The 61,602-nt window shown below is 45.5% G+C and overlaps 1 protein-coding gene across 1 annotated transcript; it reads right to left on the bottom strand.

The window, feature by feature from the left end:
• Positions 1–29,881: 29,881 nt before the first annotated feature.
• Positions 29,882–38,527, bottom strand: LOC307205015 (vacuolar protein sorting-associated protein 29-like). Its single transcript, XM_079957285.1, has 4 exons — positions 38,451–38,527; positions 33,934–34,125; positions 31,813–32,048; positions 29,882–30,171 (listed from the first exon to the last, which is right to left on the bottom strand). The coding sequence occupies exons 1-4, from the start codon at positions 38,451–38,453 to the stop codon at positions 30,054–30,056; spliced, it is 549 nt and encodes a 182-aa protein (XP_079813411.1). The 5' UTR covers positions 38,454–38,527; the 3' UTR covers positions 29,882–30,053.
• Positions 38,528–61,602: the final 23,075 nt, after the last annotated feature.

The following is a 61,602-nucleotide window of genomic DNA, read 5'->3' as shown; positions in this document are numbered from 1 at the left end:
AGAGCTCGTTAGCCTGAGTCTTACTTAAAGTCGGCAGCTGCAACACATCAGAAATACTTCCAGCCTGTTTGTATTCAGTTAAAAGATCCACAGGTGAAGCAGGCACCTCCTCCTGACTCCGCGAAATGGCTAGCACAGAGATCTTTTGTTCAACACACTCTTTCAAAGAATTAACATGATACTCGCGAGCAGTGGGGTGCAATTCCTTGCATTTTACAAGGTAACGCACAGGACTCAGCCTCGCTTCCACAACACCAGGACCTTGCCATTTCACATCTAACTTGTGGGGGCGAGACGGTCTTAGAATCCATACCTGATCCCCCACCTCAAACTGTTTGCACACAGCTTTGGCATCATGTACTCTTTTTTGATCTAATCGGGCGTTCTCTAAATTCTCTTTGGCCAGTTGCCAAATGTCTGCCAGAGTTCCTTTTAATTGGGCAAAATACTCACTAACAGAAGGCAGTTTTATCTCTTCCTCAGAACCTTCCCACTCCTTTCGAAGCATTGAAAGAGGGGTATTCAGAAGCCTTCCAAAAATTAACTGATTGGGTGCAAACCCAAGGCTTCTTTGATGGGCATCATTATAAGCAGCCACCACCAAAGGCAAATCTTGGTCCCAACTAGTACCATGGGCCAGGGCATACTTGCGCAGCATCTGAACCAAGGTCTTTTGCACTCTTTCCACCAACCCATTTCCCTGATGCTGGTAAGCAATGGATGTATGGTGGCGAACCTCAGACAAACGCAAGACCTCCTGGGTTACTTTAGCCATAAAATTAGTTCCCAAATCGCTCACCAAAACTTTAGGAATTCCTAGGGAACAGAAGGCAGAAATTAAAGCCTTAACCAGACTATTAGCAGAGGTATTAGTCAAACTTGTAGCATAAACATAACGAGACGCATAATCAATGATCACGCACAGATATTGCTTCCCTGAGCGAGTTTTTGGCAAGGGACCCACTAAATCAATTCCCCACTTTTCCAAAACATTTGCTTCTAAGGGGACACTCTGTAACTCATTGGGCAGGTTATCACGGTCATTCCCCACCTTCTGGCAAATTACACAAGAACGCACATATGCTTTAGTGGTTTGGTACACATCAGGCCAGTAGAAGTAACGAGTCAGTCTCTCTAAGGTCTTTTGTAGTCCCATATGACCCGCCAAGCCGTCTTCATGGGCTAAGCTAAGAACAGTAGATCGCTTCTTTTCTGGAACCACTAGTTGTAAAACAAAATCTTTATCTTTCACCTTTTTTGGGACAAATTGTCGATATAAAAGTCCCTTTTTATACACAAATTGGGCCCTCTTCGTTCCTCGGAGAGGAGTTCCAACCGCCTCCCGACAATCCTGCAAGGAGGGGTCAGCCCTTTGCTCAGCAGCAAACTCTCCCAGATCTCCCAGTTCCACAGAACCATTAAGGTCCTTCTTGGTGTCCTCATCCAAGACAGGTAACTCTCCCTCCCCTCCAGGTTTTTCATCCAACCCAGTCTCAATCTCCACCGAATCTCTCCCTGCCGGGGATGGGGTGGGGGGAGTTGCTACAGTTACCGAATCCACATTCAGCTGTTGCTGCAGATAGACTTGAAACCCAAGATCATTCCCAACCAAAACGGGACTTTTGCAGACTTCTGGATCATGAACAATTACCAAATGGTCTCCACTATAACCTTTGTATTTAAGGGGAACTATTGCTGTTGGCTGGAAAATTTCCTCCACTCCATAAGGGCTAATCTTTAAAGGTTTAGCCTGCATCTGGCTGGGTAAAACCAGATCTTTCGACACACTAGTAATATCAGAACCAGTGTCCCGGTACGAGTCCACAACAGTTTTATTGATCTCGATAGGGGCGGAAAACTCCAAATTTGCCCAATTCACATGAGGTGTTTTTACAGAGTTCTTGGTGCATACAGGACCCACGGTCACGGGTATTTCAGGTTTATTCAGAACAGGTGTTGTCGATTTCTCCTCCCAATTTTCCTCCTGCCGCTGTATCATACGGACAGCAGGGGTGGAGGTACGAACGGGGGGGTTTTTCCCACTCAACTGGGGACAAACTGCCTTTACGTGCCCCGGTTTTTTGCAAAAGAAACACAGTCCAGAACTCGGGGGCACTTTAGCACGCTCTCCCCCAGCTGCAACAGAGTCTTTAGCAGGTGTAGGCAATCCTTTGCTGGATTCTTTGATGGGGGGGGCGGACCTTCCCGACGACGCTGTAGATTTATACATGTTACTCTGTCCTTTATTGACAAGATGGGTGCGGTTCAGCCAAAAAGATTCAGCAAGGGCGGTGGCTTCTGCCAGCGTCCTGGGCTTTTTATCGGCAACCAAACTAACAATTTCTGGGGGCAGGGAGCGCATCAATTGTTCAATTAGCAGCAGCTGCTTGATCCCTTTCAAATCCTCCACCCCCTCGGCTGCAAGCCACAGTTCAAAGTTTTGGGCCATTTTGGCAGAGAAGACTGCAATGTTGTCAGTGAGCCCTCCCCTTTCCACTTTCCGAAAAGCTTTTCGATAGTGTTCAGGATGTAAGCCATGCCGCTGCATGACTAATTTTTTAAAGCTTTCATAGTCATTCATATCATCTGGGGGGAGGTGTCCCATAAGCTCTGACAAGTCACCACAAACTAGGGGACGTAACACCGCCATATACAGTTCTGGCGCAACCCCCATGTCCCGGCAAGTCACCTCAAAAAGGTTTAGATAACTAAGGACATCAGTGGGGGGGTGGTATTTCTGGAACACCTTCCAGTTAAGATTACTTAAAGTCAGTCCTGGAGGGGACCGTTGATATTGGTCTCCCCCCCTCCTCGGGACAGGTTCATACCTTGGTGTAGGGTTAGGAGGCCTTTGCCCCTGGGCGCGTAGCTGTTCCGCCGCCGTTGTTGCGTATCCACGCAGGGGTCTCTGGAAGTACTCTTCCTCCTCCTCCTCCTCTGCCTCGTACCTTCGCACCGGCACACGCACCTCTCGAGCCCTCACCGGCGAGTACACTCTGCCTGGGCTGATTGGACGCTGTCTCACCCTCCGGCGAACGTCCGGCGCTGGCGGCTCTCGACGGCAGTCTCCTACAGTCATCTCCTGTGGCTGCTGCGACAGGTCTTGAAAGTGAGGCGCCATCCGGCTAGCTCTTGGTCCCATTAAAAGAGACTGGTTCACTCTAGGATACTTATCACGGCAGCGGAATCCACCGTTCACCGGATCTCGCATCCACTCCACATCATGTCCTTCTGAGAAATCCATCTCTTTAGGCTCTTTAGGTTCTGCATGGACAGAATAATTCTTTCTAGAACGCGTGGAGTCCACCACGGCCTCTGCCTCCTCACGAGGGGATAGGGTTTGGTTAATTGGCGTGCCCTTCCCCCTGTCCACAATGCAGGACTCTCGCTGGCCCCTCCGGACCGTGCTTATTTTACTGGCATCCGCCAACTCTTCCTCTGATCCTGAGCCATCCGAAAACCAGGAAGCGGATTTCACTCCAGGGCTCACAGTTCTAGGGGGGTCGGCTTCCACCGGAAGGGAGCTATCTTCTCCCAAATATCCCCATTGATCTACAGTTTGTAATGATTGCTGTTGCGAAGTTAACAAACTGTCCTCCATTCTCCTAACTATCACTATCCAAAAAAAAATAAACCACCTGTAACCCACAAAAGATTCGTGCCAAGTTTTAAAAGATCAAAGTGCCTTTCCGTGGGAAGTTCAATCCCACCACGCTGCCAACATGTAGTAATGCTCACCCCCAACCGCTTGCCCCTCCCTTCTCCTGTCTCTGCTCTCCGGCCAGACTAGGACGCCCAGGGCAAGGTTGGCGGGTGAATTACTTTTTTCAGAACAGAACAAACACGACCCGGTAGGGCTGCCACCACTCCCTATGTCCAGGGGACCCAGACCACAACCCAGGGAGAAGGCTGTGACCCATTTAACCTGGCTGTCCCCCTGTTCCACAAGCTGCATCCACAGACTTGCAGGCAGAAGTTCTACGGTAGAGCGTAACCAAGCGTAAGGCTAGGACTTAGCTATTCCCTCCGGAAAGGCACACAAACTAAAACAGTTTCATTCTTAAAAAGTTTATTTTAAAATAACATAAAAAACATGCTAGAATAGCAGGCACTCTTTTGAACGTTACAGACAAGAAAATAAGAACATTGCATAGTATACCTAGCTATACATACTCACAAGCTCTAACACACAATAGGATAGTTGAAACCTTTAGGACTCTGCAAGTTGAAGGCTTTTGAAGATCTCCATTTCAAAAGGCAAAACGACGGCTGATAAGATGGGACATCAGAGCCGGGCCTCTATGCGGATTGTAGAGCAATGGCAGAGAGCGCAATTTCTCAAACAATTCCCTGATCCTTTATTCACAATTCGCATTCTGCGTCGTAACTTTCAAGCCAATCATAAGACTCAAATTATTTTTGAATACACCAATGACCGGCTTGCTGGTCAATCAATTTACTTCTTGACAGCTGGGCCAATTTGGAATCCAAACTTTAAATCAAAGGGTTTCCTCCCTTCCGAGGAAATTAGCCAGAGACACATTCCCAAGCAATTCAAGGACAGATAGCATCACTGAGGGGGGATGTTTGCACCCTCGAACTCAGGTGTTAGATCTTCTCATTAAATCAAGGCTTCCTTGGTTCCCATAAAGCTTTCAACTAAGGAGCCATCTAGTCTAGAATTTAAAGATACACACTTCTTTCCCAGGGTCCTTGTGGCTGATGAAACTCCCACAAGGCCTCACTCCTTTTGCTTGACCAAAGAATAATTTTCTAAATAAGACTAACTTTACTACAGGAAGGTTTTTGTCTCAGTTCCCCATCAGATTGTATCACGGTGGAGCTTGTTACTCCCAGTGTACTCCCAATCAGCACAGTGATAAACTGCCTCATCTTCAGCCTGGATTGTTGGAGATCGTCAAATAGCCCATGTTGCCAGAGGTAGAGCCAGTGAACCAATATGAGATCCCTGTTCTCCGGCTAGATCCATAGCAGAGAAAAAGAGGAGCCTCTCCAGGTGAAATTCATCCCACTTACTGCCACCAATTCTTGAGCAGGAGAGTTTAGCTGTTTGGCCCAAGGAGACAGACTCAGAGGCAGGTTGAGTCAAGGTTGGCTGTGAACTGACACCTTGTCATCAAGAAAGAGGGCAGAAAGCATGAGTTGGAGACATTCTGCATGGACTCAGATATCACAGAGGCACTCAGTCTCCATGACAAGCACAGTGTGTGACTTGGAAAACCCAGCCAGATTGGCAGGGTATAAATAATAAAATCATTATAGTGGAAATAGGCTTCTGGAGTGAGTCATCCCTACCCTTACCTGAGCAGAAGAGTGGCAGCATCGCCAGCACATGCAGAGCCAATGAAACTGAGACATTTGAGCCAATGAAACCGGGACATTCTCAATGAAACTGAGACATTAGCAGGGTCCTGCCAGAGCACCTTCTGGTCTTGAGCTCTGAGATATGAAAACTAGGAGCTAAACGGTACTTTAAACTTTGGTTAAGGGTGCAACAACGGAATGTCTAGTCACACTTTTTTATAAGAAGAATACAAAGCTGAAAATGAATGAACTGCAGCTAAAATCTTATATTCCTTTTTCACATGGAAGACTGAAGACTGCAAAAAAAAAAAAAAACCAAGCCATGCTTCCCCTGCCCTTCAGTGTATCTGAAGAAGTGTGCATGCACACGAAAGCTCATACCAAGAACTGACTTAGTTGGTCTTTAAGGTGCTACTGGAAGGAATTTTTTTGTTTTGTTCCCCTGCCCGTCCCACTAATGTTCTTAAGAAGGTGTCTTCTCCAGTCTTCAGAGAGTGGCTGGAAGTGAGGAGGCAGGAAAAGGTCCTCCTTTCCTTCCACTCTGCAGTTTTATTCTGAAATCTGAGGCGCAGCACTGTGCCCAGAGGTCAGAAACTGTTCACGCTAATGAAATTTCTTGTTGGAGAACAAGCCTTGAATAATGGGAGTTTCGAATGCTGCCCCCATCACTCTTGTGCAAATGTCTCCTTAGAACATTGGCTTTGGACAAGGAGTCAAATAAGTTCCTCCAGAACCAATCACTGTAGAACCAATTTGCATGAAGAACCCCTTTGCTATTTATAGGGGGGTTTAGAAAGGAGGAAGAAGATTCCATCTTGATCTCTTTCCCAAAGAAAGGCACACCCTTTCAGAGAGTTCACCATGGCACAGCCTCTGTTTTTCCTGGCACTTCTGCCAGGAAAACTGAAGCCCTTTAAAGCCCTAACATTCCTATGTGGTTGTGTCACTGGGTGCTGCTCACTGCTGTCATCAGACAGACAGTAATAAACAGCCCACTCTTCTGCTTCAAGGTAGGAAATGGTTCAGGTAGCAGAGTTAGCAGGGTGTCACTTTCCTGCTCAAAAAAGCTCTTGAATCATTCAGGTTACCTGCTCTAGGGTGGAAGAGTGAAGGTTTTTGTCTCACTTCCCCATCAGATTGTATCACTGTGATACTTCCAACTACCAGTGTTCTCCCAGGCACCACAGTGATAAACTGCCTCATCTTCAGCCTGGATGTTGGAGATGGTTAAAGAGCCAGTGTTCCCGGATTCAGAGCCAGTGAACCGATCTGGGATCCCTTCTCCCCTGGTGCTGGAGCCATACCACACAAAGCGAGGAGCCTGTCCAGGTTTCTGTTGATACCAGCCAAAGCTGCCCCAGCTACCACCACTACTTCCAGAGCAGGAGAACTTCACGGTTTGGCCCAGGGACACTGACTCCGAGGCTGGCTGAGTTAAAGTCTGTGAAATGACACCTTTGCAAAAAGAAAAAGAAAAAGCATCATTTTCTGTTTTTATAAGGATCAGAAAAACATTGTGTTTCTATGGTAAATTACACAAGATAAACGGGTTTGTTGCTTGACCCATTATCTCAGCACAAGACGACGTGATCCCATTAACCACCCAGAACCAGACCTGAGCAGTAGCTGAGAAGGGCGAGGAGAAGAAGGAGCCAAGCCATGGTGAAGTCAAAGGAAGGGAGAGTCCCAGAAACAAAAAGCTCTTCAATCTACCTGCGCCTTCCTCCTTCTCCTCTCTTAAATTCCTTGGAAATGAGAAATGATCTCTCATGCAAATAGGTCCACATCCATTGGCTTGGGCAGAGGCATCATGTTAGTGGCAAAGGGGGTGATTTGCATAAGGAAGGCCCAGACCTTGATATCCCCGTTAAAAAGGAAAAGATCAAGTGGCAGATTATGTATGAGAAAGTCCAAGAGACTCTGTCCTGAGCATCAGAATACTGGACTAGGATTGCTGCTTATTGCACATTCATCCTGATTTGTCTGCAAGAAAATTGAACCAAGTCAACTGTTTATTTGGCCTCCATTCACACCTGTTTGCAGGGAGGGAAAATGACTTTGCACCTGGAAAATGTCACTCTACACTTTCCATTTCCCTCTCACTTTCCTTGACACAAAAGTCTGCATCTTTGAATGGTGATCACTTTTCTGGCCTGAGATACGGGAGCATGCGAGGTAGAATTCTCTGACTTTTGCATGGATAGAAAGTGGCCTAGTGTACAATGATCAGAGTCTCACATCTGTTCCTCTGCAGGACTCCTAGCTATGGCAGAGAGAAGTCTGGCATTGAATGTGGGGCTTTCAGAAAAGAAAGCACAAAGCACACATATCCTCCAACATTCCTCATAGGAAAATAGTGACATTTCTCATTCCCCCCAGAGCCTTCTCGACACCCCATTTTTTGTTCTGCCCCCACAGAGAATCTTCTGTCAGAAGAAGTGCGTGTGCCACCATCACTGCACCAATAGGACACAACACACACGCTCTCCACAGTCCTGAAAAAAACATGTAAGATTGATTTTATTACATTTTATGGTTTGGTAGATTTGCAAAAATAAAAACACACATCAATAAATGAATTTTAGAACGGGGCAAGATTAGATGTGGATGCAAAAGCTTTTCAAAAAAATTCAGACTCCTTGCTCTCAGCTCCCCCTTTCTTCCTGCCCAGGGTGCCCCTGCCCTCTGCTTGCACCTCAGAGGTGGCACATCATGCAGAGCGGGGTCTCGGCAGCAGCAGCCATGCCATCCTCCTCCTCCTCCTCCTCCTTGGTCCAGCAGTACAGACACACAGACAATGAAACATCCAGCTGTTTGGGGACTTCAGCTCCCATCAGGCCCAGCCAGCACAGCTCATTGTCAGGGATGCCAGGAGATGCAGCCCCATAGCATTCTTAGGGAAATATGTGGGTTATCCCTGCCCTAGACAAACTTTCTTTGCCAAAGGCAGTCCATCCAGGCATCAGCCTGACAGCAAACATGGTCTTGGGCTGCATTCAGCTTCAGCTTTTTCATCTCAAGGGGTCTTCCCTGAGTAGAACCCGTTACACACAATTTGCCTAAACATGCTCAGAGTGTCAGCTAATATTCTTGGGTAGAGAGAGTTATTTTGGGGCCCTTGAGCTCTGTACATGAGTGAGTTGCAGTGAAAACCCAACTATGCATAGCCAACATTTTCCTGCCGTACGCCAGGTGCAGCGGGGGCAGGAGGTCTGTGTTGTCATCCTATTCTGCCAAACCCAGAGAAGACACATCAACATCTCCCCTTAAAGGTGAGAGTTGGGATCACACACATGCAAGAAGATTTGACCTACAACTATAATTGAACACTCAGAAATGGAAACAATTTGCAAGGCAAATATTTGGATTCATAACATTGTGAAATATCCTTTGCAAACCCCACTGCAAAGTACAGAGAACCCTAATGATGGAGACTTTGGCCACGAGCTTCAGTTTAAATATCTGGATTTGCAGCCATAACCTGAGCACATAACTGCTTTCAACAGCCTCTTTATGCCTGTACAAGCCAAGCTGAGCGCATTAACCCTCCATAATCACACCTGAGCAATAATTGAGAAACACAAAAAGAACAAGGATCCAGGCCAAAGTAGGGTGAGCCTGAGAGGCAAACAGCTTTTTGATCTACCTTCACCTTCCTTCTGCTTACTTAAATAACCGGGAAATGAGGCATTTTCTATCCTATTTAAATGTCTTGATTGGAAGTCAAAAACTGAGTGCACAGCTGCAGTGGCCATGTCCCTGGGGCAGATGTACAATCTTCCTCTGGCAAGTCGGCACAGCTCCTTTCGGAGGACTGGATTTGCAGTTTCAAGAAAGGTTTTGCTTCCCACCTGAATGAATCCCTTCTCCCCAACTGGAAAGATCATAAAACATAAAGCCAAAACTGCCCTAGTTTTCTGTTAGTACCCTTAAAAGCTGTCCCAGTGTCCACTCATAGAGAGGGAGAAGGCCTGAATGGTTTGGGCTTGGCCCATAGACAAAGACTCAGAGGCAGCCGGAGTCAAAGGGTGCAGTGAACTGACACCTCGAAAGACACAAAGAACGATGACCTGTGAGAATCATAGAATTGTAGAGTTGGAACACCCCCAAGGGTCATCTAGTCCAACCCCCTGAATGCAGGAATCTCAGCTAAAGCTTCCAGGACAGATGACCATCCAACCTCTCCTTAAAACCCTCCAAGGAAAGAGAGTCCACAACCTCTAGAGTCCTACCCTCCAGAGCAGGAGAAAACAAGCTTGTTCCCTCTTCCATGTGACAGCCTTTGGGATATTTGAAGATGCCTATCGTATCTCCCCTCAGAAGCATCTTTTCCAGGCTAAACATACCCAGCTCCTTCAACTGTTCTTCATAAGGCTTGGTTTCCAGGCCCTTGATCATCTTGGTTGAGAAGTGACTGAGACCAAATGGCCTTACCAAACTTTTCAGCTCTTTAGTTCAAAAGCTCCTCTGGAATCAAGAAAATTAAGCCCCAGAGTGCTAGTTCATTCTCAGCTCTGGGGAGGAAGAGGGAAGGTTTTTGTCTCAGTTCCCCATCAGATTGTATCACTGTGAAACTTGCTACCAACAGTGTACTCCCAGGCACCACAGTAATAAACTGCCTCATCTTCAGCCTGGATGTTGGAGATGGTTAAAGAGCCAGTGTTCCCGGATACAGAGCCAGTGAACCGATCTGGGATCCCTTCTCCCCTGGTGCTGGAGCCATACCACACAAAGCGAGGAGCCTGTCCAGGTTTCTGTTGATACCAGTCAAAGCTGTCCCAGCTACCACTACTTCTAGAGCAGGAGATCTTCACATTTTGGCCCAGGGACACAGACTCCGATTCAGGCTGAGTTACAGTCTGTGAAATGACACCTTTGCAAAAAGAAAAAAGGCTATGCATCATTTTCTATGTTTATAATGATCAGAAAAGCATTGTGTTTCTATGGTAAATTACACAAGATAAATGGGTTTGTTGCTTGACCCATTATCTCAGCACAAGCCGACCTGATCCTATTAACCACCCAGAACCAGACCTGAGCAGTAGCTGAGAAGGGCGAAGAGAAGAAGGAGCCAAGCCATGGTGAAGTCAAAGGAAGGGAGAGTCCCAGAGACAAACAGCTCTTCAGTCTAGCTTCACCTTCCTCCTCCTCCTCTCTTAAATCCCCTGGAAATGACAGATGATCTCTCATGCAAATAGGTCTGCATCCATTGGCTTGGGCAGAGGCATCATGCAGAAATGTGATGAATGCCTCACAAATGACCACAGAAATTTTTTTGCCCAAATGGAGTGATGTAAATCAAGGACATAATTTATTTCCCTTGTGAACGACAGGGGTGAGGAACCTCAGGACTCGGGGCCAAACGTCTGGCAGTCCATTTGGCTTGGGCAGAGGCATCATGCTTGGTGGCAAAGGGGGTGATTTGCATGAGGAAGGCCCAGTCCTTGGTATGCCAGTTAAAAAGAAAAATATCAAGTAGCAGATAGTGAGAAAGTTCAAGAGAATCCTCCATGAGCATCAGAATACTGGACTAGGATTGATGCTTATTGCACCTTCATCCTGATTAGTCTGCAAGAAAATTGAACCAAGTCAACTGTTTATTCGGCCTCCATTCACACCTTTTTGCAGGGAGAGCCAATGAAATATTTGAAATATCATTCTACACTTTCCAATTCCCTCTCCTTTACACAAAAGTCTCAATCCTTGAATCCTTGAATCATGTTTCTGGCCTGTCTTCATGAAGGATCAAGAGATACGTGTGCGAGGCAGAATTTTCTGACTTTTGCATGGATAGAAAGTGGCCTAGTGTACAATGATCAGAGTCTCATATCTGTTGCTCTGCAGGACTCTCTCCAAGCTATAGACTGAGAAACTGCAATTAATCCAGAACACGGCAGCTAGACTGGGGACTGGGAGCGGCCGCTGAAACCATGCAGCCCCATAGCATCCATAGGGAAACATGTGGGTAATCCCTGCCCTAGAAAAACATTCTTTGCCCAAGGCAGTCCATTCAGGCATCAGCCTTACAGCAAACATAGTCTTCGGCTGTATTCACCTTCAGCCTTTTCATTTCAATGGGTCTTCTCTAAGTAGAACCTGTAACACACAACTTGCCTAAACATGCTCAGAGTGTCAGCTAATATTCTTGGGTAGAGAAAGTTATTTTGGGGCCCTTGAGCTCTGTACATGAGTGAGTTGCAGTGAAAACCCAACTATGCATAGCCAACATTTTCCTGCCGTACGCCAGGTGCAATGGGGGCAAACAGTCTGTGTTGTTATCCTATTCTGCCAAACGTTGAGAAGATGCATCAACATCTCCCCTTAAAGGTGAGAGCTGGGACAGCATGCAACACAGGAAAGAAGATTTGACCTACAACTGTCATTGAATGTTCAGAAATGAAAATAATTAGCAAGGCAAATATTCAGATTCATAACATTGTGAAGTATCCATTGCTAACCCCACTGCAAAGTATACAGTACCCTAATAATGGAGACTTGGCCACGAGCTTCAGCTTAAATATCTGGATTTGCAGCCATAACCTGAGCAGATAACTGTTTCTGACAGGCACTTTATGCCTGCACAAGCCAAGCTGAGCCCATTAAACCTCCATAAGCAGACCTGAGCAAGAACTGAGAAACACGAAGAGAACAAGGATCCAGGCCATGGGGAAAGTTAAAAGTAGGGCGAGCCTGAGAGGCAAACAGCTCTCTGATCTAGCTTCACCTTCCTTCTGCTTTCTTAATTAACCGGGAAATGAGGCATTTTCCATCCTATTTAAATGTCTGGATTGGAAGTCAAAAACTGAGTGCACAAGAGCAGTGGCCATTTCCCTGGGGCAGAGATGTACAATCTTCCTCTGGCAATCTCCTGGCAATGCAGGAATTTCAGCTAAAGCTTCCAGGACAGATGACCATCCAACCTTTGCTTAAAACCCTCCAAGGAAGGAGAGTCTACAACCTCTAGAGTCCTACCCTCCAGACCAGGAGAAAACAAGCTTCTTCCCTCTTCCATGTGACAGCCTTTGAGATATTTGAAGATGGCTATCATATCTCCCCACAAGTCTCCTCTTTTCCATGCTAAACATATCCAGCTCCTTCAACTGTTCCTCATAAGGCTTGGTTTCCAGGCCCTTGGTCATGTTGGTTGAGAAGTGACTGAAACCAAATGGCCTTACCAAACTTTTCAGCTCTTTAGTTTGGAAGCTCCTCTGGAATAAAGGAAATTAAGCCCCAGAGTGTTAGTCCATTTTTAGCACTGGGGAGGAAAAGGGAAGGTTTTTGTCTCACTTCTCCCTCAGATTGTATCACGGTGGAGCTTGTTACTCCCAGTGTACTCCCAATCAGCACAGTGATAAACTGCCTCATCCTCAGCCTGGATGTTGGAGATGGTTAAATAGCCCATGTTGCCAGAGACGGAGCCTGTGAACCGATCAGAGATGCCTGTTCTCCGGCTAGATCCATAGCACAGAAAAAGAGGAGCCTCTCCGGGTCTCTGCTGAAGCCAGTGAAATTCATCCCACTTACTGCCACCATTTCTTGAGCAGGAGAGTTTAGCTGTTTGGCCCAAGGAGACAGACTCAGAGGCAGGTTGAGTCAAGATTGGCTGGGAACTGACACCTTGTCATCAAGAAAAATGGGGGAAAGCATGAATTGGGTACATTTTACATGTTCTCAAATATCACAGAGGCACTCAGTCTCCATGACAAGCACAGTGTGTGACTGGGGCAACCCAACCGGATGGGCAGGGTATTAATAATAAAATTATTCAATTATTATAGTGGAAATAGGCTTCTGGAGTGAGTCCTCCATACCCTTACCTAGGCAGAAGCTGAGAAGTGCCAGGAAAAACAGAGGCTGTGCCATGGTGAACTCTCCAAAAGAGATCAAGATGGGATCTTCTTCCTCCTTTCTAAACCCCCCTATAAATACCAAAGGGGTTCTCCATGCAAATTGGTTCTACAGTGATTGGCTCTGCAGGAACTTATTTGACTCCTTGTCCAAAGCCAATGTTCTAAGGAGACATTTGCAGAAGATTGATGGGGGCAGCATTCGAAACTCCCATTATTCAAGGCTTGTTCTCCAACAATAAATTTCATTAGCGTGAACAGTTTCTGATATCTGGGCGCAGTGCTGTGCCTCAGATTTCAGAATAAAACTGCAGAGTGGAAGGAAAGGAGGACCTTTTCTGCCTCCTCACTTCCAGCCAATCTCTGAAAACTGGAGAAAAGATCCTTTAGTGGGGAATCATTGCTTTGTTTTTGGCAGTCTTCAGATGAGGACTAGACCATGTGAAAAACGGATATAAGATTTTAGCTGCAGTTCTTTCATTTTCAGCTTTGTATTGTTATAAAAAAAGTGTGCCTAGACATTCCATTGTTGTGCCCTTAACCAAAGTTTAAAGTGCCATTTAGCTCCTAGCTTTCATATCTCAGAGTTCCAGACCAGAAGGTGCTCTGGCAGGACCCTGCTAATGTCTCAGTTTCAGTGAGAAAAATTGTTGGAGGGTATGTAACATTTGTTCAGGAATATGTGTAAGGCTTTTTTTTTTCCCACCATAAACACCAAACACTTTTTAAAAAAGAGAGACTTGGCAGGTGTAGTGAATTTTCTGAAGATGTGAATAGTTCCATTGTGCCACTTTCTGGCCAAGACAGGGCTGATTTCGAAATACTACAAACAATAAACACACACACACACACACACACACACACACACAAACATTTAAGCTTCTCGTGGAAACCATCACAGACTGCCCTCTTCCTTCCAAGGCTTTGCAGATTCACAAAACTTTCCCAAACATGAGACGAAGGTGAATCGGTTGGGAGTGAGGTTGCCTCGGCCTCTGTTGTGTGCACACTGACAGTTATGGTTGGATTTCTGCGCACAAATGAGTAGGAAGGGCAGCTGGGGGTGGAAAGCTGAGCAGGTGTGTCCTTCTGAGCTGCCTCCTGCTTCATTGGCTCTGCAGGTGCTGGCGATGCTCACACTCTCCGTGGCAGTTAAACTCTATGAAATCTGGGGAAGGTGGTCCAACTTCTCCCCCTACAGACAGAGGCAGGAAATGTCAGGTTCTAAAGCATTTCTAAGAAACCAGTTAAATGCAATTGTAGTGGGCCAGTGTTTGAGAAGATGAGTCCAAGATGAAGAAAGTATATAAACAGGTAAAGAAGAATTCCTGGAGAGAGATAGCTCAGTTGGTAGAGCACGAGACTCTGAATCTCAGAGTTGATGCTTGAAGCCCCATATTGGGCAAAAGATTCCTACATAGCAGGGGGTTGGACTAGATGACCCTCGTGGTCCCTTCCAACACTTCTAGGAAAGTTCTGGACCTATTCCAACTGGACCTTGTCACCAACTGCCCTAGGGGAAGGATCCTGATGACTTTTTCATATGCATCCCACCTCAGGAGTTTTGCCAAAACATTTGCTGCCCTTCAATGTATTTTGAATGCAGTTTCTGTTCTCATTCGCTAATGGAGAATGGCTCAAAAAATAAGACAACAGCTACACTCACATAAGAGAACAGCTACACTCAAATAAGGCAACAACTACACTCAAGCCCAACTGAAGTCCTATAAAGACCTAACATTCCTTTGTGGTTGTGTCACTGTGTGCTGCTCACTGCTGTCATCAGACAGACAGTAATAAACGGCTTTCTCTTCTGCTTCTAGATAGGAAATGGTTCAGCTGGCAGAGTTAGCAGGTTGGCACTTTCATGCTCAAAAAAGCTCTTGAATCATTCAAGTTACCTACTATAGGGAGGAAAGGAGAAGGTTTTTGTCTCACTTCCCCATCAGATTGTATCACTGTGATACCAGTGCTCTCCCTGTGATACCAGTGCTCTCCCTGGCACCACAGTAATAAACTGCCTCATCTTCAGCCTGGATGTTGGAGATGGTTAAAGAGCCAGTGTTCCCGGATTCAGAGCCAGTGAACCGATCTGGGATCCCTTCTCCCCTGGTGCTGGAGCCAAACCACACAAAGCGAGGAGCCTGTCCAGGTTTCTGTTGATACCAGCCAAAGCTGCCCCAGCTACCAACACTACTTCTAGAGCAGGAGAGCTTCACAGTTTGGCCCAGGGACAAAGACTCCGAGGCTGACTGAGTTACAGTCTGTGAAATGACACCTTTGCAAAAAGAAAAAGAAAAAGACTATGCATCATTTTCTGTGTTTATAATGATCAGAAAAGCATTGTGTTTCTATGATAAATTACAAAAGGTGGATGGGTTTGTTGCTTGACCCATTATCTCAGCACAAGACGACCTGATCCTATTAACCAACCAGAACCAGACCTGAGCAGTAGCTGAGAAGGGTGAGGAGAAGAAGGAGCCAAGCCATGGTGAAGTCAAAGGAAGGGAGAGTCCCAGAGACAAACAGCTCTTCAATCTAGCTGCACCTTCAACCTCCTCCTCTCTCTTAAATCCCCAGAAATGAGAAATCATCTCTCATGCAAATAGGTCTGCATCCATTGGCTTTTTAGAGGAGGGAGGGATGTGGGAGGATGGGAGTATGTGTATGTTTCCTTTATGTTCTGAAGCTGCACAGGAACCTGAAAGCAAAACTATCTTCATTCTCCAGGCTGCTCCTTTGGCTGCAGCAAAAGTGCTCCCCAGCCAGAGGGATGGGCCAGTACAGCATCTCTTGTTCACCCCCGACTCACGAGGGAGAGGTGGATTAACACCAGTTTCATGTGTTCTCAAAACCAGCTCCATCTGTGGGCAGATTTTGAGAGACCATTTCATAAAATCAGCCAAGTTTAGCAAAATGAAGCCAGCCACTGGGCAGCCACTGGTCTCTGAGCTGCCCCCACCCCACCCCAAAAGAGTTACCTTCTCACACTGCCCCACAGGGTCCTGGGAAGCACCCCCTGGCCAGCCCCAGAGGCACCATTCGCCTGGGGACCTTGTAGCCAGGGCAGCTGCAACAAACAGCTGTGGAAGCCTCTGGGAGGGAGAGACATGAGAGGGCATCAGAGGAGGGAGGGAAGGAAAAAGGGATGGAGCCAGTGTTCCCTGCAGCACCCCGACCATCGTTCAAGGCACCCCAGGGTATCACGGCACAGTGGTTAAAAACCACTGGTGTTGGGGAATCAATCCATCTGTGGGCAGATTTTGAGAGACCATTTCATAAAATCAGCCAAGTTTAGCAAAATGAAGCCAGGAACACCACCTTCCAGACCTATCCAAACCTCTCTCCATCAAGGGAAGCAAAGGGCACCATAAAATTTGAAGGAGATATTCCTGGCAGGAAAGGCACTTTGGGAGGACTAAAGCAGAGCTTCTTATGGGTGTAGTAGCCTGGGAAGGGGGCTTGATTGGAGGAGGGTCCTGAGGGCCAGAAACAGGCCTGGAGGGCCACCTCTTGCCCATGAGCCTGAGATTCATCACCCATCCTACAGACAGAGAAAGAAGGGCTGAAGCCATTAAACATGAGTTATCAGATCTGAGAGAGGAATACAACATCAGAACCAGACCCCCTTCAAGATGACTGCTTAGCTCATTCATCATCTGAGTGTATTCTAAGGCAGATCAATTTATGTGCAGACACTTGAGTTTCGTGCATGAGGAACACCCAGATAAAATGCTCATCTGTTTAACTTTTTACTGCAGGTGCAAATCTGTCAAATGTAGAGAAACGGAACTAACATCTCCCCCTGGTGTCTAAAGCTCTGATATAAAAAGGAGGTTGGGAGGAGGCCGTGGTGATGGTTCCCCACCTGTATGCTGCTTTGTCAGGGGCCTGACTGTTGGTTTCTGCTCTCTTCACTGTGCAGCGAAGTGCTTGTCACGAGACAGGTGTTTACATTCCACAGTCAGTTGCTGTTATGTTTTCCCACGGGAAAGGGAGACTGGATGTGACGTACACTGGTTTCCTGTTTTTCACTGTTCACACAGTGTGTTTCTCTCCGTGCATCAGAGGAGAGAGGATGCTTTCTCTGCTCCGGCAGAGGCAAGATGTTTTTCTGTAATCTACCAGCTTTGAAATGTAAATAAAGCAATTTAGAGTATGTGCACGTATTCCTCATCATTCCGCTGTGCACGGGACACTGCAAATTCAACACTGACTAGATGATAACCCAGCTGGGCCATGGGTGGGTTGAAGGGGTGGATGGAAAGGTGAGGACAGATCTTCCCTACTCCTGGCGAAACACAAAGATAAAGTAGAGAATCCTGGAGGGAATCTTGTTTGCGTGGACAGGCGGAGTCCCCAGATCCCACGCGGTCCCCCCCCCCCATCATGTGGAATAACGACTCAAGACAACGTGCTATGGGATTAAATTGGCCACAACTTTATTAAATTTCAAATGTGGGTAGACCTTGGCTCAGGCATTGGGCGTTCTCCCTCCCCAGTCCCCAGCCCGGGACCTAGGGAGCATCAGGGTTATCCAGTGTGGGGGGGGGATGGGCCGGCTCTGGAGAACATATGTTCAAGCAGAGATAGCCGCCCCCGTTACGCCGCCGCCGCAGGGGAGGGCAATGACGACCTTTTGGTGTACGGTCAAAGCCTCCCCTCAAAATCCCTTTTAACGGGGAACCCTGTTATCGCCGCCGCAAAGAGGAAGATGGACAAAAGCATTCCGCCCAAGGCCTGATACCGCCAAAGTTGTGACGTTTTGCTACGGGAAAGGCGAAACCTGCCAATGCAGGGAAATTCCTTTCCAGCCCTTTAACAGCGACCTTAACATAGCAGCGCCCGCATACCTGTGAAGAAAAGCTAACCTGCAAAACCTGTGAAGAAACATTAACCTGCAAAATGAGACATCAACTGAGGGTGGGTAGGGTGGGAGAAGCTCTGGAGCCAAGTGAGGATTCCCAGGTAAGATCCTCCCTCTATTGTGTGGGCAGGTAATCCCTCCCCCACCTGGCCTGATCTCCTTGGCAACGCTTCCCCCCAGGTGGGATTGGACAACTGACTGGGGTAGGCGGAGACCTCCAGGTATCCCACCTGAGGGAAAGCAAAGCCAAGCCTATGCTGTTGGAGCCGCTCCAGATCTAGGGGCTACACGCGTCCACGCAAAGGTCACCCACCCCACCCCCCATTTTAAGCGGGGAGCGGTCATTCCTCCCAGATGTTGTTAGACTGCAACACCCTCCACCCCTGAGCTTTCAGATGGTTGTTTATTGAATTGAGGATTTTCATCATACCTATAATTTCAGCAGAACTCATCTAAAGTACACATTTGAATTCATGTCATTCCAAATGAAATTTAGATAAATGATTTCCGGTTTTCAAGGAACCACATCCTGCTCTCATTGTGTCTTTTTATTGATATCTGTTGGCACAACCTTCTTCACAACACAGTCCACACCCACTGCCTTTTCCTTAGGGAATGCCAGCAAGGCTGCACATGATAGGTGAGTCTTGCTTTGCCCAAGACTGCCAGTCAATAACTGTGGAGTCCATTCATGGGTGGAGATCATTTCCTTAATAGCATCCGTGTGACTAAATAACTTGATATCATCACATGTTTCTGTCAAAAACAAAGACCGCTCAACTATGACTAGTCATGTTTTTGGGTTCTTCTTGTTTTCTCACTCTAGGGAGGAAGAGCAAAGGTTTATGTCTCAGTTCCCTGTCAGGTTGAACCACTGTGAAACGTTTTACTGTTGTCTTCCCAAACAAGACAGTAATAAGCTGCCTCATCTTCAGCCTGGGTGTTGGAGATGGTTAAATAGTAAGGGTTTGCAGAGGAAGAGCCAGTGAATCGATCTGGGATCCCTTCTCCCCTGCTGGTCCCAGAGAGCAACAAGCGAGGAGCCTGTCCGGGTTTCTGTTGATGCCACTGAAAGTAGTACCAGCTCCCACCATTACTCGCTGTGCAGGAGAGTTTAGCTGTTTGGCCGAGGGCCACAGAAGAAGAAGCAGGTTGGGTCACTGTTGGTTGCGAAGAGACACCTTTGCAACAGAAACAGGAAATAAATCATGACTTTGTTAAGTTACAAAAACAGCACAAAAGCATTATGTTCCTATGATGAGTACATCGTGAAAAGAGATTTGATCTTGGCCTGTGTTCACTGAGTCCTCCATACTTTTATTTATAAAAATATTTATATTCCTCTGTCTCACAAAAAAATATGTCACAGTGGTTTACAACAATATAAAAACAATAAAACCATAAAAAGTTAAAGACTTGTTAAAAACAAAAAGAAATTAAAAACAAGCATCCATAGACAATTGTGGGGGATTTACTTGAGCAAAAGCTGAGAAGTGCCAGGAAAACCAGAGGCCAGGCCATGGTGAGCTCTCTATGGAAGTCTGGCTTCCCGTCCGAAAGAGATCTAGATGGGATCCTCTTCATCCTCTTTGAAGTCGCCCAGAAATACCAAATGACTCCTTCATGCAAATTGGCTCTGTGCTCATTGGTTCTGCAAGAACTTCTTTTTCTACTTGTATTTGCATAAAGGAGCAGACAGACAGATATACTGAGCTTTTCCCTTTAAAATTCCAGAAAAGTTTAACCATTTCTAACGCCCAGGAGGGAGGCAATTATTATTATTATTATTATTATTATTATTATTATTATTATTATTATATACCCCACCCATCTGGCTGGGTCTCCCCAGCCACCCTGGGCAGCTTCCAACAAAGTATTAAAATACAGTGGTCTGTTAAACATTAAAAGCTTCCCTAAAAGCTTTTAAAAGAAGGACGGAGGCCAGTGTTGCCCGCAGCACCCCTAACCGTCATTCAAGGCACCCCAGGGTGCCATGGCACAGTGGCAATAAACAACTGGTGTTGGGGAATTGTGCTTTCAGAAAGGGGGAGAGAGTCAGAACCACCACTGGCATCTGTCTGTATATACGTAAAGCCATAACGCAGAAAAATACTGGCAGTCAGGACATGGGGGGGGGGCAATCTTGGCATGCAGAGGCAAAAGGATACACTGAGAGGGAGGTATAGACTTGACCATAAGGCTGTCAGAGGAATGTAAGAAGCAGGAGGGAAATAGCCCAGAAGGCTATTTGTCCCAGTTGCAGAGGAAATGGGTCAGAGGAGTTAAGCAGAAAGGATGGCTCCCTCAACTGCGCTGCAGTGGTCAAGAAACAAAGAGAGAAGTAAGGCAGTATGGAGGGGCGCCCTCATTTTGAGGTGTAGAAAAACTGAGCAAAAGGATGGGGAGGGGCTCCCCTCAAAATCAGGGAAACGAAAAGGGAACAGAAAACAAACACTAGAGAGTCCACGAACAAGAGACTTAGTGGTGAGCCTAAAACCAGGTGAAATGTAAGGAAGACAGTAGGGGAAGCTGTAGAAAAGAAAAGGATTGACACAGGTGCTCTCATACACAGCAATGGGCCTTTCTCAGGGCAACAGAACCCTAGTGTAATGATCTCAGGCAAGCAAGCAAGGCCCAATAAGAATTAATGAGTCTCTGGCAGTTTTATGGTATGTTTATTTACAATTTACATCCAGAGCACAGCTCCGAGCCTGCCATCTTAGCTACGAGTCGGTCACTCTGAGTCTCCGCCCCTTTCCAGCACAAAGGGCGCCAAAGTCCAGTCCTTCCTCTCTTGTACTTCCATTGCATTTTAACCCTTTCGGTTCTTTCGGTTCGGAGAGAAGGTGGATGGACTCCCCCTCCCACCCGCTATCAAACAAAGATCCCTCTAAACGTAGTCTCCCTCCTGGTTGCATAGCAACCCTCTCAATGTCACCTGTTTCTTCCCCTCCCTCTGCCTATGAGCTCTCTAAGTCTGCTGCTCTATCTGAGTCTGGGAATTCTTAATGAAGGGGGGGCCAAACTAACCCACTCCTGCTCTGTCTGTGGCTGCAATCCCTCATCTCCATAGTCAGGCTCTGGCTCCCTTTGTACAGTGGTACCTCAGGTTAAGTACTTAATTCGTTCCGGAGGTCTGTACTTAACCTGAAACTGTTCTTAACCTGAAGTACCACTTTAGCTAATGGTGCCTTCCGCTGCTGCCGCGCTGCCGGAGCACAATTTCTGTTCTCAACCTGAAGCAAAGTTCTTAACCTGAAGCACTATTTCTGGGTTAGCGGAGTCTGTAACCTGAAGCGTATGTAACCTGAAGCGTATGTAACCTGAAGTGTATGTAACCTGAAGTGTATGTAACCTGAGGTATCACTGTACTGGCATTCCTTCATCTCCATCAGACTCTTCCCAGGTGTTCAATTCAGCCACATCCGTGACACAAAGTGTGAATGAATCAACATTCCCACACAGGGAATTCCAGAAAGGAGCAAGGAATGAATGAGGAGATTGTCAGCCACAGTTTTTCACTTCACCAACAGATGTTTCAAGGGAAGTCTGGACATAAATAGCATCAAAAACAATGACCATCACCCATGTGTGGGGGGGAAAATAGACAAAACTCATTCGGGCTCCATTCAGTGCTTGAATGAGTCTGGATTTTGCCACTAGGGATGAAATGTGCAGGTTTTTGTCTTGGTTCCCCATCAGGCTGTAGCACTGTGGATGTTGGTACCACTTACGAACCCCACATCACATCACTGGTGCCCTCCAAGTCATGACAGTAATAAACTGCCTCGTCTTCAGCCTGGATGTTGGAGATGGTTAGATAGCCAGTGTTCCCAGATTCGGAGCCGGTGAACCGATCTGGGATCCCTTCTCCCCTTTTGTCAGCACCAAAGAGAACAAAGAGAGGAGCCTCTCCAGGTTTCTGCTGATACCAGCTGTAGCTGTTCCAATTTCTGCCACCACTTCTAGAGCAGGAGAGGGAAGCAGACTGGGAGAATGGCTGAATCATTGTTGGCTGTGAAATGACACCTTTGTTTACAAGGAAGAAAGAGGAAGAACGTGATTCTCTATTTTGTATGTTCTCAGCTATTATATGAGTGTTGGTTTTGGCTCCTAGGTAAAGGTAAAGGGACCCCTGACCATTAGGCCCAGTCATGGCCGACTCTGGGGTTGCACGCTCATCTCACTTTATTGGCCGAGGGAGCCGGCGAACCAGAGCAGCTCACAGAAATGCTGTTTACCTTCCCGCTGGAGCGGTACCTATTTATCTACTTGCACTTTGACGTGCTTTTGAACTGCAAGGTTGGCAGGAGCAGGGACCAAGCAATGGGAGCTCACCCCATTGCGGGGATTCGAACCACCGACCTTCTGATCAGCAAGTCCTAGGCTCTGTGGTTTAACCAACAGCGCCACCCGCGTCCCCTGGCTTTGACTCCTAGATGTGTACAAATACATTTCTTTGTATCCTTACCTGAACAGTAATTGAGAAGCATCAGGAAAAACAGAACCCAGGCCATGGTGAGCTCGCAAAAGCAATGTGGCTTTCTGAAGCTAAGAGGCAAATGGCAGGGACCTCACTCTTTCCTTTCTTAAATCTGTCAGAGCCAGATGAATGGTCCCTCCATGCAAATCATGCTTGAGCTCATTGGCTTAACTAGAACTTCATGTGAGTGTCTGGAGGCGGTTGGAGGATGGATGGTGGCTAACAGATTGAGGTTGAATCTTGACAAGAAAGAAGTATTGTTTTGGGGAACCAGGGGGTAGGTGGGTGTGGGGGACTCCCTGGTCCTGAATGGGGTAACTGTGCCCCTGAAGGACCAGGTGCACAGCCTGGGAGTCATTTTGGACTCACATCTGTCCTTGGAGGCACAGGTCAGTTCTGTGTCCAGGGCAGCTGTTTACCAGCTCCATCTGGCACGCAGACTGAGACCCTACTTGCCCGCAGGCTGTCTCCCCAGAGTGGTGCATGCTCTGGTTATCTCCCGCTTGGACTACTGCAATGCGCTCTACATGGGGCTACCTTTGAAGGTGACCTGAAAACTACAATTAATCCAGAATGCGGCCGCTAGACTGGTGACCAGGAGTGGCTGCTGAGACCACATAAGACCTAAGTTGACTCCCGGTATGTTTCCGAACACAATTCAAAGTGTTGGTGCTGACTTTTAAAGCCCTAAACGGCCTCGGTCCAGTATACCTGAAGGAGTATACCCCCCTCGTTCTGCCCGGACACTGAGGTCCAGCGCCAAGGGTCTTCTGGCGGTTCCCTCACTGCAAGAAGTGAGGTTACAGGGAACCAGGCAGAGGGCCTTCTCAGTAGTGGTGCCCTCCCTGTGGAATGCCCTCCCACCAGATGTCAAGGAAATAAGCAATTATCTGACTTTTAGAAGACATCTGAAGGCAAACCTGTATCGGGAAATTTTTAATGTTTGAAGTTTTATTCTGTTTTTAGTGTACTGTTGGGAGCCGCCCAGGGTAACTGGGGAAAACCAGCCAGATGGGTGAGGTATAAATGTTATTTATTGTTATTATTATTATATTTATTACTATCAGCAGCACCTGGGGCTGCATAGAGGGGTGGGAGGGAGGGAAAAGGATGGAGTACCCATGTGCATTCAACTACCCTAACAGCATCCACTCCACCCAAATGGCAGCTGCAGATATTAGAAAAGAAGAGCTGTTCCTTTGTCTGGAGAGGTCACAGGTGGGCGAGCTGATAGGTGGAAACCTGACCAGATGTGTCCTGCTGCAATGACTTGCTTCATTTGTTCCAGATGTGCAGGTGGTGCAGAGACAGTTAAAAATCTATGAAATATGAAATATTACTCATCTCCCTCTACAGGTCTAAGGTAGCTGGCATCTGTTCCCAGCATCTGTTAACCTGCACACAACGTCTCTTGCGTAAATGAGCATCCATGGGAATTTTATAAGGGAAGGAATAAATCACTGAAAAGAGAGATCAGGGTAGTTGTTCCTCACACAAATCAGAGAGGAATAGTGCTGTTATATTAGTGCCTCATATCTAGGGATGGAGGAGAAATTTGATTCAGTTCACATTTAATGGTGACCCAACACTGGGGGCAATTCTCTGCATGTTGCAATGCCGTTCTCTAGCCGAGTAAAGTGTACCAAGATGCATATACTTCTTCTTTTTTTAGTTGCTCTTTCATTTATTTATACTTTTCATGTTTATACATTTCACTACTTTTACAATCAGTTTGACATTTCAAAGCTTCACTTCCTTCCCACTTTTTCTGCGGTTCCTTAAATCTATCTTTAATATCTTCTGCATAGCCAAACTAATTTAATTTACTCATTTATTCATCTTCTGTAAATATATACTCTTATAAAACTGCAAGTTATTACAATAATCCTGCCAATGTTTTTATCTGTTTATTATTTATCCTTAAATATTCAATAAACCATTTCATTCATTTGCAAAAGATTTGTGATTCAAGCGTTTGTAACTCGAGGTACCACTGTAATGTAATGTAATTCTTAAATGTAATGTGTGAACACCCCTTAGGGTCAGCCCAGTGTAACAAATTCGAGATTAGAGAGAGAGATGCAGATTATCAGCACCTGATCTCTGTGCAGGAAGGAGCTGGAAGACCCAAGAGATTTATTCACGAATACTGTGCACTCTTCTGCTTCACTTGGCACTGCAGGTGCAGGGAATTTACAAGAACATACATTGGTGCTAAATCTGGTGAAAGTGGTGTGACAGCAACCCCTAAAGATTCAAGACAGGACAGCAGGTATCAGAGTTCTAAAAGCAGCCTGGCACACTGACATTTCCACGGCAAAACTGCTCTCAAAATGGGATAAAGTTCACCAGCTTAAGTGCCGTTATTGAAGACACAAGCACATGACCAGTTAGAAAGATGGCAAGACTCCAACAAGGGCATCAGAATCCAGAAGCACTGACACTGGGGAAGCTTGAAATAAAGACGATCACCTGGATGAGAAGATTCAAATTCCAACTAACAATGTTTAAAATAACTTTTTCTAAAAAGAAAACACAGAACAACCCAAAGCCTTTCTTTCTGGAATTCAAGGTGCCGAAATCTCAAGGGAACAGAAAAGGCTATTTATGTATGGGTGTGTGGATGTTATTGGCCCAGAGATGGAAAGAAGATAAAGTCCCTGCCAGAGAAGAATGGCAGATTAAGTTGATGGATTATGCCAAAATGACTGCAAGAATCAGAAAACAGGAAGACCAAACTTTTAATAGGGAATGGGGAAAATTTATAACTTATCTTAAAAACCAATGTAAACAGCAAAAATCATTAGTAGGATTGGAATATCACTTGTAGTTTAATGGTGAATTTTGGACATAATGGAGATGTGAAAGATTTGGATTATTATAAAAGATTCAGGAGGAAATGACTAACAATAGCACCCACAAATGGGAGGAGGGGGAAGTCCAGGAGATTCTTTGGAATCTTGTTTTTATGTCGTATGTTGGATATGTGATTGTAACACTTTAACCTGAAAAACCAAATAAATAAATTCAAAAACAAAAACAAATCCCACCCAGCTAACAAAGGATCCATTTGATAAATGAAATGGGTTCTCAGATAGGGCTAGATAAATGTGAGGTTCCACAGGATTTCTAAGAGGCTGATAAGATGTGATCATACTGGAACAGTGTTTTGGAACATGAGTTCCTGCCAAACAGGTATATAAACAGGTGGGAAAGGATTCCTGCAGAGAGGGAGGCAAGCAGAGACCACCTCTGTGCCTGCTCCAGATGGACTTTGGAGAAAGAGAGAGAGAGATTTGCTGTCGGCTTCCTTATGTGAAGGATCCTGATCATATTGTACTGTGTTAAAACAGTACAATGGTACACAGGTTAAGTACTTAATTCATTCCAGAGGTCCGTTCTTAACCTGAAACTGTTCTTAACCTGAAGCACCACTTTAGCTAATGGGGTCTCCTACTGCTGCCGTGCCGCAGGAGCCCAATTTCTGTTCTTATCCTGAAGCAAAGTTCTTAACCTGAAGCATTATTTCTGGGTGTAACCTGAAGCCTATGTAACCTGAAGCATATGTAACCCGAGGTAACACTGTATTTTGCTTAATTTTTTACCATGCACCCCACTGTGATAATTCCACCAAATCTCTTCTCATGAACTGATGGAGAACAGTCCCCCAAAGGAGTGGTTTTTTGACATAGTTCAGTATCAGCTGCAGCCAGTGCCAAAAGAAGCCCATTGTCTGCAAGGGGGGTTTTGTCACACTTCCCTATGTGGTTGTATCACTGTGAACGTGCTGCTGCTGTCAGACGATAAACAGTAATAAACAGCCTCATCTTCTGCTTGAAGGTTGGAGACAGTTAAGGTGGCAGAGTTGGACGAGGTGTCATAAGAACCAGAGAACCTGTCTGGGATTCCAGAGGGTCTGATGCTGTGCTGATATATAATTAGTTTGGGGGCACTGCCTGGCTTCTGCTGATACCAGGATACATAGTAGCCTCCAATTTTCCCAGTGCTCCTGGTACAGGGGATTGTGGCTGTTTCTCCAGGGGGTACTGACAGCGAAGGTGTCTGAGTCAAAACAAACTGGCTAAAGACCCCTGAAAGAAAGCAGAGAAAATAGAGAGACTGTTGTCAGAGAAACATTTGTTCCATCCAAGCCACGAGAAAAGGGAAGAAAACCCAACAGGGAGCAAGGTATATTTCTAGGAGGAAAAAGAGATGGAACACCGCATTTCAAAACACAAACAACAAATTCACTACATTACCACTGCAAAAAGCGAAAAGGAGGACGAGGAGGAGAGGAATGTTAGCCATGTTGGAGGAATGCAAGGAAGTTGGGCTTCCTCTGAAGCAAAAGGTTTCTCTGAAAAGAGCCTCTCTGATTTGTCTTAAACCCTGTGAGGTGGTGAATGCAAAGATATGCAAATACATCTCTCCTGTCTGTCCTCAATGCCTTAACCATCCTGGCCCACAAATGCTATAAAGGCAACAGATAGTTGCTCTAAATCAGGCATGTCCAAAGTCCATTTTGGGGACCTAATCCAGCCCACCAGTTGGTTTAATCCAGCCCCTGTGGCAGTTTATCTCCTGGGGTGAAAAAACTTCCTTAAAAAAGTTAACAACTCTGATCGGCCCTCATGCATGTTCGCTTCATCAAATCTGGCCCTCTTTGAAAAAAGTTTGGCTTGGTCTAAGTCCAGGGTCAAGGGGTAGCTAACTCTTGTTTTTGCAAAGAACTTGTGCATCTTTTTGAACAGCTACAACAAGCTCCAGCTATGGTCAGAGAGAGGTGCAAAACTAGTCTACTACAAAAAGGTAAAAGATGATGATCATAAATAACAACAACAACAACAACATTAATACCCCGCCTATCTAGCTGGGTTTCCCCAGCCACTCTGAGTCGCTTACAGCACATATAAAATTGAAAACTCACTACAGAGAAGGCCCTCTGCTTGGTTCCCTGCAACCTCAGTTCTTGCTACACTCAGTCCACTTTTCCATTTGGCCCCATCCACTCATGACATCTGAACTACAGAAGTCTGGTTGAATGCAAACGTGACCAGATGCATTGTGCTATTAGGAGTGGGAGGGCAAACCTGATTCTGTTCATAGTGTTGTCTCCAACACTAGTCCAACCTAGAGCAGACCCACTGAAACTAATGGACATGACTAACTTAGGTCCTAAGAAGACCTTCTCAGTAGTGGCACCCACCCTGTGGAACGCCCTCCCATCAGATGTCAAGGAAATAAACAACTACCTGACTTTTAGAAGACATCCAAAGGCAACCCTGTATCGCGAATTTTTTAATGTCTAATGTTTTACAATATTTTCTGTGCTGTAAGCCACACAGATTGGCTGGAGAGACCCAGCCAGATGGGTGGGATATAAACAGTGCTTTTTTCTGTGGGGACACATACCCCTAAACATTTTGTGAATCTTTGTACTTTTGTCCGTTTACTGTATTTATTTTTCCTGATTTGAACTATAAAATGGTGGTTTTCTTGAGTCAAAATGAGAGTACCCCTAAACATTTTTTTTTAAGGAAAAAGACACTGGGTATAATTTTTTATTAATTATTATTATCATTATTACTGTAAGTAGGACTAGCATTAAAGGTAAAGGGTAAAGGGACCTGTCAGGGCTGCCCGAGGTCCCAGCTCACAAAGGACCAACGCCAGTCCGTTGTTATATACAAAAGTCTTTATTGAAATGCAGTTTCGATTTCAAAGCCGCGGCGTGCAGCCCTACGTCTTAAACCCTAGACCGCTGAAGCTCCGTCTGAATCTCCACCCCCCAGACACCAGTTTAAGACTCTAGCCTTGCTCTACCTCTCCTTTGCTCTTTCCTCCTCTGGGTCCGCCTGTCCGCTGGGGTCTTGCCCTTTCTAGACTCTTCTGACGCGGAGTCCCCTGAGTCTTCTCCCTCCCTCCGGCGGGCTTTAGGACCTGGTTCCCAATCCGGGTTACCTGCTGTGCCACGCGCCTGTGCATTTGAACTTGGCGCGCGCGCCCAGCCGGCAACCTTCCTCCTAACCGTTACACTGCTCCTGTCACTGCTTCCCCCTTCAGAGAGGCTAGCTGGACCTGACTTTCCCTCCGTTCCCTCACTCTGCGATGGAGGCGTGGCCAGCCCTGATTCATCTTCTCTCCCTGCTGGAGGAGAAGCTGGTCCTGATACATGGGATTCTTCCCCCCCCCCCACTACGCTCTGGTGGAGGAGCTGGTCCTGATCTCTCGCTGCTGCTTTGGGAGTCCCCGCTGGCCCCTTGCTTCTGGTGTGTCCCCCCTGGGACCCCCCTTGCCCTGGCCGTCGGCGCCCCCCTCTGGGAATCTTCTGATTCGCTGGAGAAGCTTATGGAATCTCTCGGGCCACTCTCATACTCCCCTACGCTGCCCTCAGATTCTTCCCCTTCGCTCTCCATTTCCTCTCTCCCCTGTGCCTCTGCTCCTGAGCCCCTGACAGGACCCCTGACCATTAGGTCCAGATGTGGACGACTCTGGGGTTGCGGCACTCATCTCGCTTTCCTGGCCAAGGGAGCCAGCATACAGCTTCAGGTTTAGCATGACCAAGTTGCTTTTGGCGAACCAGAGCAGCGCACGGAAATGCCGTTTACTTTCCCACCAGAGTGGTACCTACTTATCTACTTTGACGTGCTTTTGAACTGCTAGGTTGGCAGGAGCAGGGACCGAGCAACGGGAGCTCACCCCATTGCGGGGATTCGAACCACCAACCTTCTGATCGCCAAGTCCTCGGCTCTGTGGTTTAGCCCACAGCGCCACCCGCGTCCCTTCCAGGACTAGCATTAGCTGCAAGCCAATGACCTTGATCAATACTTATGAACTTCACATGGTCTTTTTATATATGCGTGTGCATGCATATGAAAAAAAAAATCAGATACACAAGAGTGTTTCTCCTGCCTATATTACGTTTCTGTGCTCCTGTCACCCTTCAGACCTTCCTACTTCCTAATCCTAAGCAAATATTCATGGAATGCTATGCAGTGGCTGGTCCTCAGAGACTGGTAGGGTAGAAGGCAGAGAGTCCAACAGTAGAGGGAGCCAGAGCCAGCGGCAGGCAGAGCCAAACTATTCTAGTTTTGTCCTACTGTTCCTCCCCCCTTGCTGAGTTGTACAAGCTTAACAAAGAGGGAGGGAAAGGAGGGTGATAGCCAGGAACACACACACACACCGGACTGGATATTGTAAGAAGGCAAGAGAGTAGAGGCTGGCAGAGAACAGATTGGGGATGGTGGGACAGGGGATAATTTGCCCAAATGGTCCAGACTCCACTGTATGACATTTCCAAACTTATCCTCCTCTTTTTTTTCTCTTCTTTTTTTTTTTTTAAAAAAATATGGAATATAGTTCATTTTGCAACAGGTTTATTGCTCCTACGTGTTTCAGTTGAAAGAGATCACAAGCAGTTACAAGCACAAAATTCCCACTGAAATGCTCCAGTAATGTGCAGCCGCTTGGCATTTATGAATGGTCAAAACCGTCGGTGGCAAGAAGCATCTGAGAGGAAAGGCAGCTTGATTTAAGGCTTCTTGTATTCAATCCTTTCCACCCTCACATCGTCTCCAATGAGCTGGTACACATAAGTCACAACTACGGTGGACTGGATATCCATCAGTACAAAGGAAGGAGTGATGTTTCTGGAAGTCACAAAATAATTTGTGTTAGAAATGATGCAGCAGTTCTCAAAAAAAAAAAAAAATTACCAGCACCAGCTAATGGATAATTAATAGAGGACATTGCAGATTTTCTTCAAAGTACATGGTCAGGTAGGGAATAATGCCCTAAAATTCTGCGTTCAGATATTCAGATGCAGAATTCTAGGGTTGCAGAATTTTCTGTATGCAGAATATTTGTTTTCTTTTATTTCATAAAAAAATTATACAATGCTTGATTGTAAAAAAACAAAACCCTCAAAGCAGTTTACAAAAAGATAAAACAATAAATCAATAAAAATTCACAACCATACTTTGAAGCATACAAAAGTTAAAATACTAAAACAGATGAAAATCACCTCAGGTTCCTAAACATCTCAGAAGAAATGTCTAAACATGAAGATTATAGGCAGGGTTATAGAATAGTGTCATACCTTGGAAGTCGAGCGCAATCCGTTCCGGAAATCCATTTGACTTCCAAAACGTTCAGAAACCAAAGCGCGGCTTCTGGATGGCTGCAGGAAGCTCTTACAGCTTAGCAGAAGTCACGGGTGCCCTGTCAGATGTTTGGCTTCCGAAAACCAGAACACTCACTTCCGGGTTTCGATTATTTGGGAGTTGATTCGTTCGGGAGCCAAGGCGTTCGAGATCCAAGGTACAACTGTACAGAGGTACCTTGGTTCCCGAACTCAATCCATTTTGGAAGGCTGTTCGACTTCCAAAACATTCGCAAAGCAAGGTACGGCTTCTGATTGGCTCTAGAAACAATGCCAACAGCTGAAACGGATGTTTGGCTTCCAAAAAAAGTTCACAAACTGGAACACTTGCTTACGGGTTTGCGGCATTCAGGAGCCGATCTGTTCAGGAACCAGGATACACTGTACATTTCACAAATGCACATGTTATGCTTTCCCTAATGCATTCCTCTGCCCTGAGCCCTAGCTCAAGGGTAGAGCATCTGCTTTGCATGCAGAAGGTCTTGGGTTCAATTCCTGGCATCTCTAGGTAAGACTGAGAGAGACACCTTGCCTGAAACCCTGGAAAGTCATCATCAGTCTTTATTACGGTCCAGAGACCCAACAAATCATTACAAAGCAATACACAATTCATACAGCCTACCTCCAGGTTAAACAAGCATTTTGTGCAGAATATAGGGATCATTTGTTCTTGCAACCACCGATAAAAACTTTGCCACTGCTAACGTTCTAGCATTTGTCCGGTCTTCCAGTAGGAACCTGACATAGTGAGCCTCTGATTTTCCAGGGAAAGGTACCAGCAAGGGTAGTATCAGTTCAGCCCTGGCCTGCTCATATTTTGCACAGTGAAACAAAATATGTTTTATGGAATCGACGTCTTGGGCACACGAGCAAAGTCTGTCCTGGTAGGGAACTCCTCTCAACCTGCCATCCAACACTGCAGAAGGGAAGACGTTTAGTCTGGCTTTGGTGAAAAGCCTTTGATAGTTTGGTACTGTCAGGTTTTTAATGTAAGATGTTAACTTAAAGACATGCCCATATTGTACTCCTACTGGCAGTGGACTACCGAAAGTTGCTGCCAGTCCGAGTAGGCATTACTGAGCTAGATGGATCAAAGGTCAGACCCCAGCTGAAAGATCTACCGTCTCACCTGTCCAAGGCATTGTAAGCTCCTGTGGCTGATCCTGGGTTGATGTATAACTTGTTTTCGTGTTCTAAAGCCTCGAATTTGTGTGTATGTCCTGAAATTAAGATGTCCACATCGAGCTGCCTGCGTAAAATGGCCAAGCTGTCCAGATCGCCCCAGGGAATAACTTGATGGCCATGGATCAAGCCGATTCTGAATGGCCCGACCAGGATTATTTTCTGCAGAGGGTAACTTGTTCCCTGAAGAAAGAAAAAGAAAAGGAGGAGGTGGTTAATTGTTAACCAATGCACAGGTCAGAATGAACAATACAAGGTCCGACCCCTTTGTTTTTAAATACGGTAAATACACACAGGTTCCTTCTAATGTATTTATGTCTGTGCTAAATCTTAAGAAAAGGCATATTGGGAAATAATTCATAATGAATTGGGGGGAAAGTTTAAAAGTACTCTTTAAAAAAAAACACCCCAAAAACAAAAACCCAGAGTCATTTCTGTTGGGCATAATTCAGACATAAATTCTCAGGTGTCAGGAAAGGTAATTTATGTATGCCACTACTGTGGCCCGTGTTTTGTTAGCCCCAAAATAGAAAACAAGTGAAGTCCCAACTAAAGAAGAATGGCAACTTAAACTGATGGAATATGCGCAGCTTGCGGACTTAACATATAGAATAAGAGAACAAGAAGAATATACGTTTAAAGAAGATTGGAAAACGTTTATTGAATATATGGGGGGGAATTGTGTATATTTTGAAAACATGGGCAGCATTAAGATAAATTCAAGAGTGTAAATAAGTTTTGATGGGTGTAATAATGGAATACAGAATGGTTTGGGTTTTGTAAAATATGCAGGGATTTATGATCTGCAAAATGTACCATGGAAAGAGAAGGAAAGTCATTGATATTAAGGTTACTTAATTGAATATTTTAAAATGTAAAACAGAAATTTAATATAATTTTTAGAAGGAAAGAAAAAGGCATCTTGCATCTCCAACCAGAGAAACTGTTGTCTCATCACCACTGAACACTACACTAACTTACTAGGATTGGGAAAGATTTTGTCCATTGTACCAAGGGTGGGGGGTGGCTGCCCGCACAGGTACATGGAGGAAGCAGTCTCTTCTCCCACCCCCAGGTATAATTCTCCAGGAGGGGGCTGCACATTATTATATAGGCCACCATACATTTAAACAGTCATGGCTTTCCCCAAAGAATTCTGGGAGCTTTAGTTTGTTCAGGGTGAGTTTTAGGAGACTCCCCTATTCCCCTTGCAATTCCCAAAGTGGTTTTTCCCAGGTAACTCTGAAAATTGTAGTTTGGGCAAAGGGGCGCTCCTTACAAGTCTCGACACCCTTAAACTACAGCTCCCAGGATTCTTTGGGAGAAACCATAACTGTTTAAAGGGGTATCACAGTGCTTTAAACATATGGTGGAAATGTGACTTTGTGCTGGTCCCGAGGGTTAACTGTGCGGTGAGGTCCGAGTCCAGTCCGAGGTCGAGGGTGGGGTATGGAGGCTGTCCGTCAAAGCTGAAGCGGTGTCCAAGCCAGGGAGTCGGGTGAGGTCAGGAACTCTGGCAGAAGAGCAGGACAGGGTGCAGGCAGGAACAGGCTACCAACAATGTTGCTCCCGCAACCTGGGATTGGGGCTGGCTGGCTTTTATCTGCCCCGAGGCATAGGGTGGCCCCGGTCCACAGGTGACTCGCCTCTTCTGGCCTGGAGGCGAGCACTCCTCCTGCGGGAACTTAGTTCCCTCCGCCTCTCTGCCCTGAGCCTCTGCAGCTCAGGAGAGGCTGGAGGGTTATCGGACCCAGTGGCAACCTCAGCTTCCCCTGACGGGGCTGAGAGTGGAGCACCTGCAGGCAATGGGTCCTCCATCACCTCAAGAGCCAGAGCAGACTCAGCTGGTGCCTGCATCTGAGGATCCAGCACAGGTGAGTACCTTTCAGGCTCAGGCCCCAGCCCCGGCTCAGCTAGTTTTGGAGGCGGGGACTCCTGTGCAGGCTGGGATTCCTCGGGTTCAGCATCCAAGTCTGAATCCCAGGCCATCACAGACTTAGGAGTAGCTCCCCATTTACATCTTCCCAGACTGGCAGCCAGTAACAAAGTTTTGAAGCTGTGCCCCTACCTCATCGAAGTCCCCTCTGACCACATGGACGTCCCCAGCCAATGTCCGCAGATAATCGTAGGTCTCCTTAGTACAGAGATTCCCTGTGCAGAGGATATGCTGGATCTTTCCAGGAACCAGGAGTTTCCGGAACTTGGCTGGGAGAGCGTTGCATCGGTGTGGAATGTGAAGGTCTCCAATCACCAGCACCAACTGTTTTGTTTTTTTCAAGCCCGGTGAGGGAAGAGTAGAAGCGAAAACGCCAGCAAAAAATGTTAGACTTTAGGCTTGTTCACACGTGAACCCAGGTACAAGCAGTCTCCACAGTGCTGGGGACAGTCATTGTAAGAATCTGATAACCTCAAGAGTTCGCTTGCTTTCCTCTTCCCTCCTCATTCCCACTTCCTCGTGTATCTATCTCACCTGATAGGGATCTTACGAAAGTGGCTCTGGGAGCCTTTTTCGGATGAAGAGCAGGTAAAAAGGCTTTAGTAAATAAACGGAAAAGGAAATTTATCATAAACTTCAAGATGGGCAAAAGTCTAGGTTCTCCCCCCACCTTTTAATGAAGGGACTATGTAACATTTCACAACATCACCCTCCACCCTAACGTTTCACAGAGATAGTGATCTGGTCCTAGTACAAACTATTTCTTGGAACAAAAACCAAAGAAATGGCAAAATCTGGGGCATTGTTCCATCAACGCTTTATCTTTCTAATCGCCCCAGTTCTGCAAACACGTATGCACTTACCAGGAAAGACTTGTGAGTTTATCTTGTGAGTTTATCACATGACAATGAAAGGAATGTGTGCAATCTTAACTGAGTCTAAGTCAACTATGTACTCAAGAAGGACTCTCTTAACTGGGATACTGTGTGTGTTCGTGGCACAGAGGCATGTCTCAATCAGCACCATGAGAGTTGACTCTCCAACGAGTGAGTTTAGGATTGCAGACTACCGCTCTGAATTTCAGAGGCCTGTGGTTTATTAGCAGCACCCCTTGAGGGACACAGAATTTCATAGATTTTCTCCCTTTCCCTGTATATGTGGCAGCCTCTAGGGCAGGGGAAAGGAACCTTTTGCAGCTCAAAGGACACATGCCTGGCTTGGGAGGAACCTCAAAGGAACTGCATTCTAATGCAACAGGTTTAAACTTTGGGGCACTGCTCCACTAACCTCAGCCTATCATCCCCTGCCTGTCTTTTGTTATAAGAATTCTAAGGTCTCAGATATAGAATAAATGTTCATAAATGTACAAGGCAAACACATACATAAGTATATAAACCACACAGGGTGGTTAAAAATCAATGATATTTTTTTAAAAAAAAAAACAATGGGGTTTTAAAAAATTTAAATCGGATTTTTTAAATATAAATTGGATTTTTAAAATAAAATGCTTTTGGAGGAAAAATCTTTCTAAAGATAGTTTTTGATTTAAGTTACATTATAGTCCAAAGGTTATTCACCAGGAAATAAGGATTTTTTAAAAGCTTTTCATGTGTGCTAAAACTCAGAGTCTAAGTTAAAAAAAAAAAATGTTTAACCACATCAGTTAACAAACATGGATACATATGCTATAATGTTACTGTTTTAGTTAAATAAATAGTTTAAATTGTTATTAAGGAAATGATTATTTTTCTCCTTCCAATAAAGTACAGCAGAAAAGTTGTCCAAATATAAACAATTGACTTATTAAACCTCACAATAATTTCATAATGATCTGTCTATGTATTTCTAATAGTATAGCCAAATAAGTAATTTTTGATATAACTGTAAAGACTACTCTGAAAATTTATTATTCCAAAAATGAAACCTTCATCTGGTTGTAAATATTAAGATTGTACTGGCTTGCGATCTGAAGAAAAACCAGAGTATAGATTATACTGGCAAGAATGAGTCTTTCTGTGGAATGTCTTCCCATCAGATGGCAAGGAGATAAAGAACTATCTGACTTTTAGAAGACATCTGAAGGCAGCCATGTTTAGGGAAGCAAGAATAAGTCCTTCTGTAAAAAAAATGATTTAAATCAAATCCACCCTGAAACCACGTGTCTGAAATTGTACAGGAGAACAATTTGACTCTTCCAAATTGACCTTAACTATTTCTCTGCAGGGAGGAAGGCAATGGGAAAAGCTTTCCAATTGTCTTTGGACTGTAGGGGCTTACACCTCCCTGCAAATACAGTCTGTCAAGTATCTGTTAAACTATCAATATGTGTAAGAGATTCAGGAACTAAAGTGCTTATCATCTCAAAGGAATGGCAGTGCTACATGGAAAATGCAATCAAGTAGTTGGAAAGCACCCCAAAAAGTGCCAAGTAGATAAATAGCAGGAATGTAAACAGCATTTTCGTGCACTGCTCTGGTTTCGCCAGAAGTGGCTTAGTCATGCTAGCCATATGACCCGGAAGCTGTCTGCGGACAAACGCCGGCTCCCTCGGCCAGTAAAGCGAGATGAGCGCCGTCGTCCGTGACTGGACTTAACTGTGAGAGGTCCTTAAGTTTGGTTTTTTTTAAAGGCATTATCAGGTATCCTGGCAGACAGGAGAGAAGCAACACTCTCAAATTTCTGCTAGAGAAATTTCTCCTTCTGTGATGTATGTATGGTGTTTGGGGGCATGGTCTTGGGCAACAGGGTGGGCAATTTCAAAAGTCTTTATAGGGGCTTGCGCACCATTGTTTGGGGTTCTCCTCCCTCCTGCGTGTGGTGAGTGGGGACCCTGTTGCAACAGTTTATTTTCCTTAATCAGGCCTAGTGGCCGCTTTGCTTTCAATGTACTCCAGTTGGCCTCTGCTTTCTCTCCCACCGATAGAGATCTCCTGAGGGACTCTATACGGGCTCTATATACTCCATAAGGGAATTAGAGGTATTTTTCTAATAACTCTTTACTTTCAACCACTCCAAGGGGTGGTTCTCCCTGCCACCTTTCCCCTCAGTCTCAGTATTGCCCTTGTACAACTCCGCAGGGAGGAAGATGGGGACTAAACAAGAATTAGTTGGCTCCTTCTGCCATTGACTCTGGCGCCCCCTACTGTTGGCCTCCAATGGGTGAGTGTGGCAGAAGTGGGTGTGGCCAAACACACCCCACTCTCCATACAGGCAAACCAAAGGCATGGTTGCCGTTCAAGGACACACCCCAGACAGATAGGTAATCACTAGAGGAGGACGCAGGGCAGGCAGGACCAGTGAGGGGCGTGGCCCAAGGACCACCTAAAGATGTCTAGGGGGCCACATCTGGCCCTCAGGCTGAAGGGCGAGGTCTACAGGTCATAGCTGTCAAGTGTCCCTTATTTGAAGGGACAGTCCCTTATTCCAGCGCCATGTCCCGCTGCTGTCCCTTATTGATGGATGTCCCTTAAATGTCCCTTAAATTTCAAAGGAAGCAGCTCCTCTCCCTCCCTTCCTGCCGGCCAGGGAGGAGGGAGGCTCCAACTGTTTTGCTTGGCTGTGTTGCTCACCCAATAAGAAGTCTAAGAACGACTGGGGGGTGGAGCTTGCATGCCTTGTGTGTGGCTAGTTAATGCAAGCTGAGGCGGTTTTTGAATGCTGGATGCCATTTTGTTGCACGTGCTGCTGCAAACTTTACAGTGCAAAGCCAGGCCGGGGAGCCATCTTAAGTTGAGGCTGCATAGGCCTTGTGGTGCATGTGATTCAGATTCTATTCAGTTGAACCTCTGGTTACAAAGTTGTTTGGACAGTGTTCTCGAAGCTACAGGTCCCTTATTTTGGCTGCTGGTCCCTTATTTTCAAGGCTGCTGGTCCCTTATTTTCAAATCTGTAAGTTGACAGCTATGCTACAGGTTATGGGACTCCAGCACCCATCAGTCCCAGCTCGCATGCCCAATGTTCTGGTGGGATCTAGAAGAACACATCCCTGATCTAAGGTATCGACCCAGAAACTGTGCATAATTTTCTCATTGCCTCTTTGCAAGTAGTAGAGCAGGAAGAGAAAACGGAGGCAGTCACTTCTGCAGCTAGCTGGGACTCTGGTATTATCTGAGAATAATAACACACGTTACAACCTCGAATTCCTTCTCCATAATCTAAGCCTTCTCCTGCTTGACTTTAGAGCCTGTTTTGAATGCGACACAGGAGGAAGAGGAAACAAGTCTCTGGGCATGTGCAGAGTATACATGCACACACCCCTATAGCTACAGCCTGCTCGCAACTTCAGCCCATCAATGCATTTGGAAGTGAGGCTTCCAGATCAAGAAGTCCATTTTTTATAGACCCTTAAGCATCACTTTAAATGCTCTGTGTTAAGGTAAGTATGCAGATGATTTCTTCTGTAGGAGAGAGATTCTCTCTGAACTCCAAGGTATTATTTAGGAAGAGCTAAACTTTGGCACTGGGAAAGGTTTTCCCAGCCAGAGCCCTGGAACCTCCTCTGGCCTCAGAATAAGAGCTCTCGCTAGAATCCTGGCACAGCTGTGAATACGAAAACCACCCTTCCCTCCTTAAGGAAAAGGGGGCCCTTAATCAGCAGCATCCCTCCAACCCTATGCAAAAGTCCCCCTTAGTCCCTGCCCCTTGCTCACCATCTTGTAAGACTTCTACCTCCTTCCTGGTATTCCAGCAGACAGCAAAGCAAACACACTGAATCACAAATGAAAGCTGTCCCCAGCAGCTGCCAAATTAGTAGGTTTGTAGAGCTCCTGACACATGTGCAGTGCAAGCCCTGAAGCTACTGCCCTCGCCCTTACTGCCCTTTTGCATTCATCTCCCTTTTTAAAAAGACTTCTGAGCTGGGGGTCCTGGTCCTGAAGGTTATTTGATACAGGGCTTCATTTAAAGGAGCAGCCAGGTTTTGCTGGGGCTGAGATCCAGAACCTGCTTTAAATATTAAGGTGGGTATGGGGAACATTTGGCCCTTGGGATGTTTGCCGAACTACAACTCCCATCAGGCCCAGCAAGCATAGGCAATGGGCAGGGATGATGGGAGTTGTAGTTCAGCAATGTCCAGAGGGCCACAGATTCCCCACACCCACTTTAATATTTAAAGGAGGTTCTGCATCCCAACAATTTCTGGGTATTCCTAAAAAAAAAGCTCAACGACGTTTCCTTTTTGAAATATGGCAACCCTACGTAGATATTACTCCCACTTTGCAGTGGGAATAGACAAATCTGTCAGTCTCACTTTCTCATTTTTCCATTTTTCCCTTCAATTCTCTACAATTCCACATTGTTCTGACTTTTTAAAAATTCCCTTTGAAAATTCATCCGTGAACTTCTCTGTTTGCACTTTCCCTAATATGCAAATATATATATATATTTGCATTTCCCCACACATAATGCAATGCTAATGTGTTTGCGAATATATGCCATTTTAAAAATGCACACTTTGCCCTAGCAAATGCATTTTCTTGCAGTTATACTCAGCTGGAGAACTGCATTGTGAAATTTAGAGAGCAGCAAATTTCAAAGGAAGGCCGTGTCACAGTTCATGTTTTGTTTTTGGGAAGAGCAAATTGGGTAGGTCTGCCCTTAAGTGTGAGCTGAATTCAACCCCAGAGTCATTCATGACTGGACTTAATTGTCAGGGGTCCCTTTACCTTTACCTTTAACCAGATGACTGGATAGTTCAGTTGATTAGAGGGTGCTGCTGTTAAGATTGCAAGTTTGATCTGCACATTCCTGCATTATAGGGTGTTGAGCTAGGTGATCCTCGGGATCCTTTCCAATGCTACATTTCCATGATTCCATGCTTCTATGACCGTGGGGAGCCAGTAATCTGGACTTGAGTGCAGCAGTAACTCTAGATAAAAGCTAAAGGGACCCCTGACCATTAGATCCAGTTGTGGCCGACTCTGGGGTGGCGGCGCTCATCTCGCTTTACTGGCCGAGGGAGCCGGCGTACAGCTTCCGGGTCATGTGGCCAGCATGACTAAGCCGCTTCTGGCGAACCAGAGCAGCGCATGGAAACGCTGTTTCCCTTCCCGCCGGGGCAGTACCTATTTATCTACTTGCACTTTGACGTATTTTCAAACTGCAAGGTTGGCAGGAGCAGGGACTGAGCAACGGGAGCTCACCCCATTGCAGGGATTCGAACCGCCGACCTTCTGATCAGAAAGCCCTAGGCTCTGTGGTTTAACCCACAGCGCCAACCGTGTCCCAGTAACTCTAGATAGCTTCTGCTAAAAGGGTTTTTGCCTCACTTCCCCATCTGAATGACCAGCGGTGCAAGACACCCCTGGATGCAGCATACAGCAGTAATACGTAGCTTCGTCTTCTGCCTGGGCTCCTGTGATGGTCAGGGACATTGCGTTTCCTGACTTGGACCCAGAGAAACGGGCTGGGATGCCGGACGGCCTGGTGCTGGTTTGGTAAAGTATCAGGCGTGGAACCTGCCCTTCTTTCTGCTGGAACCACTGCGGGTAGAAGGCATCCGTGATCGTCCCGCTACTGTGTCTGCAAGACAAGGTGATGGTCCCAACTTGAGGCACAGTCTCTGAGGGCTTCAAGGGCTGCAGCTGCTGGGCACTGGAACCTGGAAGGGAACAAGGAAGGGGAGAACTTAGTAAACGGTGACACCAAACATTTGCAAGCATTGCATTAGTGGAAGGAAGGGAAACTTCAGGACTGGGGGATGAAGGTGGACCTCAATGCCTCTTGGGGCTTTTCCCAAGCCAGTCCTCCTCCCCTTCTACCTCGAATACTTTTGCTTGGCTAGCTTGTGCTCTAGGAAGTTTCCTCTCACTTCACTGGATGGAGAGGGAACCTCTGGACTTTGCTGTACAAAGCATTCAGAGTTCACATCCACTTATACCTCTGGCTTAACCTACCACAGCCATGTGGCCCCTGAAAGGTCCTTCAGAAGGCAATGTGGCCCTGAAGCTGAAAAATGTGCCCCACCCATGCATTAGACAACTCAAGGTTACTATGGGGGGGTCTCACTTCCGTGCATCAATGTCGTGTCCCTCACCTATAGACTCAAGGATGAAAAGGAGAAGAATTGTTCGAAGCATCTTAGGGGGAAGCAGAGATTCTTCCTGAAGCAAAATAGATTCTGATTGGCACTCTCTCAGAACTCTCTTAAACCCACAGACGAGAAGGGAGCTTCCTCTTCATGCAAATTTCCTGCCCTTTAACTAATGTCCCTGGATTAGTGGGAGGGGGGTTTGTTTAAATTTGTTAAGCTAAACTAATCGGAAATAGCTTCCAGATATTTAATGGGCTTAGGATTCTGTTTATGTTAACTGATAAAATAATGTGTTTAGTATTATAAGGAGGAGATTTAAAGATGTTAATGTTCAATTAAAAGTGTATAAAAATTGGGTTTTGGATTTGCAATGAAATTCAACTAAGGGGAAACGAGGAAGTCGCTTTACAAAGTTAATAACTGTTATTTTCAATAAGGTTATGATTTATGTTTGTTATGTTTCTTCGTTTTAGGTTTTTGTTTGTCGTTAGTATTGTAAAAACCAATAATTTTTTTGAAGGAAAAAAAATTAACTAATGTCCCTGGAACATAGCAGGGTAACATAGCTACCAGCGGAAAAGCAAACTTGCACCCACTTTCCTGGGCGTCAACAAACTCATTCATTCCGATTGGTTTGCAGGAAAGTTAGGTTATTATTTCCCCCCAATTATATTTTAGTAAATTTCAACATTTTTAACATTTACAAACATTTGTCTTTTCTCTTTTATCAACTTCCCACCCCGTTTTCCAAGGAGTTGTGGTTTCTCCCCTTCTGTCTTTTAAATCGTAACCACAGTATTATAATCTAATTAATTCTGTTGCTCTTAGCTCAAATCCTGCTCTCGGGTTCATCATACTATAATATTTATTTAAGTACTTCGGAAAAGGCACCCATTCTTCCATAAAACATTCATCATTAGATTCTCTTAATCTTGCTGTTAATTTTGCCAGTCCTGCATAGCTTCCTGATTTGGAGGTTAGGTGATTTAGCAAGCGTTATGCAGTACACTTCCCCATCAATTCCTTATCAAAAAGTCCAGTCTTGTGGGATAATAATAATAATAATAATAATAATAATAATAATTTATTTGTCCAGTCTTGTGGGTGAAATGGGATATTATTGAGGCATCTAATCATAAGCTTGCATTTTTATTAAAGCTTATATGTTTAATCAGGGCTTGTATTTTAAGGATGAGCTTAAAAATGTTCTGTTTCATGCCAGGCAGAAGACCAGTTGCCTAAAAACCTTGGCAAGATGTTTTACTCCTAGACAAGGGGCCCCCCTGATTTATAGCAGAAAACAATTCTCAAAGTCGTAAAAAGGGAATTACAGGCTGACAGCCAAGGTTACACTGACCCTACAAATTAAGGGTGGATAAATAGTAAAATGAGCCATATCTTCTTCCTAAGGTTAAGAAGGTCAAGAGCAGTGAAAAAGCATCTAGCTGGCAGAAAGAGAGCATTTTTTGGAAGACTTTTCTAAAGCTGTTTCTTTCTTAAACTAAGATCCTTTTAAGATTTCTTTTCCTTTTAAAAGGTTGTTTATGTATTAAATATATTAGTTTAAATATAATTATGCAAAGGATTTAAGAAATGCTAGATTCTTATTTCATATAGTTGTAAGAGTTGTAACTATCCTGAAATTAAGTCAGCCACCAGCCAAGCCCCTTGCCAGACAGAAGACGCCAATCGAGCACTCCTGATATATGGTTGTCAGGCCTTTTGTTTAGAAACCTTCAAATGAAGGAGATCTCTCAATGTTGATGTGAACTCAATCCTTGACATATGCATAAGATAAAAATTCAAGATTAATTATCTGTTTTGGAAGGCAATAGGGCAAGGAGGGCAAGAGGTGAGCTGGTAATTAAGATTCCTTGTTGAGACACATGTAAGATATATTACTACTTATTTGTCATTTATAGATAGAAGAATATATAGCTTTTTATTTTCCATAAAAGGCAAGAGGAAATGGGTGTATCTTTTGTGATTGGTTCTAGCAAACAGCCAATAGGAATTTTAACCAGGCTGATTGGACAGAGGCAGCCACAGGAGGAGCAAGGGGGCTGGATTAAGGAAATATAAGTGCTGGCCAGAATGGCAAGAGGCCAGGCCAGAGCTTGGTAACCATATACCACTGTGCCTCATATTTATTTGTCTGACAAATAAATTACTATTTTAATTTCTCTATTGCTGCATTGAATATTTCATTCCAGCTAAGCGTTAACCACAAGCAGGGTGCTACATTATTTTATTTATTTATTTATTTATTTATTTATTTATTTATTTATACCCCGCCCATCTGGCTGAGTTTCTCCAGCCTCTCTGGGCGGCTCCCAATCAAGTGTTAAAAACAGTACAGCGTTAAATATTAAAAACTTCCCTGAACAGGGCTGCCTTCAGATGTCTTCTAAAGATAGGATAGCTGCTTATTTCCTTCACATCTGAAGGGAGGGAGTTTCACAGGGTGGGCGCCACTACCGAGAAGGCCCTCTGCCTGGTTCCCTGTAACCTCACTTCTCACAATGAGGGAACTGCCAGAAGGCCCTCGGTGCTGGATCTCAGTGTCCGGGCTGAACGATGGGGGTGGAGACGCTCCTTCAGGTATACAGGAGAAGACCAGCCAATCCATTATAATCGCACAACCTGAATTTTCCCAGCATGTGATTTCATCCCACCCCCCAAAACAATGAGTAGGCATGTGCAAGACCTGAGTTGGATCACCAGCTGATGGGGCTCATTTGACAGCAAAACGTAGGGCAAGCGTATGTGTTTGTGTTTTCTAGTGTGTCTTTAATCTGAATTACAAGGACCTCCTTGACTTTTAAAACAATTCCATCACAGAAAAGCTTTTGAGGAGTAAATGCATACAATAGAAAAGGATGGCAATGAACTATCCTGCAATTTGCAGGAAAATGCAGAAGTGGGGCGGTTCTAGGCAAGACCGTGTTACAGCACAGATAGTTGAGTGGAACAGCTGTGTCTGATGTAGCCTAAGCAAATGTGTATGGGACAACATTGCCACCTACTGGCTACATGATGCCACTGCCACTACATTTATTATTATTATTACAGTGGTACCTCGGGTTAAGTACTTAATTCGTTCCGGAGGTTCGTTCTTAACCTGAAACTGTTCTTAACCTGAAGCACCACTTTAGCTAATGGTGCCTCCTGCTGCCACCGCAGCACCGGAGCACGATTTCTGTTCTCATCCTGAAGTAAAGTTCTTAACCCGAGGTACTATTTCTGGGTTAGCAGAGTCGGTAACCTGAAGCGTCTGTAATCTGAAGCGTCTGTAACCCGAGGTACCACTGCATTTATTGTTTAGTAGTTTAGTCGTGTCCAGCTCTTCGTGACCCCATGGACCAGAGCACGCCAGGCACTCCTATCTCCCACTGCCTCTTGCTGTTTGGTCAAATTATTATTATAATTAATTATTATTAATAATTTGATCTATTATTATTATTATTATTATTATTATTATTATTATTATTTATACCCCGCCCATCCGGATAGGTTTCCTCAGCCACTCTGAGCAGCTTACAGCATATGTAAAACATTGAAAAACATCAAACATTAAAAACTTTCCAATATTTATGTATGTATGTATTTATTTCTATTTATTTATTTACTTGCTTGCTTACTTACTTACTTGTTCATTCATTGATTTATTGCCATGCCTTCAAGATTTCTACAGCAGCAGAGGCTTAAGAAATGTCACACGTTTGCGTGTCGGAGTAGATTTTTTGGTATTTGGTTATGGGGAAACCACAAGACGGGGGCCTGAAAAAGTTCAAGATGTGCTATGTTAAAAGGGAAACCACACTGTATCTGCACAGGATATCACGCTACAGATGTTCAGGACAAATATACAGGTGTAGAAGGGGTGGCCCAAGGGATTTCAGAACCGAGAGTGCAGTGAAATATAGATGGGCCACCTAGCTAGCCATGCGCACAGAGGTATGTGCATGTGAATCGCCAACTACAGCGCTGGGGACAAAAAGTTCTAATTTTGTGCCATGATTTCAAAGTGGCCACCTGGTGTGGCATCAGTGCACCAAGGAACAAAATATGACATTGAGCAGGGGTCAGCAAACTTTTTCAGCAGGGGGCCAGTCCACTGTCCCTCAGACCTTGTGGGGGGCCGGAGTATATTTTTTTTTGGGGGGGGGGGGAATGAACGAATTCCTATGCCCCAGAAATAACCCAGAGATGCATTTTAAATAAAAGGACACATTCTACTCATGTAAAAACACGCTGATTCCCAGACCGTCTACGGGCCGGATTTAGAAGGCAATTGGGCCGGATTCGGCCCCCAGGCCTTGGTTTGCCTACCCATGACACTGAGCAATGCAAAAAGAGAAGTGCAGAAGCTTTTGGTGTTCTGAGTAAGTAGTTAGCAGTGGTTGGTTGGTTGGTTTGTTTGTTTGTTTGTTTGTTTGTTTGTTTGTTTGTTTTAGCTGGAGAGCGGTTTTGGCACATCTCCAGGGGGAGACATTGTGGGCTGGCACTCCCCACGCCTGGTTCTTCCCATTACGTACTTCTGAGAAGAGGGACGCGGGTGGCGCTGTAGGTTAAACCACAGAGCCTAGGACTTGCCAATCAGAAGGTCGGCAGTTCGAATCCCCGCAGCAGGGTGAGCTCCCGTTGCTCGCTCCCTGCTCCTGCCAACCTAGCAGTTTGAAAGCACATCAAGTGCAAGTAGATAAATAGGTACCACTCTGGCGGGAAGGTAAACGGCATTTCAGTGCGCTGCTCTGATTCGCCAGAAGCGGATTAGTCATGCTGGCCACATGACCCAGAAGCTGTACACCAGCTCCCTTTGCCAATAAAGCGAGATGAGCGCCGCAACCCTAGAGTCGGCCATGACTGGTCCTAATGGTCAGGGGTCCCTTTACCTTTATTTCTGAGAAGTTCAAAATGAACATTTCAAGTCAAAACAGAAGCTGCCCTGTGTATACATGTCTACACTTTTATTTATATCTCTGAGTCTACCTAGCTCCTAGCCACTCCTAGCCATGATTGGTCAAGCTATGGGGCAGGGACAATTCATATTTCTTTTTCTTCAATCCTTCACCCATGTAGCAGCAATGGCAGACCCCCCAACATTTCTCCAATGAAAATAGGGACGTCCCATTCTATCATGATAATTTTTACTATTTATAACCTACACATCTTACTGGGTTGTCCCAGCTACTCTGGGCAGCTTCCCACATACATAAAAACAGTAAAACATTATGACACACAAACTACGTGACAAGGATAACTGGGATTTTAAAGATGAATGAGAACCTTTTACAAAATATTTGAAGAAGCAACAAAATGAACTGGACTCTTTGGCAGGTTTTGAATAAACATTCACAAACTCTTTATTGTAATATATAGATAGATAATTTTAGGATCTTTATAATTTTACAACATGCAGACAGAAAGATGTGTTGAGAAACCAGAGAAAGGTACAATCAGATTACAAGGAAAAAACACAAAGCTTTTCATAAGCTGCGGTGGGAGGGTGGGAACACCTTTAAAATATTTCCCATTCCTGCAATTGTAAGTCAGCAAGCCTTAATCGAAAGTGCAAAATCCATTCTCGGGAAGTTTATCTCCCATTCCTGTGTACGGTTGTATCGCAAACATGGTAGGCTGTTCAGTGGTGTCGTACGACAAGCAATAATACACAGCTTCATCTTCTGCTTGGAGGTTGGAGATGGTTAAGGTGGCAGAATTGGATGTCTCGTCAAAGGAACCGGAGAATCGCTCTGGGATTCCGGAGGATCTGCTGCTGAAGCCAAATATCAGTGGCTTGGGGGAACTGCCAGGCTTCTGCTGATACCAGGAGACAGCATAGCTCGCAATGTTTCCACTGCTCCTAGTGCAAGAGATGTTGATGGTTTCTCCAGGGGATGCTGATAAGAGCAGTGGCTGAGTCAACACGAACTGGGCCAAACCCCCTGAAAGAAAGCATAGGCACCATGAAGGTTTTCACTTCAAGCTAAGACAAAGGGGTAGAAAGCCAAGGGGGACGAAGAAGGCCTTGATCAGGGTTTCCCAAACTTGGCTCTCCAGCAGTTTTTGGACTACAGTTCCCATCATCCCTGACCACTGGTCCTGAAAGCTAGGGATGATGGGAGTTGTTATGCACTGAGTTGAATAGGATCCAAAAGACAGCAGTCTGATTGGTCCTAGAACAATAGGATCCAAAATGCAGCAGTGTGATTGGTCCTAGAACAGTAGGATTCAGAATGCAGCAGTCTGATTGGTCCTAGAACAATGCAGCAGTATGATTGGTCCGCAGGAGCCACCCAATCCAGCTCCAGGTGGAAGTGAATCCCCACCTGATTGGCCCACGGGAGAATCCTGGAATTAGCCAATCACGTGCGGCCCATTGTGTAAATAATGTATACAAAGCAGATATTTTGGAGGAACCTTCATTCCTCACTACTATGAGCTGAATAAAGAGCATGAAATCCACACTCGACTTGGAGTATATTTCAGGAGTTGTAGTCCAAAAACAGCTGGAGACCCATGTGTGGGAAACACTGGTCTAGATAATGGATGGGGAACCTTGTGCCCTCTAGATCAGCCTTTCTCAACCTTGGGTCTCCTGATGTTGTTGAACTACAACTCCCATCACCCCTAGCTAGCAAGGCCAGAGCTCTGGAATGATGGGAGTTGTAGTCCAACAACATCTGGGGACCCACAGGTTGAGAACCGCTGCTCTAACATACAGTGAGCATAACATACAACAATACAAACAACCAAATAAAAGACTCCCTTTATCCTGTATCTGGCCTCCTTATTTACTCCTTATAAACTGTTTCCTTTATGAATAGTTATTAAGATTTTTCTAATTATAACTTAAATATCCACAAAGGCTCCTGCAGACATGAATCGAAACAAGTCCAGGTATGTATTTTAGGGCACTGTTTTGTGAATTATTTTCTGCATTTCCCCCATACTTTTTGAAACTCTTGTCTAGTGTGATCTCTAATTGCCTCTGTTAATCTAGCCAGTTCAATATACTCTAACAGTTTGTCTTGCCATTCCTTTGTTGTTGGCACAGTTTCTTTTTTCCATTTTTTAGCAATTAGGATCCTTGCCGCTCCTGTGGCATAGAGGAATATATTCTAGGGGGAATTCTAGTCCAAAAGTAACCAGAGACCCAATTTTGGGAAACACTGGCTTAGGGGAAGAGCCTACTCCCTGGGAGAAAGAATATATATACAGAAAAAGATTACATTAGGAAATCAGTTTCCTTTACCTGTGCAGTGACTGAAGAGGATCAGAAGGAAAAAAGCCCAGGCCATGATTGGGAAATGGTGAGAAAACTGGCTTCTTGAGATAAAGGCTTCTCTGAAAACAAAGTTCTCCTCTTCGTACTTAAGACAGCAAAGAGGAAAATTCAAATGCATGCAAACAGGCTTCCTATTCTTCGGCTGTTGTTTAAGCATCATTGCTCACTTGTGGGCTTAAACCAAGAGCTTTCCTGATTTCATCTCAGAGAGAATATTCACAACTTTTTGTTCTTCTAATTGCTCGTTGGTTTTTAATGAAACTTTTTCATGCATGGTAAAAGGTAACGGGACCCCTGACCATTAGGTCCAGTCATGACCGACTCTGGGGTTGCGGCACTCATCTCGCTTTATTGTCCGAGGGAGCCAGCGTACAGCTTCTGGGTCATGTGGCCAGCATGACAAAGCCGCTTCTGGCGAACCAGAGCAGCGCACAGAAACGCTGTTTACCTTCCCGCCAGAGCGGTACCTATTTATCTACTTGCACTTTGATGTGCTTTCGAACTGCTAGGTTGGCAGGAGCAGGGACCGAGCAATGGGAGCTCACCCCGTCGCGGGGATTCAAACTGCCGACCTTCTGACTGGCAAGTCCTAGGCTCTGTGGTTTAAGCCACAGCACCATCCGCGTCCCATGGAGTGGTGGGGACAAAGGCAAAAACATTTATAAAAGTATGCTATCCTCTTGCAAAGGATGGTGTAGAAGGGGGAGGAGTTGCAGTGGACCACATGGTCACCCACTCCTCACCGGGGGCGGGGGACTTTGTCCCCCATTGCCTGGGGGGTCCTGGTCACGTCAGAGCCCAGCCAGCCAGTCTGCTGGCTGGGGGGTCATGGCTGGGGCAGTTTAAACCGAGGAGTGAGTCAGAGGACGTCCTCTTTGGCTCGCATCCTCAATCACCCTCCCTCCCTCCCTATTCTGCAGGTTAGGCAATGGCCTTGCTATGGACTTCGGTTGGTCGCCTTGATTGTCTAAGGGTCCTGGTAGGAATTTTTCCACTTGGCAAATTGGCACTGACCACTTGGTTTTTGCCTACCTCGTAGCAATCATCACAACTTTGTTAGGGTTGCGGTTAGGCATTGTTTGACCTTGCGTGGGGGAGGGGAGGTGTGGCCATCACCTGCCCCTCCGTGCTTAAGAGTATTCCGTTAAAGGAATCCGGGGGTGTTGATCTTGTCTGAAGCCCGGCTGGGGGCTAGGGCCTTGACACGACCCCATGGGAAAACCAGGGGGAGCTTGAGTTGGTTCGCATTGACAGGGTTCCCCCTACCCATGGCTTACCCTTACTGGACTTCCTGCACAACGGGCAGGAGTCAGATATAGTCGGGTTCAGTCAATGCCTAAGCCAATACCGCTCACATTCTGTAATTCAATAAAGTTGTGGCCAAAATTTGCCCAGTAACCTAAACCTAATATCTGTGTCCTGGTGTGAGTTATTTCCCAACGAGGGGGTGACTGTGGGGTCTCGACACGCAACAATAATAATAATAAACACTCTTCAAAAGCAGTGCAGAACAACCATCAAATCACTAGTCATTCAGGAAGGCATTAGACAGCTGCACAGCCTTGTATTCAGAGTTGCCTGCTGGTGCCCTGCGAGACAGCAAGAGGTTTTTGTCTCAGTTCCCCATAGAGATGGATCACAGTGGTACGCGCGTGGCCTGTTGTCCCATGTACTGCAGTAATAATTGGCCTCGTCTTCGGCTTGAACTCCGGTGATCACTAGATTCCAGAGGTTCTTGGAGGAATCAGGGGAGACACTGAATCTCTCTGGGACCCCAGAGACCCTGCCCTGGTCACTACTGGTGTAATAATGATAGAGAAAGCGTGGGGTACCCGTTTTCTGCTGATACCATCTCACCCTCTCACTGCTAATTTTAAAATCGCTGCTCACAGCACATGGGAGCTTCACTGTTGATCCCAGGGATACAGACATCGAGGCTGGTTGAGTCACGACAATAACCTGAGACTCTGAACCTGCAAGAAAATAATGGGGAATGTTACTGACCACTGGAAATGGACTCATCAGTCACTTTTATTTCTGCCTTTCTTTTCTTAAATTCAGATCTCCACATTTCCACAGCAATTTCGTATTTAAGAAAAGATATTGTGAAAACAATTAGCTGTTGTGTTGTATATATATAATATCTTTGCAAAAATTCAATTCACCACCATTTTAATTTCTCTCGATATGAACATTTTTGTACATGGTTTTGTCATACAGACAAATACATGATGCATTTTTCCATGTTATTTTTGTCAATATTTTGATATACAGTTCTCCCAAATATATGCAGCTTGGTACATGTGTTCTTTGGCTGCAGAACTGCGTTGCACAAATCAGAGAAGCGTGCCTTTCAAAGGATAGCTGTCTGTCAGTTTGAGAAGTGTCCGTTAGGTAGTTCATCATTATAAAACAAACAAAACTGAATTTCTCTCCTTTTCCTACCTGACCACCTGAGTGAGAACTGATACAACTCTTCTCTGTCTCACTGAAGTAACCTCACCTGAGAGAAGTGTCTCCAGGAACAAAACCACAGGAACCCAGAACATTGCATCAAGGAAACCCATGACTTGCTTCTCATCCTGCTATCTTAACACCTCTTCTCTTATATCTCTCACTTGAAGGCAAATTCCTGAAGCTGTATGCAAATATCTCTAGCTGCTTTTGGCTTTCCCTGTCACAAGGACTGTGTGAAGTCCTAGAATGCCATCAAGCTCATGAACTGTCAGGCAGCAGAGGAGCCAACCCCCAGGGCAGGTTGCCAGAAACAGATAAGACAAGGAAAATTCCTTATCATCTGCTTTTTATTCAATATTTACAGAGAGAGGGAATTCAGCCTCTTAGAATAATGGCGTTGCCCCAAGTGAATCTCCCCTCCCCTTCTTCATTCGCCATCTCTTCTACGGGTGGAGCTGAAGGCCCTTTGCTTCTGAGTCCTTTGCTCTCCTACTTTTAAGGCTCGCCGGGTTCTGGAAGATAGTGGGTCTAGAATGCTTTCTAGTGATAACATGTCAACCAGCTGCTCAGGCTCTGCTTCCCCCTCCTCTTCTCCCATCATTTCCCAACTTTCCCCCCTCATCTTTCTCTGAGCTGTGACCTCCCTCAAACCCCTGCTGTAATTCTGAACTGTCTTCTTCTCTGGAAGGGTCAGGCTGGGGAGGTGGTCTCCACCATTCCTCCACTGCCCAGTCCCTGACATGAACTGGTCTTAGGGTAGACAGAGCACTGCTATGCTCTTCCTCCACAGCGACACCAATGCTTCTGAATGACATTTGCAGGAAGCCATTGACAACCTCCATAATACTACCAGAATCATAGAATCATAGAATCATAGAGTTGGAAGAGACCACAAGGGCCATCGAGTCCAACCCCCTGCCAAGCAGGAAACACCATCAGAGCACTCCTGACATATGGTTGTCAAGCCTCTGCTTAAAGACCTCCAAAGAAGGAGACTCCACCACACACCTTGGCAGCAAATTCCACTGTCGAACAGCTCTTACTGTCAGGAAGTTCTTCCTAATGTTTAGGTGGAATCTTTTTTCTTGTAGTTTGGAACCATTGCTCCGTGTCCGCTTCTCTGGAGCAGCAGAAAACAACCTTTCTCCCTCCTCTATGTGACATCCTTTTATATATTTGAACATGGCTATCATATCACCCCTTAACCTCCTCTTCTCCAGGCTAAACATGCCCAGCTCCCTTAGCCGTTCCTCATAAGGCATCGTTTCCAGGCCTTTGACCATTTTGGTTGCCCTCCTCTGGACACGTTCCAGTTTGTCCGTGTCCTTCTTGAACTGTGGTGCCCAAAACTGGACACAGTACTCCAGGTGAGGTCTGACCAGAGCAGAATACAGTGGCACTATTACTTCCCTTGATCTAGAAGCAATACTCCTATTGATGCAGCCCAGAATTGCATTGGCTTTTTTAGCTGCCGCGTCACACTGTTGGCTCATGTCAAGTTTGTGGTCAACCAAGACTCCTAGATCCTTTTCACATGTACTGCTCTCAAGCCAGGTGTCACCCATCTTGTATTTGTGCCTCTCATTTTTTTTGCCCAAGTGCAATACTTTACATTTCTCCCTATTAAAATTCATCTTGTTTGTTTTGGCCCAGTTCTCTAATCTGTCAAGGTCGTTTTGAAGTGTGATCCTGTCCTCTGGAGTGTTAGCCACCCCTCCCAGTTTGGTGTCATCTGCAAATTTGATCAGGATGCCCTTGAGTCCATCATCCAAGTCGTTGATAAAGATGTTGAATAAGACCGGGCCCAAGACAGAACCCTGTGGCCAGAAGAAGATGCCTCCATATATATATTTTTTGGTGGTGCTGCTTCTGTACATTTCACAGCTCAGGTTCGCCAGAAGCGGCTTAGTCATGCTGACCACATGACCGGGAAGCTGTACACCAGCTACCTCGGCCAATAAAACAAGATGAGCAGCGCAACCACAGAGTCATCTAACAGTCAGGAGTCCCTTTACCTTTACAACCTGAGCCTATTATTATTATTATTATTATTATTATTATGCTTAATAATAATAATAATATCATAATATGCTCAATTAAGACCAACTTAGCAATCTGCATGTGGCATTTCTGCTATAGTTCCCAATTCCTAATCCCAATTCCATATGGCAATGATATGAAGTCTGAAGCCTGACTTTCCCAAAGCAGCTCTTTGATCCACTGGGAAGGGCTGACTTGAGGGTCTGCTGGGCTGGCAGCTCCAAGGTCCTGCTGTGAGGAAGGAAGTGGGAATTCAGAGTTTTCTGTCTCTTCTAGTTCAATCCAGAGTCGGATGGACTTGACAACAGATGTAGACGTTCGTTTTCAGTATTCACATCTCACTGCTCTTTGGTGAAAGAGGAAAGGTTTTTGCCACACTTCCCCATCAGTTTGCATCACTGTGGAACGCACTAGCACTGCTATACCATCTGCAACAGTAATAAACGGCCTCGTCTTCAGCCTGGACATTGGTGATGGTTAAATAGCCAATGTTCCCTGAGCGAGAAGCGGTGAATCGATCCGGGATCCCTTCTCCCCTGTTGCTACCCTCATACTGCACAAATCGAGGGACCTGCCCTGATCTCTGTTGATACCTGTGAACAAGGTTGCCTGTATCACTAGTTGTACAGGAGAGTTTAACCGTTTGACCCGGCGCCACAGACTCAGAGGCAGGCTGAGTGCAAATTGACTGGCAGGTGACACCTGTTTAAAATGAGATGGAAAAAAGGGAACATTTTCAGGGTACTCAAATAAGTAAATATGATAAAATCTTTTGGTTGGCCAATGAAACATGAAATCTTCTCCCCAGCTTTACCTGAGCAGTAAATAAAAAGAGCAAGGAGAAAGAGAAATGAAGACATGATGGTGAGCTCTCCAGAGGAGTTTGAACTTCTGGAGGAAACTTCCTCACTCCTCTCTTAAATACCTCAGAGCTGAAGAGCTGCCCCTTCATGCAAATATCTTCTTTGATCATCAATTGCCTATATTGGGATTTGGAGATCCTGCAGAGCATCACAGGACATTCAGTCCAAGGGCCCAAGGGCAGATTTGCATAAAGGAGATTTCTCAAAGCAGCAAGACTGGCCCTTAGTTCAGACAGTGTCTTATGAGACAGCCATGAAGTAACTCTTTGCAGCAAGACGTCTATCAGGAAGGGTCCTGGGAACAATGTTTGTTATAGTGTGGTTTTTATTGTGTGGAACATCTCACTTTGGACCATTCCAAACATGGGCTGGATAGACAGATGACTGTGTAGGAACAAAAAGAGCTCATAATCCTTTAAATGTCTTAGAAAGTTCAGTCTGTCTTTGTATTTTTGCTTTTTATCTTTTAAAGTAATGTTGTGAATTCTTCTTCATTTTATTTTATTTTATTATCTTTTTGTAACATGCTTAGAGACTTTTTTAATACAATCAAGTAGTGTGGAAATATTATGAAATGAATCAGTGAAACAAATGATTGAGAAGTTCAAAAGAGGGGAAGAACACCCACTAGTCAAAACTGCACAAACCAAGCTGCACACTCTGGACAGACTACTCTACGTCCTCCTGCACAGAAAGGGGCCGATTGGTCCACCTACTCTTTGCATGCTTCTATTGCTCTGGCTGGCAGGGGCTGATGGGAGTTGGAGTCCAACAACATTTGAAAGGCCAGAGTTTCCCTATCCCCACTGTAGAGGATTATTAAGCTTTAAATTCTTGCTTAAACTTATTGAAGAAAACATTCATTCTCGGTTTTTCAAATGGCACAGTCTCTGCTGCCACCTTCTGACATATGAGGAGCAGAGATGGTGATGAAAAGACACGCAGCCGGCAACAGTGACAAGAACAGTACAGTGGTACCTCAGGTTAAGTACAGTGGTGCCCCGCAAGACGAATGCCTCGCAAGACGAAAAACCCGCTAGACGAAAGGGTTTTCCATTTTTCGAGGCGCTTCGCAAGACAAATTTCCCTATGGGCTTGCTTCGCAAGACGAAAACGTCTTGCGAGTCTTGTGAGTTTTTTCCCTTTTTTCCCCTTTTTCTAAGCCGCTAAGCCGCTAATAGCCGCTTATAGCCGCTTATCCGCTAAGCCGCTAAGCCACTAATAGCCGCTAAGCCGCTAATAGCACTAATCCGCTAATAGGGATGCTTCGCAAGACGAAAAAACCGCTAGACGAAGAGACTCGCGGAACGGATTATTTTCGTCTTGCGAGGCACCACTGTACTTAATTTGTTCCGGAAGTCAGTTCTTATCCTGAAACTGTTCTACTATTTATACCCTGCCCATTTGACTGCGTTGCAACTCTGGCTGTCTTCCAACATATATAAAAGCATAATAAAACACTAAACATTAAAAACTTTCCCATACATGTCTGCCTTTTGATGGTTTGGGAGTCGAATAACTCCATACCCTATACACGGCTGTCTTCAGATGGGGGTGAAACAACTCCATACCCTCCAACATTTCTCCTATGGACATAGGGATGTCCTAAGGAAAAGCAGGACTTTCCGGGATCAAATCAGAAACCAGGATGGCTTCTGTAAATCCAGGACTGCACCTTCAAAATAGGGACACTAGGAGGGTCTGGCCTGATCTACCAAGAACTTGTTTTGGGTGTGTTCACTCTCTGTTTGGGCCCTGCTGTGGTGGGATCTGTGGATTAAGCTGTCTGTATGGCCGATCATGGCCAGTAAAGCAAATCTACCCATGACTTGACAACAGCTGCAAGCACAAAGCATCATGTTAAGCATTCACATCTCACTGCTCTTTGGTGGAAGAAGAAAGGTTTTTGTCACACTTCCCCATCAGTTTGTATTACTGTGGGATGTGAGACCATACCATCTGCCACAGTAATAAACAGCCTCATCTTCAGCCTGGAAGTTGGTGATGGTTAAATAGCCAATGTTCCCGGAGCGAGAAGCAGTGAATCGATCCGGGATACCTTCTCCCCTGCTGCTACCATCATACTGCACAAAGCGAGGGGCCTGTCCTGATCTCTGTTGATACCAATGAATGTAGTTGCTGCCGCGGTTACTGGAAGTACAGGAGAGTTTGACCATTTGTCCCAGGGTCACGGATTCAGAGGCAGGCTGAGTCGGATCTGACTGTGAAGAGACACCTTCGCAGGGGGAAGCAACAACAGAAAAAACAAAGATGAGGACCTCGTTTCATTTTCAGCATTCACAAACACCCACAAAACACTATGTTTCTGGGATAGATTCAAATATCTTTGGCTTGGCCTCTTGAACAAGAGCCTTACCTGAACAGTAAACGAAAATAGCAAGGATGAATTGAGGGAGGGCCATGGTGAGCTTTCCAGGGGAGTTTGCCTCTCTGGGTGGATCTTGCCCTCTCCTCTCTTAAATTTCCCAGATCTGAAGGCTTTCCCCTTCATGCAAATGTGTTCTGTGGATAACCAAACGCCACTCCTAGAGCTTCATGTTCCTGCAAAGCATTGTGGGACATTCAAACAGAGGAGAATAGGACAGATTTTCTTTTTAAAAAAAATAAAATAAAATAGGAATGGGTTAGTGACGGGAGTGAGCCAGCAGTAAATCACCAGTCGGGAGAGATGAAAAATGTTGCTTAGTTACGAAAGGTAAAGGTTTCTAAGCTATTGGTGAGAAAAAATGCTAGTTTCAGAATCTGTTCTGGTATGGGGGATGGGAAGAGGCTGGTTAAAGCCATGGACTGGGCAAGGCAACTGCCAATGGTAGGAGAGACCAGAGGAAAAAGTGGGTGGAGCTATAGTTCTAAATTTTATTTCTCTCTACTGCGGAAGTGTCTTCACACATCTCTTTCTATCCTCCCTCCAGACAAGCAAGAGGCAGCATCAGAGTTTAGCAACACCTTAGAGAAAGGCCCAAACATATCTGGCCATTCGCCATGCTGAATGGGGCTGAACGGGGTCCACCCATTTCTGGAAGGCCACCGTTTCTCCTCACCTGCTGTATTAAGGCTCACATTACTGTACTGCAGAACATATTGGGACAGAGAATATTTCCAATGAGAAGGTCTCTGCAGCCTGCTTCTAAGGAGCAGAGATTGTGAACACAAGGCACTCGACCTTCAACAGGGACAATATCCAAGGGAAATTCCCAAGCGGTAGGGATGGTGACAGCAGCTTCCTACTGTCCGGGAAAGTATGATTTGGGAAATAGTATCTCTGCCATCAAGGGCGCCCCCTTGTCCCTGCGATTGACAGGCCCAGGGCTGCACAAACTCAGTTCTGACGTCACCTACGAACGTCATGGCATGTGCTGGTATGTTGTGTGCATGCCCCGCAGCTTGCAAAAGTGACGCAAACATGCCCCACGGTGGGTGTGCACATCCGCTGGGGTTCTTTGTCAGCTCCTGCTCACCTTGCAATTCAAAAGCACATCAAAGTGCAAGTAGATAAATAGGTACCGCTCTGACGGGAAGGTAAATGGCGTTTCTGTGTGCTGCTCTGGTTCACCAGAAGCGGCTCAGTCATGCTGGCAACATGACCTGGAAGCTGTATGCCGGCTCCCTTTGCCAATAAAGCAAGATGAGCGCCGCAACCCCAGAGTCGTCCGCGACTGGACCTAATGGTCAGGGGTCCCTTTACCTTTATATACAACCTGAGCCTGTAATAATAGTAATCATAATGATAATGCTTAGTAAATAATAATGATATTATAATATGCTCAGTGAAGACCAACCTAGCAATCCACAGGTGGCATTTATGCTATAGCTCACAATTCCTAAAACAGACTCCTATTTTGCAATGATATGAAGTCTACAGCCTGACTTTCCCAAAGCAGCTCTTCCATCCACTGGGAAGGGCTGACTTGAGGGTGTGCTGGGCTGGCAGCTCCAAGGTCCTGCTGCGAGGAAGGAGGTGGGACTGCAGAGTTTTCTGTCTCTTCTGGTTCCATCCAGAGTAGGATGGAATTGACAACAGATGTAGACACAGATTAGATGAAGTTGGTTTTCAGTATTCACATCTCACTGCTCTTTGGTGGAAGAGGAAAGGTTTTTGTCTCAGTTCCCCATCAGTTTGCATCACTGTGGAACGCACTAGCACTGCTATACCATCTGCAACAGTAATAAACGGCCTCGTCTCCAGACTGGACGTTGGTGATGGTTAAATAGCCAATGTTCCCAGAGCGAGAAGCCGTGAATCGATCCGGGATCCCTTCTCCCCTGCTGCTACCCTCATACTGCACAAAGCGAGGGGCCTGCCCTGATCTCTGTTGAAACCAGCGAACGCGGGAGGCAGTATCACCAGTTGTGCAGGAGAGTTTAATGGTTTGCCCCGGCACCACAGAGTCGGAGGCAGGCTGAGTGCAAACTGACTGGCAGGTGACACCTGTTTAAAAAAATATGGAGAAAGGGCGACATTTTTAGTGCTCTCAAATAAATAAAAATAATAAATGCAGTTAGCTTTTGGTTGGCCAATGGAAAATGGGATCTTCTCCACAGCTTTACCTGAGCAGTAAATAAAAAGAGCAAGGAGAAGGAGAAAGGAAGACATGATGGTGAGCTCTCCAGAGGACTTTGAACCTCTGGAGGAAACTTCCTCACTCCTCTCTTAAATCCCCCTGAGCTGAAGAGCTGCCCCTTCATGCAAATATCTTCCACGATCATCTATTGCCTCTGTTGGGATTTGGAGATCCTGCAGAGCATTATGGGACATTCAGTCAGAGGGTCCAAGGGCAGATTTGCATAAAGGAGATTTTTCAAAGCAGCAGGAATGGCCCTTAGTTCAGCCAGGATTTGATGAGACAGCCATGAAGGGACTCTTTGCAGCGAGACGTCTATCTGGAAGGGTCCTGGGAACACTGTTTTTTATAGAGTGGAACATCTCACTTGGGCCCATTCCTAACATGGGCTGGAGAGACAGAGGACTGTGTAGGAATGAAAAAAGTTCATAATTCTCAGAATGTCTTACCAAGTTCAGTCTGTCTTTGTATCTTAACTTTTTATATTTTAAAGTAAGGCTGTGAATTTTTCTTGTTTTGTCTTATCTTTTTCGAACATGGACAACCTAGGACGGCCAGAGTTTCCATACCTCCGCTGTACAAAACTATTAAGCTTTGAATTGTTGCATAAACTTGGTGAAGAAAACATTCATTCTCCGTATTTCAAATAGCACAGTCTCTGCTGCCACCTTCTGACATATGAGGAGCAGAGATTGTGATGAAAAGGCACGCATTCGGCAAGAGGGACAAGAACGGTATCGCTGAGACCTTCGTGGGATGGCAGAAATGGCAGTCTTTGGGCTCCCGGAATTCAGCAGCGCCTTGTGTGGTGCTAAAATTGGACGCACACCTCCACCTCTCATGCTCCGCTCTAAGCTTTGGTGTGGCACCCCCTATAGAATGGTGCCCAATTAGGCCAAACCAGTTGAACCACCTCTGAAAGCAGAGTGGATTTGGTCTCACCCAGCTGAGCCCAATTCGGTACTTGGTGTAGGATCAGGACAGACATGAGGGTCAGGGAGCAGGAGTTTTTGTATCCTACAGACGTTCTCTCTCCCTCCTCTCTCTCTCCCTCCCTCCCTCCCTCTCTACCCTGATTCTCTGTCCAGTTGAAGGGGGCGGGCATTGGACCTAGAGCTCCTGAGGTGCCACAACTATGAGAAAAAAATGGAAGATGAGAGGCAGGGAGAGAGCCTGATTTTTGCATCAAACAGGACGTCACTGGAAACCTGGCTCTTTCTCTTCCTCTCTGATTTCCTGGGCAATTAGCCAGAAGCCATTGACAGCACTTGACAGCACCTGTCACTTCTGGAAGCAGCTGCTCAACCTGTAACAGGGTGAGGAGCCTCAAGCTCAGAGAGTAATGTGTCTCTGTGAGTGACTCTGTCTGGCTCTCTAGGCCAGTGGTGTAGCGTGGGTTGCAGCGCCCGGGGGATAGTGCAGGGGGATGGTGGGGAGGGAAATGGAGAAAGTACGCATGGCATGCACATTCAACTGCCTAGTGGCCTCTGCATCACCCAGGAGATTTCAACCAAAGAGACAAGAGTGTCGCACCATTGTCTGGAGAGCTCAGCTTCACATGGAGAACCTGTATTCAAGCGAGCACAGTGAAGGAAGTATGCCGCTGTATTGTGGCAGCACAAAGTGTACAAATTTTGTGCCCCTAACAATTTTGTGTGTGGAGAAGGCACCCCATTCCCCACACACACACACACACTGCCACTGCTCTAGGCCACGCCCAGTCTCCTCTAGCCACACCTTCCACTGGCTCTGTTGGCACCCCAAGGGTTTCTGCCTGGCAGGGACGTGTCCTCGCATTCCGTTGATGCCTCTCGCTTTCCTGAATGGGGGATAGTGAGTGTGGGGAAAACTAGCCTACAGTAGAGAGGTGAAATATCCATTCATTGCACCTTTGCCTCTGGCCCCGCCCACCAGTAATGTGGGTCCCATGGAAAGTTACCAGGTGGGGAATGGGACCCTCAGGCAGATGCCTGTCAATGTACCCTCCAACATTTCTCCAATGAAAATCGGGACAAAGATAAGATTTTGGAGAAAATTAAAGAATGTGAGAAGAAGCTAAGATCGAAACCGAAGTCAAAGGAGATTTTGAAAGAAATTAAATTTTACCAAGCACAATACTCCAAATTGATAAATCAGGAGGTGGAGTGGAAAGTTAAGTTAATGAAACAAAGATCATTCGACTCGGCAAATAAATGTGGAAAACCGCTAGCATGGCAGTTGAAAAAGAGACAAAAATTAAACACGATCACCAACTTAGAGACTGAAGGAAGAAATATTCAGAACCCTGTGGAGATAAGGAAGTGCTTCCAGACATACTTTAAACAATTATACACTCAAGGGCCGCAAAATGAGGCTGAGATAGAACAATTTTTGATAAAAAATGGACTACCAAGGTTGTCTCAAGAAAATAGATCAATCCTGAACTGTAAAATAACACGACAAGAGATTGAAGTTGCCATTCAGAATATGCAATTGGGCAAGTCTCCAGGACCAGATGGGCTTACCTCCAAATATTATAAGGTACTGAAAGACTACTTGATACATCCACTAATGGAGGTTTGCAATGAGATTATGGAGGGGAAGAAAGCACCGGAAACGTGGAAAGAAGCCTTCATCACATTGATACCTAAATCAGAATTGGAAAAGACACAGCTTAAGAATTACCGCCCCATTTCCCTTCTAAATGTGGATTACAAAATTTTTGCAGACATTCTAGCAAACAGATTCAAAAAGGTTTTAAGTGAAGTGATTCATAAAGACCAGGCCGGCTTTCTCCCAGGAAGACATTTGTCTGCTAACACAAGGAACATTATTGACATTTTGGAACTTCTGCAAACAAATATTAATACTAGGGCAGTGTTAATATTTATAGATGCGGAGAAGGCCTTTGACAACATTTCTTGGAAATTTATGAAGAAAAATCTGGAAGGGATGGGAGTGGGACGGGGATTTGAAAATGGGATAGATGCAATATACTTAGAACAAAAGGCTAAACTGATAGTTAACAATGTGGTGACAGAAGAGTTTAAAATTGAAAAAGGAACACGACAAGGTTGCCCTATTTCCCCACTGTTATTCATTTCGGTCCTGGAGGTGCTCTTGAATATGATTAGAGGGGACCGGTTGGTGGAAGGAATTCAGGTCGGAGCGAAACAGTACAAACTTAAGGCTTTTGCAGATGACCTAGTTTTGACCTTACAGGAGCCAGAATCTAGTACGAAAAGGGCATTACAATTAAATCAAGACTTTGGTCGGGTGGCGGGTTTTAAATTAAACAAGCAAAAAACTAAGGTATTGGAGAAAAATTTGACAGTTTCCGAGTCAGAAAGGTTTCAGAAGGAGACAGAGTTAAACGTGGTTAAAAAAGTAAAATATCTAGGGGTGAGCATAACAGCAAAAAACCTGAGCTTATTTAAGGACAATTATGAAAAGTGCTGGTCAGAAATTAAGAGAGATTTAGAAAGTTGGTCAAGATTGAAATTTTCCTTGTTGAGCCGAATTGCTGCTATAAAAATGAATGTATTGCCAAGGATGCTG

Source organism: Podarcis cretensis (assembly GCF_951804945.1).
Source record: "Podarcis cretensis genome assembly, chromosome: 16".
In the NCBI taxonomy this organism is placed as follows: Eukaryota; Metazoa; Chordata; class Lepidosauria; order Squamata; family Lacertidae; genus Podarcis; species Podarcis cretensis.
The sequence above is the reverse complement of the archived record's forward strand: the minus strand, read 5'-3'. Positions and strand labels throughout refer to the sequence as shown.

Coding starts and splice junctions, on each gene's coding strand:
- LOC307205015 (XM_079957285.1), bottom strand. Junction 32,049..33,933: donor TCAGAGGGGACTTCGATGAG/GTAGGGGCACAG, acceptor TTCTTTCTTCAG/GGAACAAGTTACCCTCTGCA. Junction 30,172..31,812: donor GCTTACAATGCCTTGGACAG/GTGAGACGGTAG, acceptor TGTGACTTCCAG/AAACATCACTCCTTCCTTTG.